The sequence below is a fragment of the Bos grunniens genome, chromosome 6 (genome assembly GCF_055505025.1).
Source record: "Bos grunniens cultivar Pamir isolate PY7600 chromosome 6, Bosgru_T2T1.0, whole genome shotgun sequence".
Classification (NCBI taxonomy): domain Eukaryota; kingdom Metazoa; phylum Chordata; class Mammalia; order Artiodactyla; family Bovidae; genus Bos; species Bos grunniens.
In genome coordinates, this window is record NC_141170.1 from 31634334 (window position 1) to 31706422 (window position 72089).

A 72089-nucleotide genomic window follows, 5' to 3' on the forward strand; every position below is an offset into this window, starting at 1 on the left:
GAGACAAGTAAAGTCCTCTATCTCTTTAAGAATTTTCCAGTTTGTTGTGATCCATAGTCAAAGGCTTTAGTCAGTGAAGCAAAGGTAGATGTTTTTCTGGACCTCCCTTGCTCTCTCCATGATCCAATGAATGTTGGCAGTTTGATCTCTGGTTTATCTGCCTTTTCCAAACCCAGCTTTTACAGCTGAAAGTTCTTGGTTCACATTCTGCTGAAGCCTAGTTTGAAGGATTTTGAGCATAACTTTGCTAGCATGTGAGATGAGCACAATTGGGTGATAGTTTGAACATTCTTTGGCATTTCCTTTCTTTGGGATTGGAATGAAAACTGACCTTTTCTAGTCCTGTGGTCACTGCTGAGTTTTCCAGATTTGCTGTTATTGAGTTCAGCCCTTGAACAACATCATCTTCTAGGATTATAAATAGCTCAGCTGAAATTCCATCATCTTCACTAGCTTTGTTTGTAGTAATGCTTCCAAAGGCTCACTTGACCTCACACTCTAGGATGTCCAGCTGTAGGTGAGTGACCATATTTTGTCAGAACCCTTCACTATGACCTATCAGCCTTGGTTGGCCCGGAGGTGTGGCATGGCTCATAGCTTCATTGAGTTACGCAAGTTCGTTCACCGTGGCAAGTCTATAATCCATGAAGGGGGTTATAGGCCTGCTTTTTTGTTAATTTCAAGTCTTTGACATCTAATTCAAACAAAATGGAATAGTAGAGGCCACATTTACCTTCCTGCTTGGAACAGCTGACAAAATCTATGAAAGTGATTTTTAAGACATTGGCCATTAGGCGACAAAGGACAGTGATCTCTGAGAAATAGAAAACAGATGAGGAGACCTTTGCAATTGCCCCAGCTTGCTTTCTTGAGAGAATTTCTAGACCATGGCTTCACTGGTGAAATCTGCCAAACATTATAGGGAAAATATTGCTAATTCTATAAACTCTTCCAAAAAGTTGAGAGGAGGAAATACTTCTTTTTTTTTTTTTTTTCTTCTTTTTTTAAAAAAAAAATCACATGCTCCCCATCCTGAACCCTCCTCCCTCCCAACCTCCCCATACCATCCCCCTGGGCCTTCCCAGCGCACCAGCCCCAAGCATCCAGCATCGTGCACTGAACCTGGACTGGCATCTCGTTTCATACATGACATTTCACATGTTTCAATGACATTCTCCCAAATCTTCCCACCCTCTCCCACAGAGTCCATAAGACTGTTCTATACATCAGTGTCTCTTTTGCTGTCTCGTACACAGGGTTATCGTTACCATCTTTCTAAATTCCATATACATGCGTTAGTATACTGTATTTATGTTTTTCCTTCTGGCTTACTTCACTCTGTATAATAGTCTCCAGTTTCATCCACCTCATTAGAACTGATTCAAATGTATTCTTTTTAATGGCTGAGTAATACTCCATTGTGTATATGTACCACAGCTTTCTTATCCATTCATCTGCTGATGGACATCTAGGTTGCTTCCATGTCCTGGCTATTATAAACAGTGCTGCGATGAACATTGGGGTACACGTGTCTCTTTCCCTTCTGGTTTCCTCAGTGTGTATGCCCAGCAGTGGGATTGCTGGATCATAAGGCAGTTCTATTTCCAGTTTTTTAAGGAATCTCCACACTGTTCTCCATAGTGGCTGTACTAATTTGCATTCCCACCAACAGTGTAAGAGGGTTCCCTTTTCTCCACACCCTCTCCAGCATTTATTATTTGTAGACTTTTGGATCGCAGCCATTCTGACTGGTGTGAAATGGTACCTCATAGTGGTTTTGATTTGCATTTCTCTGATAAAGAGTGATGTTGAACATCTTTTCAAGTGTTTGTTAGCCATCTGTATGTCTTCTTTGGAGAAATGTCTATTTAGATCTTTGGCCCATTTTTTGATTGGGTCATTTATTTTTCTGGAGTTGAGCTGTAGGAGTTGCTTGTATATTTTTGAGATTAGTTGTTTGTCGGTTGCTTCATTTGCTATTATTTTCTCCCATTCTGAAGGCTGTCTTTTCACCTTGCTAATAGTTTCCTTTGATGTGCAGAAGCTTTTAAGTTTAATTAGGTCCCATTTGTTTATTTTTGCTTTTATTTCCAATATTCTGGGAGGTGGGTCATAGAGGATCCTGCTGTGATGTATGTCAGAGAGTGTTTTGCCTATGTTCTCCTCTAGGAGTTTTATAGTTTCTGGTCTTATGTTGAGATCTTTAATCCATTTTGAGTTTATTTTTGTATATGGTGTTAGAAAGTGTTCTAGTTTCATTCTTTTACAAGTGGTTGACCAGATTTCCCAGCACCACTTGTTAAAGAGATTGTCTTTAATCCACTGTATATTCTTGCCTCCTTTGTCAAAGATAAGGTGTCCATATGTGCGTGGATTTATCTCTGGGCTTTCTATTTTGTTCCATTGATCTATATTTCTGTCTTTGTGCCAGTACCATACTGTCTTGATAACTGTGGCTTTGTAGTAGAGCCTGAAGTCAGGTAGGTTGATTCCTCCAGTTCCATTTTTCTTTCTCAAGATCGCTTTGGCTATTCGAGGTTTTTTGTATTTCCATACAAATTGTGAAATTATTTGTTCTAGCTCTGTGAAGAATACTGTTGGTAGCTTGATAGGGATTGCATTGAATCTATAAATTGCTTTGGGTAGTATACTCATTTTCACTATATTGATTCTTCCAATCCATGAACATGGTATATTTCTCCATCTATTAGTGTCCTCTTTGATTTCTTTCACCAGTGTTTTATAGTTTTCTATATATAGGTCTTTAGTTTCTTTAGGTAGATATATTCCTAAGTATTTTATTCTCTTCGTTGCAATGGTGAATGGAATTGTTTCCTTAATTTCTCTTTCTGTTTTCTCATTATTAGTGTATAGGAATGCAAGGGATTTCTGTGTGTTGATTTTATATCCTGCAACTTTACTATAATCATTGATTAGTTCTAGTAATTTTCTGGTGGATTCTTTAGGGTTTTCTATGTAGAGGATCATGTCATCTGCAAATAGTGAGAGTTTTACTTCTTCTTTTCCAATTTGGATTCCTTTTATTTCTTTTTCTGCTCTGATTGCTGTAGCCAAAACTTCCAAAACTATGTTGAATAGTAATGGTGAAAGTGGGCACCCTTGTTTTGTTCCTGACTTTAGAGGAAATGCTTTCAATTTTTCACCATTGAGGATAATGTTTGCTGTGGGTTTGTCATATATAGCTTTTATTATGTTGAGGTATGTTCCTTCTATTCCTGCTTTCTGGAGAGTTTTTATCATAAATGGGTGTTGAATTTTGTCAAAGGCTTTCTCTGCATCTATTGAGATAATCATATGGTTTTTGTTTTTCAATTTGTTAATGTGGTGTATTACATTGATTGATTTGCGGATATTGAAGAATCCTTGCATCCCTGGGATAAAGCCCACTTGGTCATGGTGTATGATCTTTTTAATGTGTTGTTGGATTCTGATTGCTAGAATTTTGTTTAGGATTTTTGCATCTATGTTCATCAGTGATATTGGCCTATAGTTTTCTTTTTTTGTGGCATCTTTGTCAGGTTTTGGTATTAGGGTGATGGTGGCCTCATAGAATGAGTTTGGAAGTTTACCTTCCTCTGCAATTTTCTGGAAGAGTTTGAGCAGGATAGGTGTTAGCTCTTCTCTAAATTTTTGGTAGAATTCAGCTGTGAAGCCGTCTGGACCTGGGCTTTTGTTTGCTGGAAGATTTTTGATTACAGTTTCAATTTCCATGCTTGTGATAGGTCTGTTAAGGTTTTCTATTTCTTCCTGGTCGAGTTTTGGAAAGTTGTACTTTTCTAAGAATTTGTCCATTTCTTCCTCATTGTCCATTTTATTGGCATATAATTGTTGATAATAGTCTCTTATGATCCTTTGTATTTCTATGTTGTCTGTTGTGATCTCTCCACTGTCATTTCTAATTTTATTGATTTGATTTTTCTCCCTTTGTTTCTTGATGAGTCTGGCTAATGGTTTGTCAATTTTATTTATCCTTTCAAAGAACCAGCTTTTGGCTTTGTTGATTTTTGCTATGGTCTCTTTTGTTTCTTTTGCATTTATTTCTGCTCTAATTTTTAAGATTTCTTTCCTTCTACTAACCCTGGGGTTCTTCATTTCTTCCTTTTCTAGTTGTTTGAGGTGTAGAGTTAGGTTATTTATTTGACTTTTTTCTTGTTTCTTGAGGTGTGCCTGTATTGCTATGAACTTTCCCCTTAGGACTGCTTTTACTGTGTCCCACAGGTTTTGGGTTGTTGTGTTTTCATTTTCATTCGTTTCTATGCAAATTTTGATTTCTTTTTTGATTTCTTCTGTGATTTGTTTGTTATTCAGCAGCGTGTTGTTCAGCCTCCATATGTTGGAATTTTTAATAGTTTTTCTCCTGTAATTGAGATCTAATCTTACTGCATTGTGGTCAGAAAAGATGCTTGGAATGATTTCTATTTTTTTGAATTTACCAAGGCTAGCTTTATGGCCCAGGATGTGATCTATCCTGGAGAAGGTTCCATGTGCGCTTGAGAAAAAGGTGAAATTCATTGTTTTGGGATGAAATGTCCTATAGATATCAATTAGGTCTAACTGGTCTATTGTATCGTTTAAAGTTTGTGTTTCCTTATTAATTTTCTGTTTAGTTGATCTATCCATAGGTGTGAGTGGGGTATTAAAGTCTCCCACTATTATTGTGTTATTGTTAATTTCTCCTTTCATACTTGTTAGCATTTGTCTTACATACTGCGGTGCTCCCGTGTTGGGTGCATATATATTTATAATTGTTATATCTTCTTCTTGGATTGATCCTTTGATCATTATGTAGTGACCTTCTTTGTCTCTTTTCACAGCCTTTGTTTTAAAGTCTATTTTATCTGATATGAGTATTGCTACTCCTGCTTTCTTTTGGTCCCTATTTGCATGGAAAATCTTTTTCCAGCCCTTCACTTTCAGTCTGTATGTGTCCCCTGTTTTGAGGTGGGTCTCCTGTAGACAACATATGTAGGGGTCTTGTTTTTGTATCCATTCAGCCAGTCTTTGTCTTTTGGTTGGGGCATTCAACCCATTTACGTTTAAGGTAATTACTGATAAGTATGATCCCGTTGCCATTTACTTTATTGTTTGGGGTTCGAATTTATACACCATTTTTGTGTTTCCTGTCTAGAGAATATCCTTTAGTATTTGTTGTAGAGCTGGTTTGGTGGTGCAGAATTCTCTCAGCTTTTGCTTATCTGAGAAGCTTTTGATTTCTCCTTCATACTTGAATGAAATCCTTGCTGGGTACAATAATCTGGGCTGTAGGTTATTTTCTTTCATCATTTTAAGTATGTCTTGCCATTCCCTCCTGGCTTGAAGAGTTTCTATTGAAAGATCAGCTGTTATCCTTATGGGAATTCCCTTGTGTGTTATTTGTTGTTTTTCCCTTGCTGCTTTTAATATTTGTTCTTTGTGTTTGATCTTTGTTAATTTGAGTAATATGTGTCTTGGGGTGTTTCGCCTTGGGTTTATCCTGTTTGGGATTCTCTGGGTTTCTTGGACTTGGGTGATTATTTCCTTCCCCAGTTTAGGGAAGTTTTCAACTATTATCTCCTCAAGTATTTTCTCATGGTCTTTCTTTTTGTCTTCTTCTTCTGGAACCCCTATGATTCGAATGTTGTAGCGTTTAATATTGTCCTGGAGGTCTCTGAGATTGTCCTCATTTCTTTTAATTCGTTTTTCTTTTATTCTCTCTGATTCATTTATTTCTACCATTCTATCTTCTAATTCACTAATCCTATCTTCTGCCTCTGTTATTCTACTATTTGTTGCCTCCAGAGTGTTTTTAATTTCATTTATTGCATTATTCATTGTATATTGACTCTTTTTTATTTCTTCTAGGTCCTTGTTAAACCTTTCTTGCATCTTCTCAATCCTTGTCTCCAAGCTATTTATCTGTGATTCCATTTTAATTTCTAGATTTTGGATCAATTTCACTATCATTATTCGGAATTCTTTATCAGGTAGATTCCCTATCTCTTCCTCTTTTGTTTGGTTTGGTGGGCATTTATCCTGTTCCTTTATCTGCTGGCTATTCCTCTGTCTCTTCATCTTGTTTAAATTGCTGAGTATGGGGTGTCCTTTCTGTATTCTGGCAGTTTGTGGAGTTCTCTTTATTGTGGCTATTCCTCGCTGTGTGTGGGTTTGTACAGGTGGCTTGTCAAGGTTTCCTGGTTAGGGAAGCTTGTGTCAGTGTTCTGATGGGTGGAACTGTATTTCTTCTCTTTGTTCAGTCGCGCTGTGGGGAGGGAGGGAGGGATGCTGCAAGCAAATAACACTGGCGTGCGCTCGCAGTGCCTCAGCCACACTGGGTCTGCCCCCGCTCACTGCGCGTGTAGCCTCCCTGCCCACACTGCTCGGGCTCTAGGTTGTTCCACCGGGAACAATCCGAGGCTGGCCCTGGGTTGCATGTACCTCCCAGGTCCAAGCCGCTCAGGTTCAGGCACTCGGATAGTCCTCAGAGGCGCAGACTCAGTTGGGCCTGAGTATTGTGCTCTTCCCAGGTCCGAGCAGCTCAAGTGATGAGGTGTTTGGCGAGCGCCAATGCTGCGACTTATCGCCTCCCCGCCACTCGGTTATCTGGGCGCAAAACCGGCGCACCTTCTTAGGCAGATGTTAACCGTCCAGACCCCCAAGAAGTTTTAGTTAGCAAAGAAGCCTGCTTACAGTTTTATAGATAATGTCTCTCTGGGGCTGCAATTGCCCCCTTCCGGCTCTGGCTGCCTATCACCGGAGGGGGAAGGTCTGCAGCCGGCTATCTCTGTTCAATTCTTTGTTCCGTGCACGGGCCTGGCGGTCTTAGGTTGGGGCTGGCTTTTCGCGTAGTAGATATCCCACAGTCTGGTTTGTTAGCCCAAATTATTTCGCTCAGATAGTGCTCAGGGTATTCAGGCCAGATTCTTACTCTAAGCGATGCAGCCCGCGCTGCGCCTCCCTGCCCAGCCCCCGCTTGTTAATGGCGCCTGCAGGCGTCTGCGCTGCTTCTCCACTGGGGGAGTTACCGTAGGACTCGCAATCTTCGAGTTTTAATTGTTTATTTATTTTTTCTTCCTGTTACGTTGCCCTCTGTGCTTCCAAAGCTCGGCACAGATTCGGCAGTGAGAAGGTTTCCTGGTGTTTGGAAACTTCTCTCTTTTTAAGACTCCCTTCCCGGGACGGAGCTCCGTCCCTCCCTCTTTTGTCTCTTTTTTTGTCTTTTATATTTTTTCCTACCTCCTTTCGAAGAGTTGGATTGCTTTTCTGGGTGCCTGATGTCCTCTGCCGGCATTCAGAAGTTGTTTTGTGGAATTTACTCGACGTTTAAATGCTCTTTTGATGAATTTGTGGGGGAGAAAGTGTTCTCCCTGTCCTACTCCTCCGCCATCTTCATCAGGGTCTTTTCGAGGAAATACTTCTAAACTTTTTCTATTGGGCCAGCATTATCCTGATAAAACCAGGCAAAGACATTATAAGAAAAGAACATTTCAGACTAATATCCATTATGAACATAAAAGCAGAAATTCTAAGCAAAATGTTAGTGAGTTGAGCTCATCAGTTTATAAGAAGGATTGCTATTGCTAAGTCACTTCAGTCGTGTCCGACTCTGTGTGACCCCATAGACGGCAGCCCACCAGGCTTCCCCGTCCCTGGGATTCTCCAGGCAAGAACACAGGAGTGGGTTGCCATTTCCTTCTCCAATGCATGAAAGTGAAAAGTGAAAGTGAAGTTGCCCAGTCGTGTCCAACTCTCAGCGACCCCATGGACTGCAGCCTTTACATCATAATTAAGAGGGTTTTATACCAAGAATGCAAGTTTAGTTTAAACTTTTAAAATCAGTGCAATTTACCACACTAACAAACTAAAAAAGGAAAATCATATGGTCATCCAACAGAGAAAAAGCATTTGAGAAAAATACAGTGTACATTTCTGATAAAGAAGAAAAGTCTCAGCAAACTGGGAACAGAAAGGAACTTCATCACCTTGGTAAAGGGCATTCAAGGAAGGTCTAACATCATACTTAATGTAGCAACAACTCATTCCCATTTGTTTTAAAACTGCATTCACAGGCAGTTTTAAAAATAGACATTTAGGTTGCTTCCAGTTTTAGTCTATTACAAGTAAATAACACTTTTCCCAAGTGTCTTCTGCCTCCTCCTCCAAGTCAGAAAAATTCTGGATATATATTCTTTTCTTCCTTTTGGCTTCACTGAGAAATAATTGGCATATAATGTTGTGTAAGTTTAATATATTTATCACATTTCTTTATCTATTTGTCTGTGTGTGGACACTTAGGTCATTTCCATGTCTTGGCTATTATGAATAATGCTTCAGTGAACATGGGTGTGTAGATGTCTTTGAGATCATGGTTTAATTTCCTTTGGATATATAACCAGAAGTAGGCTTACTGGATCAAATGATAGTTTTATTTTTAATTGTTTAAAAATCTTCATATTGTTTTCCATAGCCATTGTATCAGTTTACATTCTCACCAGCAGAACACGCGGGTTTCCCTTTTCTTCACATCCTTACCAGCATTTGTATCTCTTATCTTTTTGATAATAGCCATTTTTAGCAGCTATGATGTGATATCTCATGGTTTTGATTTACATTTCCCAGGTGATTAGCGATGTTGAGCACCTTTTCATGTACTTGTTGGACATTTATATGCCTTCTTTAGAGAGATGTGTATTTCAGTCTTCTGCCCACTTAAAAATCAGATTTTTTTTTTGCCATTTAGTTGTATAAATTCCTTCTTTATTTTATATATATTAACTTTTTATCAAATATATGGTTTGTAAATATTTCTTCCCATTCAATAAGTTGCATTTTCCTTTTGCTAATTGTTTCTTTTGCTGTGCAGAAACTCTTTAGTTTGATGGTCCCTGTTTGTTTTTTTTCTTTTTTTTTTTTTGCTTGTGCTTTTGGTGTAATATCCAAAATATTATTGCCAAGAACAATTATAAGGAGTTCTTTTCTGTATGTTTTCTTCTAGGAGTTTTAAGGTTTAGGTCTTACATTTAAATCCTTAATGTATTTCAAATTAATTTTATGAGTGGTTTAATAGGGGTCCAGTTTCATTATTTTGCATATGAATACCCAGTTTTCCCAACACTATTTATCGAAGAAACTAGTGTTTCTCTATTTAGACTTACTGTCTCTTTTGTCAAATATTAGTTGACCATATATGTGTGGATTTATTTTTGGGTTCTCCCTTCTGTTCCAGTAGTCTGTGTGTTTCTTTTCATGCAGTGCCCTACTGTTTTGATTACTCCTAAAGGCAATGGCAACCTACTCTGGTACTCTTGCCTGGAAAATCCCATGGACAGAGGAGCCTGGTAGGCTGCAGTCCATGGGGTCACTAAGAGTCGGACATGACTGAGCCACTTCACTTTCACTTTTCACTTTCATGCATTGGAGAAGGAAATGGCAATCCACTCCGGTGTTCTTGCCTGGAGAATCCCAGGGACGGGGGAGCCTGGTGGGCTGCCGTCTATGGGGTCGCACAGAATCGGACACGACTGAAGCGACTTAGCAGCAGCAGCATAGATTTGTTGGATATTTTCATTTATACCTTATAAGGGTCATATAATAGAAGCCCATATCACTTTCTATGTTCCTACATGCCTGCAACCCCAAGGGGATATGTCAGGCTCTCCTAGGAGTGTTTTCCTTAAATTTCATTGCAGTCAATAGCCCCAAGTTCGATTTGCATTTTCTGCAACCCAGCAAGTAGTGACCAACATAATGCTGGTGATAATGATGATGATGATGATATAATCACTAGTACCTATATAGCACTAAAAAGTAGAGACATTTACTTTGCTGACAAAGGTCCATCTAGTCAAAGCTATGGTTTTTCCTGTAGTCATGTATGAATGTGAGAGTTGGACCATAAAGAAAGCTGAGCGCCGAAGAACTGATGCTTTTGAACTGTGGTGTTGGAGAAGACTCTTGAGAGTCCCTTGGACTGCAAGGAGATCCAACCAGTCCTTCCTAAAGGAAATCAATCCTGAATATTCATTGGAAGGACTGATGCTGAAGCTGAAACTCCAGTACTTTGGCCACCTGATGTGAAGAACTGACTCATTTGAAAAGACCCTGATACTGGGAAAGATTGAAGGCGGGAGGAGAAGGGGATGACAGAGGATGAAATGGTTGGATGGCATCACCAACTCGATGGACATGAGTTTGAGTAAGCTCCAGGAGTTGGTGATGGACAGGGAGGCCTGGTGTGCTGCAGTCCATGGGGTCTCAAAGAGTTGGACAAGACTGAGCGACTGAACTGAACTGAACTGATATAGCACTTACCATATGCCAAGATCTGACTTCTTTATGTGTGGCAGTATATGTTAAGTCTCAGAACAATTCTGTAAAATATGTGTTATGCATTATTATTGTCCCCATTTTATAGAGAGGGGAATTGAAATATAGAGGTTGAGCAATTTGACCAAGGTTTGCCTCGTGTCACACAACTACTAAGTGGTGGATTGTGTGGTGAACCCAAGCAGTTAGACTCAGAGGCTTTTCTCTGAATTATTATATATATTGTTTCTCAATTTCCCCTTCTTGCAGGGTCCCTGATTTCATTATTTTCTTGATCCTCTCTCTCACTTTACTTTGGGGAGAAAAGAAAACCTTATCCTGCCCTCTCTCAAAAGTAAAAGGAGGAAAGTCTCTTACCACAAAGAAGCTATTTCCATAAGCTTCTTTGATAGCATTCCTCTTTTCCCTCCAAAGTTCTCTAAGGACTGGAGGAGGTAGCTGGGAGTACTGGGGGCAGTGATAGCAGTAAGTTGAGTTCTGTTGCTTCTTGTTAAGTCTTGGAGGAAGTATCTAACTCTCTTTAGAATTTAAGGTACTTTAGCCTTTTAGCTGTGAGCCCTCATTGCCAATTCTGGGGCAAAGGGAAAAAAATCACTTTTTATTACGAGGCTATTTTAGTAGTTTTAGGAAAGAGGATGGAGGCTTGAACTAGAGTGGCAGTGAAAATGGAGAGAATTAGATAAATTTGGGATGTATTTTGGAAATAAAACCAAGTAAGACATGGTGGCAAATTGAACATGACGGAGAAGAACAGAAACGAATTAAAGAGGAGGATTTTGTCTTGAGCAACCTAGATGGAGGTGGTATGGAGGTGCCATTTACAGAGATGAGGAAGAGCAGAGACAGAAAGTGATTAGAGTGGAAGTGTGAGGGTGGCTTGGTCATCAAGAATACTGTTTTGCCTGGTTAAGTTTTAGATACCTGTTAGACTGCCCAGTGAAGAAAGTTGGATATAGTTTGCAGCTCAGTGGGCAAGATAAAGTCTACAATCACACATCTGAAGATCACAGCATGTCTTAAATTCAAAGCCATGGGATAAGATAAAATCAGTTAAGGAGAGGATAAGAGAAAAGAGAAGGCTGAGGATCAACCTTAAGATTCAAAGGAAAATTCAGCAAGATCCTGAACAGGAGTTGTCAATGAGATAGTAAGACAACAAGAAGAGTGTATTTTCTGTGTCTCAAGAGAATCAAGTGTTTTTTCATGATTTGAGTATCCTAAATATAATAAGCTATGTACAGAGGAAGTGAAGCATTGATCTTTTTCAGACGGCTTTCTAAACTCAGCCTGTCTGCTGTATAGGAAATTGAAACAAAACTTGAGCTGGAGTAGAGAAGGTGGGACTAAATTACCATAAGATCTCTTTCATTCAAATGAATCTACCACTGAAAATCTTACTGTAAAAATTTTATATATAAATGTGGAAAAATAAACCATTTTTGGTGAAAAATTGAGAACATTGAGCCAAGCTCCCAATTATTTAACTTACTTGAATGAAACTATTTACATTTTTTCAGTGGGAAGAACAAAACCAGAGATGAAGTAGTTTAAAAATTAAACCAGACCTACTGAAAAGGTTATGAGACAATTCACCTGTAAAACATAGATACAGATAAATAGAAGCCTCAGCTAAGTGATTTTCAATGTAAGCCCATTTGTTACAAAGAAATTACCTTTATTAACTTCTTGCTCTTCCGTAGTTAATGCTGCTAGTTACTCTCCTCCTCCACAGGCTTCTTAGTCTACAAATTTTCAACATCAGAATCAACTGGAAGCCTTTTTAAAAATACACATTTCAAGGCCACATCTCTGAAAATTCTGGTTGGGTGTAGCCAGAAAGTATGTATTTTGACTAATACTTCAAGTGATCCTGTACCACACTTGACAGAACACTTATCCTGACCCTAAATTACATGTGTAAGTAACTCTTGACTGGTGGCAAAGTGCTACTTGGCACTGTCCACACTTCATTAAAATAATTTGTTATAGATGCATGGTTTATATAATAGAATTACAAAGCTATAAGGTTGAAAGAATAAAAATATCAAATACACAGTGTTTCATTAGCTTAGTAATTATATGTCAATATTTGCTCTTATAAAAATAAGTTTCCAGGGGAGGGGGTTAATTTGTATCCAGGGATTTATCCAACTTGCTTTGGGAAGGCAGTCTACCCGAGTTTATTTTTCAAGGAAATAATGGCTTAAAAATATATCCAGCTAACTTCTATTTACTGTGTTTTCTTTTTTTGAGTGTTATAATAAATGTTATTTAGATGTCAAAACAATTATCAACCACTTAAGACTTTTAAGTGGTTGATAGTTATTTTGACATCCTGACCACACACTAAATTGCAGAGTTCAACCGCAGTTGTGATCTTAGTTTGTTAGCTGCCTGGAGTGTTATTTTAAGAAAGCAGAAGCCCCATCATTTGCACACTCCTTATAGCTCACACACCTTAACCCTGACTTCTTAGCTCCAGTTTTTCAAAAGAAGTGAAGTCAAGATGAAGAATTGTTTGCTTTTTTGGGGAGTCCTGGCCATTTTTGTTATGGCTGTTCTTGTGACAGGTATGTGGTATTTTGAGCATGAACCCAGGTAAAAGGAAAAATAGAATATAGATCTGTTCTTCAGATTAAACATTTATGTTTGTGTTTTGGTTGGACACCTAGCTGGCTATGTTCTTCTAACATGTCTTAATCTTTGTATGGGCAGTAGTCTTTAACATGGACAAGACTCATTGTAATTCTTTTCATTCTTTTTTCTCTTTTATGTCTGCCTATTAAAACTTAGAAAATAAAATAGATAATTTTTAGATAAGTATAGATAGTTATACTATGCAAATACCCATATTGAATCTTGAAAATCAGAATTCTCTCCTTGAGTGTCTCAAATTTATAGTCTGGAGAAATGAGGTAATAATTGTTGTAAATACAATATAGAGTGCATTAGGATTTTATTTCCCCAGAGAGGCTGGTATTAGTTCTAACAACTTTCCTGGATCCAAGCCTACAAATTTATTATGACCCTTTAACAATATTTAATGTTGTACACATTTCCTGGAACTTGATGGCTGAACTTCAGTTATCTTGTTTATTAACTTTTCAAACTATTGTAGAAGTGGATTATTTTCTGAATATAAAAGTATAGTGTTAATAATTTTCATCTAGAAAGGTATGTGAATTAGAAATGATATAATTTGATATATATTGTTTTAAGACTTACTGAGTTTATTCCTTTTTTTTTTTTGAGCTTATTGTTCTTTCAGGACAGTATGATGTAATTAAGAATAGTAATTTTACATATACTTTTCATTAATTTAGTATTAAGAATAATGATTTTCTAATAATATTTAAAACATAAAGATAGCAGTAGTAAACCATGTATAATATATGTACCTATATATAAAAATACATGTGTTTATGAACATATTTATATACCTATAAACATATACATGGAATATATATAGCCATTTATATATAAAAGAGCTGTAACTTATTAGTACATACTATATTCTAGATGTTATGCTAACTGCTTTACATATTCTATTCCATTTAATTCTCACAGTAACCATTTGAGGGTATGTACTATCATTATTTCTGACATATCCTTGAGCCCATTGAAGTTTAAAGAGGTGAAGTAACTTACCTAAGGTCACACAACAAGCATGTGGTAGGTGGAACTCAGGCCATCTGACACCATTCTGCCTATATAAGAGAATCACCTTTTTGGTAAACTCATTACATTCATAACTAGTATGTGTTGTCTGTTTTCTCACTTGAACTGAATTAAGTTATTTGATAAATATTTATTGAGCCACCTACTCTGTCTCAGGTGTTCTTGGAATAAAGTAAGGCATAGTCTATAATAACAGGTGTATTAGGAAAAATATTTCCTGTTGATGAAACAGAAGTTAGACTCTTATAAGCCTTGGTGAGTTAAATGTATTTTTACATTTTCCTGGTAGGTATATTAGGCTACCTAGTATTCTTATATAATAACAGTAAAGATACTTTCCCCCTAGGTTTCTGGCAAGAAAATATAACATGTGCCACAAACAAAACGTATATATTTTCTATTTAAGACTTAATAGTCATCATATACTCAACTCCATCTATATTTTTGGTCAGGTATTGCCTGCTTATTTGTATTTTAATGAGAAAAACATTTAAAAGTCACTAATACAAGAGTAGGGAAGAGGACACCTTTTAAATCATCTTACTCTTTTCAAAAAATTAAGAATTATATGATTATCTTAAATTGGCTTCATAATGGTTTTTCTCGAATACCGTAAGACTTTTATCAGAAGATTTATCAGGAACTTATGAATAAGGACATAATAATGCATTATAAAGTACTTAAAACAATTATAAGTACAATAACAATGATCTTAAATTGTTTTTGTAATGACTGTATCATTAAGACTGAAATACTGCAGTTAGGTCCTTTCTGCTCTGAGATCAGGAATAATTAGATGTCCAGTTACAATTTATTTCCTTATCATTTAACCTTTATAACTTGAATTAATGTGCTAAGTCTATTTTTTAAATTGAGATTTGATGGAAGGAAATTTTAAAGGTCACTTAGCTAAAATTATAGGAATAAAAAAGATTTAATATCATTATTATTGTTTAATTATCACTGTTAAATAAAGCTATTTATTGTTACTTCCTCAAATATCTGTTAGTTGATCTAAGTACAGATAATAAGAAATTTTGTTAATTCTTTGCAGCACTTACCAGACATTTTATCTAATATTCAGATTGGACAGTAAATGTTGACATTTACAGTTACAGCTTTAATAGTTATTTGTGATTTGCTCATTTGTTATTTTTTTCTGTACACATGCATATTAGATTAAATAGAACTTCTACCTAACAACATATTCTAAACTGTTTTAGCAAGTTTATAGCACTTTACGTCTATAGATACTATATCTTTAAAAATAAGTCTTATCCTTAATGAATTAAATCATTATGCCATAAACCTGATTGTTATTATGAAAAGGAAGAATATAATTAAATTTAGGGAAATTTTAATGGAGAATTTGAAAGTCTTAGCAAATTAGGTTATCTCGAGGAAAATGTGCATGTTCTTAGCATAAGGGGAAAAAAGTATGAATGGGTGTTCAGGAAGGGTGTTTTTATTACAAAAAACCGGTTTATTTGTTCACTTTTGAATAAAAAACCGGTTTATTTGTTCACTTTTGAATAAATATCTCTAGTCCGAGAGAAATTCAGTCTAGATGTTTGTTTTCTCTCTCATTTTGGCATTTGGCACTAATTTTTTTACAAAGCTCTATCATTCAGAGGGTTGTGCCTCCATTAAAAGCATTTGATTAAAACCAGATTTCTTTCAGTTCATGTTCCTGTAGACTGGTCCAAGGAAAAATGAGAAAATTCCTTTTGGAGTTCATCTGTATTTCCTTCACTATGCTGTGAGATTCCACTTAGCTAGTTTAGGTTAGGAAAGAGGAAAAATGGAGAAAGCTGAAACTGATCAGCCAATAAACTTAAGTTTTCTGTTGGGGAGGGTGATAAATTAACTTGATACAAAGTATGAAATTAGACTTTTGGTTACCTTTCTTCTTAAAATATTTATCTTTCAAGCCCAAGATGAAAATGAAAGGATTGTTGTTGACAACAAATGTAAGTGTGCCCGGATTACTTCCAGGATCATCCCTTCTGCTGAAGATCCTAGTCAAGACATTGTGGAGAGAAACGTCAGAATTATGTATGTGGTATTTCGTGCTTCATATTTTCATTTTGTAAGCAGATACTTTCTGATATTAGTGGTTGTTTGCATGTGATATCTATATCTTTGCTTCTCTTTTCGGTGGGTAACATTTGTGGTGGTTATTTAGTCGCTAAGTCATTTCTGACTCTGGTGACGCCATGGACTGTAGCCTGTCAGGCTCCTCTGTTCATGGGATTCTCCGTGCAAGAATGCTGGAGTGGGTTACCATTTCCTCCTCCAGGATAGAACCCAAGTCTCTTGTGTCTCCTGCATTGACAGGTGGGTTCTTTACCACTAGCGCCACCTGGGAAGCCTAAGTATAACAGCTTAAGTGAAGTCGCTCAGTCGTGTCTGACTCTTTGCGACCCCGTGGACTGTAGGCCACCAGGCTCCTGCGTCCATGGGATTTTCCAGGCGAGAATACTGGAGTGGGTTGCCATTTCCTTCTCCAGGGGATCTGCCCGACCCAGGGATCGAACCCTGGTCTCCCGCATTGCAGGCAGACGCTTTAACCTCTGAGCCACCAGGAAGCCCGTATAATGGCTTACATGAGGTTGAATCTGGGTAATGGGCTTAAGCCAATTATATAGTTGGGAGCAGAGACAGACGTTTCCAGGCAACCTAAAACCAGTCAGCTACATCAAATAATAACTGAAGGTTCGGATCTAGTCATCAACATGCCCTGTTTATATGGAGTTATTTCAGTTTGAATCAGAACTTATATTTGCCCTTGATCAGTTCAAAGTGAAACTTGAGATAATTTTAAAAGGCTTGTTTTGCACCATATATGGACCACAAAGTACTTCACCTTGTATTCAACTTCATCTGTCTGCATAAAAGTACGGTAGACTAATTAAATTTACTACATTGATTTCATCTCCACTTGTATATTGGACTTCAGATACTCATTTCATTTCACACATAGTCTTAAGTTATAAACTATGAGTCTTATTCAACAGCAAAAACACTAATAATATTTAAGAACTGAGATTTCTATTGGATCCAGACATTAATGTCTCCTTTGTGAAGTACTTCTACTACTTTGAATAGTTTCTGTCCTGAATCAAATACCTCTTATTGAAACAGATCATAGCATTAAATCCCATGTAATCAATAGGAGAAGTATAATATGCTTATGAATTTGTTTTGAGTTCTGGCTGTCACTAAATATTAGTAGCTATGTGCTATGGTATGCTAGTTACTTAACCCTTCTAAACTTGAACTTTCTCATCTCTAAATATTAATAGGAAAATAATATGTGTTCATCAGGTTATTGTAAAGATAAATTGAGATCTATTCCTTTTAAAGACTATGTAAAAAAAAAAAAAAGACTATGTAGTTCCTGGCACATTTTCAAAAAATATTTACTGTTATTTATTCACCTAACCTATGTGCCAGTTATCATTATGCCACTACCCTTCCTAAAATCCTTTTGCTGGTTCCCCCAATGTTGTTACTAGGATAAATTACGAATGTTTCAGCCTAACCTACAGTGCTCAGCATAACTCTCAAGCTCTTCCATGGCCACTTCTTTTTCATTTTATGTTTAAAAATTCAGTATGTTGCAGTACCTCTTTCTTCCTCTTTGTTTTTGCATAATCTAGTTCCTCTGCTTGAAGGACTCTTTCTTGCACCCCTCTTAGCCTGGTTAACTCTTCAGCCTGCATGTCTTAGCTTAGACATCACTTCCTTGAGCAAGTTTTCTTTGACCACTCAAGTCCATAACACTTAGTTCCCTGTTAAGTAAGTAAGTATTAGTCACTCAGTCGTGCTCAACTCTTTGTGACCCCATGGACTGCAGCCCACCAGGCTTCTTTTTCCCTGAGATTTTCCAGGCAAGGATACTGGAGTGGGTTGCCATTTCCTTCTCCAGGGGATCTTCCCAACCCAGGGATTGAACCTGGGTGTCCTGCACTGCAGGCAGATTCTTTGTCGACTAAGCTACAAGAGAAGCCCCAGTTCCCTGTTAAGGATAGAATAATTGGAGAAGCGTGTATCTTAAGAGAATGGCATCAATGACACTGGCATCTAAACAGTGTTGAAGAGGAGTGTGTCTCTTATATTTAAATCTCCAAGGGCAGATTTAAAATGATACTCCAGGATTCTCTGATTTATCTTTTTTTTTTTTTTAACGACATGATCCTTTTAATGATATTTTATTTACTGAAATCAGGCAGTTCAGTAACTTCATGCCATTTCCCTGATGTATATTGATGCTTCTTTAATCTTATTTCTGAAAGTTCTATTATCATTGCTGTGTCATTGTGGCATTATTCCCAACTCCATCACTTAATGATGTTATGACTTTGGGCAAGTTACTTAACTAATTTGAGCCTGTTCCCTAAACTGAAAAAAAGGGATATGTATAGGTATGTATATATACGCATATACTTCATAGGGTTGTGAGGATTAAATATGATAATATATAAAAGCACTCAGAACAGTAGTCCCCAGTGAAACACTGTTCTCTTACTTATGTGTCTGTTCTCTTACTTTTCTCATTATTTAAAGCATTTTCTGATATTACTAGAGATTTTGTAATGTAATAAAGAATAGATATGTTCATTCATTTGTTTATTAATTTGACAAACATTTATCGAGTGCTTCTGAAAGCCACTGAGGATTGGAGCTGGGGATACAATAATTTATATAAAACAGCCCGTGCCATCAAAGAATGTACAGTCTAGTAGGAAGCTGTAAATAACTGAAAGGGCATTTACAATGCAATATTGTAAATGCAGTGACAGGAATAGGTATAGGATGTTACAGGAGCACAAAGAGGGGCGCCGAGGCTAGTCCCTGGGGAAAGTGGGAGAGAGGCAGGGGGAGGTAGGAGAGGGTATTTGGAGTAAGTAGTAGAAATGTGTGTGGGTGATGACAGAGTTGATAGGGAAAGCAGATAATTCCAAGAAAAGGAATCAGGGTTTCTGTGACAATTGTATGAGATCATCATGTTAACATGTTCATCATAGTACCAGGTAGACTGTAAGTTTTTAGTAAATGTCAGGGCTACTACTGTTTTTGTTATCTTTAACACTTAGAGATGAGAAAATCCTGGTAAGTTTTGTACGATAGCAAGCAGTTGTTTACATCTGACACATGGTGTAAAGAGGGTGGTGTGGTTAGCGATGAGATGAGGTTAAAGAGAGATGAGGCTGGAGAGTTAGAGGTACATCATGCAGTGCCTTCTATGCCGTCTTAATGATTACCTTGTTTTCTGTGGGGAGACACTGTAGGCTTTAAGCAGAGAAGGAAATTAGGCTTGTAGTTTAAAAAGACTGTTTTGGCAATAATGTGGCCAACACATGGGAGGGGTCAAGACTGAAGGAAGGTATTGCTACAAATTAGGAGAGAAGGGTGGTGTCCTGAATCAAGTTCAAAGATGCAAAGTGTTAGAGCCAGTTGAACTGTGAGATGGATTCAGACCTAGGTGGTGACAGAGAGGGAAGACTGAGGGATACAATCCAAAGTTTTAGCTTGGACACATATGTGGATAATGTTGCTAAATACTGAGTTAGGAAAACCTGAGGTTTGGGGGAATCTTTTGGTAGGGAGCAGTGCATGTGAAGAGGAATGATGACATAGATGAAAAAATGTAAAAGTTAATGAAATCATCTGAACTAGTTGATGTGTTATCTAATTTTTCATGGAAAACCTCCAAATCAAAAGGTCTGGATTCCAGTTCCAGCTTTACTACTTAGTACTTGTGTGAATTTGAGTAGGTCACCAACCTCTCTGATTTGTAATTACTACATTTCTAAAATGTGATCCTTAGTATCTTACTGTCCATTCATTCACAAATATTGGACATATTCTATATGACACACCTATAGCAAGGCACTGGGATGTGTAAGTGTTTTTGGCTCAAGGAATTTATAGAATCTAGAAACAGCTATTCTGTAGGTAAGCAACTATAATATGGCAGTATAGTAAGAGTATATGAAACATTAATGAGACTACAGATGAGAAGTTTACTGAGGGGTAGAAATGGGATCAAGGTAAAAAAAAGTAAGAGAAAGTAAAACTTGAGCTTATTTTTAAAGGAAAACCAGGGATTTACCAAGTAATAAAAGATAATTGATAGAGGAGTTGTTGTGAGGTTTATTTTGAATGAAATTGTTTAAAATGTAGCAATTATTGTGAAATGTGAGTAATAGTGTTACTAAAGAGTGTTTATAGAGTGCTAAATGTCCTAAATGTCTGAATGAAATAGTAAGTAATGTCCTAGCAATATACCTATTACCAAAAACAGCAGTATCTGCTAATTTCATTATTCTTCGTTTTCTCTTTTTCTTTTTTTTAGTGTTCCTCTGAACAGCAGGGAGAATATCTCTGATCCTACCTCACCAATGAGAACCAAATTTGTGTACCATCTGTCTGACCTGTAAGAGATTTTCCTTCACACTAATAAAGATACCTAAGTCAATAACTTTTCATTAAACTTGTTAGTAAGAATGTTTTTGAAAACATATTGGGGTATAAACATTTACCAATATCGTTTGAACTTTTGAATATATTAATTCATATGTTAATTATTGCTGTGCTGTCCTGTCCTCAGTTGTGTCCGACTCTTTGCAACCCCATGGACTGTAGCCTGCCAGGCCCCTCTCTCCATGGGGATTCTCCAGGCAAGAATACTGGAGTGGGTTGCTATGCTATCCTCTATGGGATCTTCCCAAGCCAGGAACTGAATCCAGGTCCCCCACACTGCAGTTGAATTCTTTATTGTCTGAGCCACCAGGGAAGCCCATGTTAATTATTAGGCATCACAAATTCATAAAATTTCGTAAATAAAGGTTAGCTCTAAATTTATTCTAAAGACAAAATTATTTCCATTAGTACAAGAAGGACCAATTTGTCTTTTTAGTTCAATAATTCAGACCCATTAACATGCAGGTGTTTCTTTGGAAACCATAGAATCCAACATGAAAAAAAAACACCTTCCTTCTTCATTACTGTAAATAATTAATTTAATCCTACTATACAGTTGGGAATACATTTAACAGAGTGGAAGTTACTGAATAGTGTACACAATCATATATATTAATTCATTGCTTACTTTCAATTAAAGGTTGAAAAATTACATCAATAATTCTGTATTATAGAGAAGTTGAAGTCTGAAAGGAGTCATCCTTTGTCAGAACTAACTGATTTTGGATAGAAGTGTATAGTCACTCAGATTCTGAGGCAACATTTGATGGGGAGTGTCTAATGTGTGTATTTGTTTTTCAGGTGCAAAAAATGTGACACTACAGAAGTGGAGCTGGAAGATCAAGTAGTCACTGCCAGCCAGAGCAATATCTGTGATAGTGACGCTGAGACCTGTTACACCTATGACAGAAACAAGTGCTACACAAACAGGGTCAAACTTAGTTACCGTGGTCAGACCAAAATGGTGGAGACAGCTCTGACCCCGGATTCCTGCTATCCTGACTAACGCAAGTCATGCTGGCTGCACAACTGCTTATCTTGAAGGGCTCTCCATTTTGATTGCAGGTAGTTAATGTATTTACTCCTGATGAATTTGAAACCATGATTTTTTGGGGGTGGGAATAATATAAAATTAACTACCCCACCCCTACCACTGGCAAATAATTGAAATAGTAACACTGTTAATGTTTTTAAGGTAAATTTCTAGCATTTAAAAAAATAGATGAGGGGAGAAAATAAAATTCAAAAAGTAAAAAATCAGGAGGCATAATTAAATTTTGCTTTTTTTTTTTTTTTGGCTTTGCCCTAGAGAGCCTGAGCTTTTGCACTTTCTGTATTATTCTCTTTAAAAAAATATCACTGTGCAGAGAATATTTATATATAAATATAGGTCAATTATTTGTCTTCACTATAAAAATAATAATTAGAAAACATGTTTTGGAAATATTCATAAAATAATTTAAAATGAGATCTCTAATATTTATGAAATAAATTAGCTGAAAGTGACATAATTAAATGTATAATTCAAAAATACATTTTGATATAACAGATTTGGGAGCAAATGATAAAAATTTTTTTAATAAGTAGGACAGTATAAGAAATTCCCATTGAAATCACCTCTGTTGTAACTAAATCTAACAAATTATGTACTCCAAAATATGTATTCTCTAGCACAGTTTGAACAATTAAATAGATTCATAAGCATATACCTGTGTGAAATAATTTATTGGTAAAAAGTTTGCTTGTGTTAACTTTGCTGTATGTAAGTTAAAATATCATTTATTACTGAGAAACAGGTTATAAGTATAATCTAATTATGCATTAATCACTAAGTTCAAACATGATATTTGAGATAGCTTTGTCATTTTATACCTAAAACTAAATAAAAAGACAAAGTCCCTTCTGACAAATATGTTTATTATGGCACATATATACTTTATGGCACAAAGTCAAGACCAATTGGCATAAATATGTAAGGGTACTGTGGAAAGTAAATGCTGACTCTGAGTTTAAAGTAATGAGAGGCTGATTAGTAAAATCAGTTTCTTGAAGAGACATTGTTATGTTTTTGTTTTTTCCTCCAAGGGTAATAGTCATTTTTAATAACTTCCACTGTGCTCGTACTGATTAGTGTTTTCTTTTAGGGATAAGGCTCTGACACTGGTGCTTCAGTAGGAATCTTAGTTTTGACATGCTAAAGACAAATCATTCTTGTCCAGTCTTCAATTTGGTATGTTTTAGACAAGACCTTGAACTTTATTTAATCAGCACACAATCATTGATTATTTACCACATGCAGGGAACTCTGCTAGATTTTTGGTGATTGAGCTGTGATAGTCACTATCACTACTCACTTTCTAGAACTCTGCTCAGTTGGACCCCAGTTCATTTTGGTAATGATTTTCTCCATGAAATTCATCCTGACCGCTTTTAAAAAATTGCGAATCCCATCCCCTTATCTTGGTTTATTCCGCCCCATGTACTTATCACCCTCTGGCAGACTACATAATTTACTTATATATTATGTTTATGCTGTCTACCCTAACAACTGTATAAGCTCCACGAAGACAGCCATTTTTATTTTGCCCATTGATATGTCCCCAGCACTGGGAAGGGTGGAAGGGTGTCTGGTGTGTAATGGAGCTCAATAAATATTTGTTGAATGAATGAATATGAGTACAGCTTAGATGAAGAAAAAAGACATGTACATAATTATAGTCACTTGGCAGAATTGCATAAATCAAAGAAATAGATTTCAAAATGTTCTGAGAATTTATAGGAGACTTCTCCCCCAGTTTTACTGAGATATAAGTTTTAAGGTATACAACAGAAGGACTTCACATACTTACCTATTGTGAAATGGTTACCATGATAAGTTTAGTTAACATCCAGGAGAAGGCAATGACACCCTACTCCAGTACTCTTGCCTGGAAAATCCCATGGGCGGAGGAGCCTGATAGGCTGCAGTCCATGGGGTCTTGAAGAGTCGGACACGACTGAGTGACTTCACTTTCACTTTTCACTTTCATGCATTGGAGAAGGAAATGGCAACCCACTCCAGTGTTCCTGCCTGGAGAATTCCAGGGACGGGGGAGCCTGGTTGGCTGCCGTCTATGGGGTCGCACAGAGTCGGATACGACTGAAGTGACTTATCAGCAGCATCACCTCATATAGTTACAGTTTTTTTTCCTTATGATGTGAACTTTTAGAGGAAGACTGTTTCTGAAGAGGCTTCTCTGTTTTTTTTTTTTTCCATCTTGGCCTTAGTTTCTCTGCATACCCAACAGAAAAAGTTTTTGGTGCCATGTTGAAGATTCTTATAGAAGAGATCTCTATGCCAGTATAACTGCCTCATTAAACGCCAACTGGAAATCTTCCTTCTTTGTGAAATTTAATTATACTCTCAGTTCAGTCGCTCAGTCATGTCCGACTCTTTGCGACCCCATGAATTGCAGCATGCCAGGCCTCCCTCTCCATCACCAACTCCCGGAGTTCACTCAAACCCACATCCATTGAGTCGGTGATGCCATCCAGCCATCTCATCCTCTGTTGTCCCCTTCTCCTCCTGCCCCCAATCCCTCCCAGCATCAGTCTTTTCCAATGAGTCAACTCTTTGAATGAGGTGGCCAAAGCACTGGAGTTTCAGCTTTAGCATCATTCCTTCCAAAGAACACCCAGGGCTGATCTCCTTCAGAATGGACTTGTTGGATCTCCTTGCAGTCCAAGGGACTCTCAAGAGTCTTCTCCAACACCACAGTTCCAAAGCATCAATTTTTCGGGGCTCAGCTTTCTTCACAGTCCAACTCTCACATCCATACATGACCACTGGAAAAACCATAGCCTTGACTAGAGGGACCTTTGTTGGCAAAGTAATGTCTCTGCTTTTCAATGTACTATCTAGGTTGGTCATAACTTTCCTTCCAAGGAGTAAGCATCTTTTAATTTCCTGGCTGCAATCACCATCTGCAGTGATTTTGGAGCCCCCCAAAATAAAATCTGACACTGTTTCCATTGTTTCCCCATCTATTTCCCATGAAGTGATGGGATCAGATGCCATGATCTTTGTTTTCCGAATGTTGAGCTTTAAGCCAACTTTTTCATTCTCCTCTTTCACTTTCATCAAGAGGCTTTTGAGTTCCTCTTCACTTTCTGCCATAAGTGTGGTGTCATCTGCATATCTGAGGTTATTGATATGTCTCCCGGAAATCTTGATTCCAGCTTGTGCTTCTTCCAGCCCAGTATTTCTCATGATGTACTCTGCATATAATTATACTCTCGGATTATCATATTAATAACAATTTCACACTTATGCCAACTGCTAGGCACTAGGCTAAGTGCTTTATTAAGAAATAACTCATTCAGTATAAATCTAGAGTAGTTGGTGACTCTTAAATGAGAGCTACTAAAGAGTGATTAAAGCCTTTTCTGTTTGTTTAGTTGCTCAGTTGTGTCTAACTCTTTGCTACCCCGTGGACTGTGGCACATCAGGCTTCCCTGTCCTTCACTATCTCTTGGAGTTTGCTCAAACTCATGTCCATTGAATCAGTGATGCCATACAACCATCTCATCTTCTGTCGACCACTTCTCCTGCCCTGAATCTTTCCCAACATCAGGGTCTTTTCTGATGAGTAGGCTCTTCACATCAGGTGGTCAAAGTATTGGAGTTTCAGCTTCAGCCTAAGTCCTTCTAATGAATATTCAGGATTGATTTCCTTTAGGATTGACTGGTTTGATCTCCTTGCAGTCGAGCAGACTCCAAGAGTCTTCTCCAACACCACAGCTCAAAAGCATCAATTCTTTGGCATTCAGCCTTCTTGATGGTCCACGTCTTACATGACTACAGGAAAAACCATAGCTTTGACTAGACGGAACTTTGTTGGCAAAGTAATGTCTCTGCTTTTTAATATGCTGTCTAGGTTGGTCATAGTTTTTCTTCCAGGGAGCAAGCATCTTAATTTCTTGGCTGCAGTCACCATCTGCAGTAATCTTGGAGCCCAAGAAAATAAAGTCTCTCATTGTTTCCATTGTTTCTCCATCTATTTGCCATGAAGTGATGGGACCAGATGTTATGATCTTTGTTTTTTGAATGTTGAGTTTTAAGCCAACTTTTTCACTCTCCTGTTTCACTTTCATCAAGGCTCTTTAGTTCTTCTTCCCTTTCTGCCACAAGGGTGGTGTCATCTGCATATGTGAGGTTATTGACATTTCTCCTGGCAATCTTGAGTCCAGCTTGTACTTCATCCAGTCCAGCATTTCGCTTGATGCACTCTGCATATGAGTTAAATAAGCAGGGTGATAATATACAGCCTTGACACTCCTTTCGCAGTTTGGAACCAGTCTGTTGTTCCATGTCTGGTTTTAACTGTTGCTTCTCTTCTGCATATAGGAGGCAGGTAAGGTGGTCTGGTATTCCTATCTCTTTAAGAATTTTCCAAAGTTTGTTGTGATCCACACAGTCAGAGGCTTTAGCCTAGTCAATGAAGCAGAAATAGATGTTTCTCTGGAATTTTCTTGCTTTTTCTATGATCCAGCAGATGTTGGCAGTTTGATTTCTGGTTCCTCTGGCTTTTCTAAATCCAGCTTAAACATCTGGAAGTTCTTGGTTCATGTACTGTTGAATCTTGATTTAGGGAATTTTGAGCATTACTTTGCTAGCATGTGAAATGAGTGCAATTGTGCAGTAGTTTGAATATTCTTTGGCATTGCCCTTCTTGAGACTGGAATGAAAACAACCTTTTCACATCCATATGTGACTATTGGAAAAATCATAGCTTTTACTATATGTACTTTTGTCGGCAAAGTGATATCTCTGCTTTTAAATATGCTGTCTAGTAGTTTCATTCATACATTTAAGTGAGAAATTTAGCAGGAGTTCATAAGGAGTGAATGCAGATGAAACAGCTGTGAAAGGAATCTCTGCTTTGTCTTTGCCTTTGTATGAGGTTCCATGGGCTGCTCCCAGTTATTGATGATTGAGTGTGGCAAGAATACCAAGACAGGCTGTGGGGGTGGCAGTATAGTATAGTGGGTAAATCCACGGCCTAGCTTAGAGTACTCTATGCTTAGAGTACTTAGGGAATAATAATAAGTCACTAACGGTCAAGTTTATTCAATGTAAGGTTGAAAAATGGAAGTAAAAATAGCTCTCTCATAAAATATCTCATAAAATAACTGTCTTATAAAAATAAGGATATATGCCATTGTATATGTTTATCATTAAGCACAACTTTATATAGCACTCACTAACCTTCTATAAATTCTAGTTGGTATTGTGGGTTAATTGTCTTTTGGCTTTTCTCTGCCCAGGCAACAAATGAGAGAAAAATGTGGATGTGTATTAATTCAGTGATTCTCAAACTTTAGTGTGTGTGAGACTCACCCGGAGAACTCCTTAGGACAGATCATTTAGCCCCACTCTCAGAGATGCTGGTTAAGCAGTTCTCGGATACCACAGGAGAAATTAGAGGGTGCAGAAACTTCCCAAATGCCTCTGCTGCCCGGGAATTGCTTTAGAACTTCTCCTTTAGAATTGTTAATATAAACCTTTATCTCCACCTAGTGGTTGATTTAGGAAATACAATGCATATACATTTTATTACATTTCATTTAATCCTTGTAAGTGCCTTGTGAAATAAATACTCTCTTCATTTACAAATCATGAAACTAAGATGCAAAGAGATAAAGTGATTTTATTAAAGTTTGACAAATAGTACATGAAAAACTGATCATTGGATCCAGACTGTGAGGCTCCAAAGCCGATGCTCTCTTTCAGTTTGTTATGTCTAAAATACATTTTCCAGATCAGTTCCTCTAGTAATTCCACTTTTGAGGAAGTAATCAGAAATATGGACAAAGAGGCATAAAGATATTTATCACAACATTATTTATTATAGTGAAAATTCGTAAGAAACTTTTAAGTCCATCATTGAAGGGAATGATAATATAGTATATACTTCAGAATATTTTACAGACAACAAAAATGAAGCTTTAAATATTTTTAATTGTATGGAAATTTGTTGCATAATGTCAAGAGGGAAATGTCAGCTAGTTCATAAAATAATTACTTCAAAATCTCCTTCCCATATACATATAAAGGAGAAAATAGGCCAAAATATTAACATTGGGTAGTGAAATTATGTGTTATTTTTATTTGTTTACCTTTTCATTATTTGCCAAATAGTCTATGATGAGAATGTATTTTGGTAATTAGAAAAATTGTTATTTTAAATCAATAACATTAAAATTTGGGAAATTCTAAATTTCTATCCATTTACGTGTAAAGGAAAAGTGACATTTATTTAGCATCTGCTCTGTGCTCAGCAAAATGCCAGTTATTGTGAGGGATAGTTACGTGAGATGAATAAGAACTGAGTCTCACTTTCTCTCTTCTATAGGTAGAACTAACTGGGAAAAACCAGCACATGATATAAAACAGCGAGGGATTAAATATAAAAAACTATGTGCTGTGAGCCTTAAGGGAAGCTGGGGAGTTTAGGGCTGGTTAATCTTGGAGGAGATATAGTATTAACGGAATAGGGCCTTCATGGATAGAATAGAACTTTTTAGAGTAGAACTACACGAGCCAAGCAAAGAGACAGGAAGACGCATAACATACTTGTAAGAATAGAGACAGGATTGGCCTGCCCCTCTTTCTTTGTGTTCTCTTATCAAGCCTGTCACTTGCATGCTTCATTTATACAAACCCCCTCAAATTGGTAATACTCCATTTTTTCAGTGATCAACACCTTTCTGTTTCTTTTCTGGTGAGTGTTCGGTTATCCCTTAATTATAGGAAATAGCCTAGGACTTTGCCACTCCAACTTTGATCTATTGATACCAACTGGCTGATTTATTATCACCTGGGAGTATTTTCATAATACAGAATTGCAGGCCTCTCTCCAGATCACAGAATCAAAGCCTGCATTTTAAAAAGATCCATGTGCACATGAATGCCTAAGAAACTCTGGCGTAGCATGCAACACTGTCAAAAGTAGCTTGAATCCTAGGTAAAGGAGGCAGTTGCCAACATGGTTTAATAGCTGAGGGACTGACAAGGTCCTGACCAAACAAAGTTTTCTACCAGTGTTCTTCTCCAAATATGTGTGATTTGACTCACTCTTTAAGGGCATGCCTACATGTTAACCAACACTGGAGAAGGAATGTTTTTGCCAGGTTAACCATAGCAAATACCTGCTTTATACAGTGCAGAAAGGAATGAGGCACAGTTATTTGATTAAGTGCAGAGGAAATTACTGTCCCATTTTGATGCAGCACAGACATGAAGGATGTGTGTCCTAAGGGAGATGACATGGAGCACTATGATGGCAGAGGATCTTTGATTGGGGAGGGGATGGGGCACTGAGGGCAGCTTCATCTGTTTCACAGTTATATCTGTGTTGACCAACAGCTTAGTTTCCTCCTTGCTCCTTTTTTTGAAGAGTCCTGCTCCATCAGCATGGTATTCTGTTTTGTTACCTGTTTATTCATGGTGAATTCAAAGAGAGAGAAGAAGATCCAGCGACTGATGTTTTGGGGCTAGGGATTAGGTGCAGAGGCATGGAAGAACAGATGGACAAACCAAGAACTATAACTCATTGTGAAATGATGATTACCTATTTTCTACCAAGTACAGTTCTTCTGAGTTTTAGCTGGATACTTGGCCTGAGTCACAGTGAAACCTTTGAGGTTTTGTGAAGGAAAGACAGCTATTGATTTCAAGTCCTTTATTTCTAGTTCCCTTTTGGGTTTTTAGAAATAAAGTTTGGTTTCCTGAGGGCAAGATGAATCTTCTTTACGGTCCTCAGGGTCACGACTGAGGGAGACCAGTTAAGTGAGGCCAGAGATGTGTCAAAACAAATGATAAAAGTAACTCACATGTCATGTCTTGTAAATTTCTTTTAAGATGTATAAAGTTAAGACTGATGTTAGTTCAGGGAATCCAAAAAGCCAGGGAATAATCTCTGTGATAATGGCTACTAGGCTGAGGTTTAAGGGGTGGTTCGACCCTATATTTCATCATCCTATTTAGCTTTTTGCTCAAAGTGAAAAAAATATATGTCTTCCTCTGGCCAATTGGCTCAGTGGCCAGGTACCCCTAGAGAGATCTATTATAGGCTATGAGACAGAAAGCTTATAAAGCAAGTATTTGTTAGTCTTGCTGAATTATTTCCTATGTTTGTTATCCTCAGATATTATTTTCTCCTTTAATTTATCAATGAGTCATCACCAGGATATATCTAGTTATTTTAGAATCAGGAGGTGATGACCACTAGACATAGGAACTCAGCACAGAAATTGGGCCATGGTGGTCAGATGGGGGCACTCAAGACAAGAGGGGGTCACTTTCAAGGCCTGCCATCCCCACTGTGTGCACCTTCATCTTAGAGCTGATTCTTTGCTTAGCAAGGGCACACAAAATAATTTCTTTAAGAAACTCAGCCCTGGTGTCTGGGTTTATGGAAGAATGCCTGTGGTGGTAGTGATGATGGTGGTGAGATGAAGAGTCGTCTTCTACAGAGATGTTCCCTCCCCCCTTTTCTCACTGTGCATTCTCAAATTCAGTAGATGTTCTTGTTCCACTGTGCTTTTACATTTTATATTACAGTGGTCTCAGATGACAAATTAAAGCTGTGGTGCCTCATAGATAAAGATTAGTCGACATATCTGCCAAAAAATATATGATCTATGCATTTTGAGAAAATACTGAAGTGAATGAATGTTTTACAGTGAAAGTATTTGTGTCTAGATTAAAGAAATCATTTGAAAAGAAGTAGTGAAACATAACAATGTAGTTTTATTTTGATGAGGATAATTCTTGAGAGACAGTTGTAGATAGAATAAGTTAATAATTTTTCAACATGTGATTAAAATCTGGTGGTGGTGCTGGTGGATTTAAGCAACTAGTGGACTGGCCTAGATAATCTACCTCTAAACCCTGAGATTCTACAATGCAAATGTTGCTGAGTATATAAAGCTATGGAGTATGGCGGCTCATTTAGCATCCCAGATGGTGTACCCACAGGACAAGCTTACTGTGGTATTTTCATGGGAGCTTTCAAAGCTGTTTAAAAACCAATCAATAAATATTTATTGGCTATCTACTATATGCAAGACACTGTGCCAGGGACTCGAGAAGACTCAAAGGGAAAGATTCCTTTTCTCAGGAAGTTTTCAGCATATTTTCCCAAGGGTCTGAGATCTTCTTATGAAATCTGTCCTAGGAAACTTTCTCCTAATAAACTCCTAAGAGCCAACAGGTAACTTTCTGGATAATTTGGATAATTCTTCCTCTCTGGGAAGGAATATACAGAGAGTAGGCCAAAGTGCCATTAATAAAAACAGAAAAAACACCTAGATGTATTCTAAGCAAGGCAATATAGAAGTATCTACTTCACAAAATAATTTACACTATTTAAACAAGATACAAAGAGAATGTGTCTGTGAATAATTCTACCAGGGCATGAAGAATAAGTAGTAGAATACACTGGTAGGACCACTTATACTGTACTACTAAAGAAATTAACCTTTGGGTATTTCTCTTATTAGGATAGCATTACCCTAAAGATATTCTCTAGATCCTGCAGATTATGAGTTGATGATGGGGTATGGCAAGTCCTACTTTTTTTTTATCAGGATGCTCAGTTGAAGAGAGGGAGTCCTTCCCTCTTTACCTTCTTAAGTCTTGTCCCCAGGCTACTAGGTCTGGGTAAATATCCTCTTTTCCCTTATTCTTCCTTTTGAATATGTTCCTCTCACTGAGGTGTGTCTACTTGGTAAAGACCATACGAAATTAAAAATAAAAATATGTATCAGTGTCTACTATTTCCAAAATATGTTCTGCAGTGATGGTTAGGCTGGGCCAAGAAAAAAATCAGTATGGAATTTAGAGTAAACACAAGGAGGAAGTGAGATGTCCATGCAGTCTTAAGTTATGCAAATGATATAGCAGAGAAAAAGATGAAGAAAGGAGTCAGAGAAGAAAGAGATTGACAAGTGATACACTGGGAAACAGAACAGAAAGCTGAGAAAAAAGAAGAAAAAATTGAGAAATTGGATATAAAGACTAGTGATAGTTAAAGGTATCTTACTACATAAAAAGAGAGAGTGCAAGATGGGGAAGGAAAAATAAAAAGCTAAACACAGAGTGGTTGATAGAAATAAAGACGGAGGATTAAAAAAGGAAATGATAAAGGTGAAGAAAGAGGTAGTGGAAGAAAAATTGCAAAAGAGAATATTAACCAGGAAAAAGACCAACACAAGGAAGTAAAAAGTACAGTGCATTAGGATTATATTGATGTATAGATCTCCATACATAAAATGGCAAGTTCATCTGCTTTTCTGTCTTGCAAATGCAGACAATTTTGCAAGTATGGAACTTTGAGAGGAAAAGGAAGAATCAGCAAGCACAAAGAAACTAATCCAGACAAGTGGATTACAAGTTTCAGGGCAATGGTGGTCAGAGCCTTCCTTTTTTTTTTTTTTTAAAGTCTGTGCTAATTAGTGACAATACTGACTCTAGCAAACCTCAGAGGCCCAGCCTCCTGTGCTGGAGTGGGGAAAAACAAGGATCACCAAGAAGGTGAGATACTTAATCAAGTCTTGGGGGAGAAAATGTCTGGAAACCACTGTAGAATAGCAGGTATTTTCCTTCCCCAGAGAATACTTGCTGGAGATGATTCCTAGGCCTGAAGTAGTAAGCAGTCTTGAACCTGGTCCTGTGGATTGGTCCCTACTTGAAGAGGATCAAATGGAGTGTGATCATCTGCATTAAGTGGGTCTACATTTATATTCTGAAACTGTGCCCCAGTGGCTAACTCAGCCAATGAGTTAGGAATTTCAGTAGGCATAATTGGATCCCCATCAAATGAGCCTTGCCTTCCAAGACTAGATGGAGTCCCAGTGCTGGAGGTGTAATACTTTGTTAATTTGGAGTCAAAACATGGTAACTTTAGTATGGTAGATGGTCTTTGTTGCTGCCTTTTGCCCTCATTTCCTTGCACTTCACTTGGAATTCCTTCTGGCTTGGGACCTTCATCAGGTGTATCCATAACAAGCTGCTCAGGAGTAAGATCAACAGGTCTTTCATTGAGCTGGTTGCCTTCTAATGTTTGTTCCAAAACATGGTTTCCATCTTCAAGATCACTTTTGAGGCAAGGTATATTCTTTGATTGAAGGGAACTGGCTTCAGGAAGGGGCCTAATTCCCCTTTGGCTCAATTGATTATTTATAGAACATGGTGTGTTCCTCCTCAGAGTGGACACGTCATCTCTGAAAGGACTTGGGTTTTGACTTTCTCCAGGAAGTCTTTTTTCTGAGCTGTTTCTTTGGCCAGGTAGGATGCTTGTTGGGGAAATAGTATATCTTTCATGCTTAGTATGACTGTCTGTATAGAGAGGGCTGGTGTCTTGGTTTTCCCCTGGTGCAAGACCAAAAAAAAGAGTGTAGTCTTGTAGAGCAAGTGGATTGTCCTTGGGCCCTATGGAGCCACCAGCACAGCAAGGGCCTCGCTGGCTTAGGTGAAATAGACGTGTTTCTTTTTGACTTCCTGGGTAATGTGGAGGAATTAAGTCTGGAAAAGCCAAATGTCCTCCCTCTGGTGAATTTAACCTAGTGATTTGCATGCCATAATTCAAATTCTCACCTTCATGCCATGTTGGATCTTTCTGAAGCCCAGTTGGGGAGTTACTGAAATAAGGCTGATTCTCCTTGTGGTATGGTGGACTAGCAGGGGCTTTGGGTAGATTCGTTGGCTGACCCCAGAAAGTTCTGGTAAAATATGGCCTCCTTTCTTTCTGCCCTTGGACTTGAACCATGTGGTCCCAGGAATTCCAAGAAGGAAACATAGTGTTTTCTTCTTGTCCAACAGCATTAGTAGGATAATAGCCCCTGTTCTCCACAAGCAGTGGTATAGTGGGAGCAGTATTATATGATGGAAAGTTCTCATCTGGGCTCCAGGGGTAAAATTCACCATAAGGAAAATACTCCCTGGGTTTTGGTAGATTATCTAAGGAATAGGGAGAGTATTCCTTTGGTTGGTTTGAGGTATATTGCTTGCCTTCATACCTAGCTGTTGGGGCTGTCTTAAAGTTCGACTCATCTACACCCCATGTCGTTTGTCCTGGGAAAGGTTCATCTCCAGTTGGATCAGCTGGGCCTTCTTCATTATAAGGGATTGTCTCTTTTGGATCTGGAGTATTCATGGGATAGTGTGGATTTTCAGATTGCCCCATTGTATTGGGAGGATCATTTCTTTCATCCCAGCTATTACTTCTAAGGTATGGTGGGTTTTCCCTGCGGTCATAGGGGTTGTAGTCAGTGTAGTAAATACGTCCTCTAGAGCCAAGGGAAGGATGAGGTAAGTGTTCTTCCTTCCTTCCAGGATCTTCCTTAAAAGGTGGAGAGATTTCTTGTTGGTTCCAAGTATTTCTTCCAGCAGGAAAACGTTCCCTTGCAGGGGAAGGAGATCCCTCAGGGTACACAGGCTGATGTGTACTGTGCTTTATTTCTGGCTGATTAATTTCTGATTCATATGGAATTCTTCTTGGTTCTAAAATAATCCCTTTGGGCAAATTCTGGCTTTGGGTTTGTCCATTAGAATTTGGGGTTCCTCTGGAATCTCCTCTGGGGTAATAAGAGTTTTCATGTTGATCTATAGAATTAAAATTTGGGACTAGAATGTTACCCTCAGGGTGAGGCAGTTTATAGTTTGATTTAGTAACTCCATAGTCTTGAGAGTTTCTCCAGGGGCCATTTGGATCCCTTGTAGGAATGACTATTCTTTCTTTTTGACTTACTGGCTTCTCTTTTGGATTTTGGATGTTTTCATTGTGGCCAGTAGTACCATGTTTGGGACCCAGAGGGGCAATGGTTCCCGCAGGTTGTTTACTGGGCCCCGCAGGCTTTCTTCTGAAATTTACTGGATTTCCTGCATAATTGGGATAATTGCCCCTTACGGTGGAGGCATAAGCTCTGCGATATATTGGATATCCTAGACGAATTGCTTGTTTGCCTTCCAAAACAAAGGAGTTCCACCGAGGAGCCCTTTGAATTTGTTGATTTCGGTAAAAAGGCCCATTACGTCTGTTCCCCATAGAGGTACCAGTAGGATGCCATTGTCTTCCTGCAGGAAAATTTCGAATGTTAGGATATGGATAATTTTCATGAATATTTGTCTGACTTGGTCTCCACGGGGTTTGACTTCTTGGAACTCCTTGGCCGGAAACATTTACTACAGGGTTGTTTTGAACTGTAGGGTTGCTCACAGTGTTAGGGTCCTGACCATTGTTTCCTGCTGGGCTGGTGTCATTTCCGCCTTGACCCGCTCTGGGACTGGGTGCACCTGGCTGGGTAGAGTTAGTCTCAGGAACTGTTGAATTAACAGAAGGATCTGTGGCTGGAGTCTCTGTTTTAGGAGGATCTTCTTCTTTTGGTTTTTCAAAATCTTCAAACATCTCTTCTGAATAATAAGGAGGACGGCCCCCAAATCCATGATATCCAAAAAATCCAAAGAAAGGGTTCTGTAGGAAGAAGATGGAAATAATAATTGCTCTCTGTTTCCCACTGTGGTGTTGCTTGGAATTTTTTGAAGGAATAGAAAAATCTATTTGTGATATATTTTTAAAATCACCACTGGTTATGCTTTCTTTCTTGAAATTTGATTCTTCCTTGGTTCCCGTTACCTTTCCTCCTTCTGGTACTCTTACTTTCTGAGCAGTACTTAGTTTTCTCTTCTTCGGCCTGGATTCTAAATCTTAAGTTTTTTTTTTTTTTTTTTTTAAGAAATCCATCTTCTATCCACCTTATTCTGTTCTCATTTAACACACCTGCTTTGAGCAATCTATTACAGGCCAGTTTTTCAATATGGATAAATGCCAGTGACTCATAAAGCCATAATTCTGGTGCATGACTCTCTCCTGAGGTTGAGACAGCAAGACTGCTACATTAAAGATCTTATGAGTACCTCTAACTGTATGTACCCAGACTAGACTCTTTTCCCCCACACTTCATTCTCCAGTGTTCTATATGTAATGAGCATTCACCACTATCTACCCAGTTTCCTAAGTTTCCACTCTGTTTCCCCCAGACAATTAATGACCAAATCTATAAAATCTGAGCTTCCCTGGTGGCTCAGCTAGTAAAGAATATGTCTGCCAAGTACGAGATCAGGTTCAATCCCTGGATCTGGAAGATCCCCTGGAATCCGAAGGAAATAGCAACCCACTCCACTGTTCTTGCCTGGGAACTCCCATGGACAGAGGAGCCCGGAAGGCTTCAGTCCATGGGGTTGCAAAAGAGTTGAACATGACTTAGTGACTAAACAACAAACAGCAACCCAGTTTCCCAAGTTTCCACTCTGTCTCCCCTAGACAGTTAATGACTAAATCTGTAAAATCTAAACCTTTGCCCCACCCGCTTTATCCCCAATAGCCCTGTGCTATTGCAACAGGTTTCTCACTGGTTACTCTGGATATAATTTTACTTTCCTCTAATCTTGCCTCTCAATTGCCATCAGAGTAGTAGAGGTTGAGGGGTGGGTGTTTGGGAAAGTTCTGTCACTTTCCTCAAATACTAACTAAAGTTGCCCTTACCTTACAGGATAAACTCTAAACTCTAAACTCATAGCATAACATACAAACCATGGTGCTAAAGAGTGGGGCTCTAGACAAATATAGGTTAAAATCTCTATTCCACCAGTCCTAATAGTATGACTCTGGGTTAACCTCAGTTTATTCACTTGTAAAAGGGAAATAATAAATAATATCTACCTCATAGATTATCATGAGCATCAAGTGAGGTCAGGTCAATAATAATAATATATTATTATATTAAGAAGTATACTATATAATATAGTTTTATGTGTATATATATATATAAAACACTTGTCAGGCACTTACTAAGTACTAGGCACTGAGTTTTATGTATGTTACCTCACTCGATGCTCATAATTAACCATGAGCTTCACAGGTTCTATGAAGACCTACATGACCTTCTAGAACTAACACTAAAAAAAGATGTCCTTTTCATCATAGGGGACTAGATTGCAAAAGTAGGAAGTCAAGAGATTCCTGGAGTAACAGGCAAGTTTGGCCTCGGAGTGCAAAATGAAGCAGGGCAAAGGCTCACAGAGTTTTGCCAAGAGAATGCACTGGTCATAGCAAACACCCTCTTCCAACAACACAAGAGACAGCTCTACAACACATGGACATCACCAGATGGTCAATGCTAAAATCAGATTGATTATATTCTTTGCACCTGAAGATGGAGAAGCTCTATACAGTCAGCAAAAACAAGACCGGAGCTGACTGTGGCTCAGATCATAAACTCCTTATTGTCAAATTCAGACTTAAATCGAAGAAAGTAGAGAAAACCACTAGGCCATTCAGGTATGACCTAAATCAAATCCGGCACAATTATACAGTGGAAGTGACAAATAGATTCAAGGGTTTAGATCAGATAGAGAGCCTGAAAAACTGTGGATGGAAGTTTGTAACATTATACAGGAGGCAATGATCAAAATGATCCCCAAGAAAAACATAGAAAGGCAAAATGGCTGTCTGGGGAGGCTTTACAAATATCTGGAGAAAAGAGAGAAGTGAAAGGCAAAGGAGAAAAGGAAGGATATACCCATCTGAATGCAGAGTTCCAAAGAATAGCAAGGAGAGATAAGAAAGCCTTCATAAGTGATTAATGCAAAGAAATAGAGGAAAACAATAGAGTGGGAAAGACTAGAGATCTCTTCAAGAAAATTAGAGATACCAAGGAAACATTTCATGCAAAGATGGGCACAATAAAGGACAGAAACAGTCTGGACCTAACAGAAGCAGAAGATACTAAGGAGAGGTGCCAAGAATACACAGAAGAACTGTACAAAAGAGAGCTTCATTGACCCAGATAACCACGATGGTGTGATCACTCATCTAGAGCCAGACATCCTGGAATGTTAAGTCCAAGTGGGCCTTAGGAAGTATCACTACGAACAAAGCTAGAGGAGGTGATGGAATTCCAGTTGAGCTATTTCAAATCCTGAAAGATGATGCTGTGAAAGTGCTGCACTCAATATACCAGCAAATGTGGAAAACTCAGCAGTGGCCACAGGACTGGAAAAGGTCAGTTTTCATTCCAATCCCAAAGAAAGGCAGTGCCAAAGAATGCTCAAACTACCACACTGTTGCACTCATCTCACACGCTGATAAAGCTCAAAATTCTCCAAGCCTGGCTTCAACAATACATGAACCATGAACTTCCAGATATTCAAGTTGGTTTTAGAAAAGACAGAGGAACCAGAGATCAAATTGCCAACATCCACTGAATCATCAAAAAAGCAAGAGATTCCAGAAAAGCATCTACTTCATTGACTTTACACTAAAACCTTTGTGTATATCACAACAAACTAGAAAATTACTAAAGAGATTGGAATACCAGACCACCTTACATAACTCCTGAGAAACCTGTTTACAGGTCAAGAAGCAACAGTTAGAACCAGATATGGAACAATGGACTGGTTCCAAACTAGGAAAGGAGTACATCAAGGCTGTAGATTGTCATCCTGCTTATTTAAGTTATATCCAGAGTACATCATATGAAATGCTGGGCTTAATGAAGCACAAGCCAGAAACAAGATTTCTGGGAGAAATATCGATAACCTCAGATATGCAGATAACACCACCCTTGTGGCAGAAAGAGAAGAACTAAAGAGCCTCTTGATGAAGGTTAAAGAGGACAGTGATAAAGTTGGCTTAAAACTCAACATTCAAAAAACAAAGATCATGGCATTCAGTCCCATTACTTCATGGCAAATAGATGGGGAAACAATGGAAACAGTGAGAGACTATTTTCTTGGGCTCCAAAATCACTGCAGATGGTGACCGCAGCCACAAAATTAAAAGACAGTTGCTCTTTGGAAGAAAAGCTATGACAAACCCCTAGACAGCATATTAAAAAGCAGAGACTGGAAGTTTGGAACTTTCCTGGAGACCTTTGCCTTTCAACTCAAGGGGTGCAGTTTCTAATCCCTCATCAAGGAGCTAAGATCCCACTGCCCAAGTAAACCAAAACCTAAAACAGAAGCAATACTGTAAAGAGTTCAGAAGAGACTTTTAAAATGGTCCACAGAAAAATAAATAAACTTAAAAGCTTAAAAGAAAAATGAAAGCAGAGAAATTACTTTGCCATCAGAGGTCCATCTAGTCAAGGCTATGGTTTTTCCAGTAGTCATGTATGGATGTGAGGGCTGAACCATCAAGAAGGCTGAGTGCCAAAGAATTGATGCTTTTGAACTGTGGTGTTAGAGAAGACTCTTGAGAGTCTCTTGGACTGCAAGGAGATCCAACCAGTCAATCCTAAAGAAAATCAATCCTGAATAACTGATGCTGAAGCTGAAACTCCAATACTTTAGCCACCTGATGCAGAGAGCCAACTCATTAGAAAAGACCCTAATGCTGGGAAAGACTGAAGGCTGGAGGAAAAGGGGACGACAGAGGACGAGATGGTTTGATGGCATCACTGACTTGATGGACATAAGTTTGAGCAAGCTCTGGAATTTGGTGAAGAACAGGGAAGCCTGGCATGCTACGGTCCATGGCATAGCAAAGAGTCGGACACAACTGAGTGACTGAAGAATAGCAACAAAGCTTCAGTTTATTTGTATAATGAGAGTATTAGATGATCACTTAATTGCCTTCTGAGTATAACATTCTAAGGTAATTTTTCTTCATTCCTGTTGACTGGTTGTTCTATCACTGTTCACAGTCTAGATCAGCCTTGAGCAAAGGTTATTAGGCTTGCTTTTTAGAGAGGGGGCAGAGAGAGAGGGAGAGAGAGAGAAAGAGAGAGAGAGATTGGTTTCAATACATGTAGAGGAGAAATGATACATCACATTTATTTTAGGTTACTTGGTTAGTTTCACTTTTTAAAAAAATCATGGGTGCTTGAGCTACAGATTCACATGTTGGATTTTAACTTTCTTGTTAAAGTGAAGTCGCTCAGTCGTGTCCGACTCTCTGCAACCCCATGGACTGTAGCCTACCAGGTTCCTCTGTCCGTGGGATTTTCCAGGCAATAGTACTGGAGTGGATTGCCACTTCCTTCTCCAGGGGAATTTCCCAACCCAGGGATTGAACCCGGGTCTTTGAACCCGGGTCTCCAGCATTGTAGACAGACGCTTTACCGTCTGAGCCACCAGAGAAGCCCTTAAACTTTCTTGTTAGATAGGGATCAAAAAAGCAGAGACTTTCAGAATGTAATAACTCAGTGAAGAATGTAGCTTTACTTGTACTTACCCCACCTTCTTCATTGCTACCTGGTGGACGTCCAAAACCTGGTGGTATCTTCTGAAAGGTGAAAACCATAATGAGCACAGAGAAAAAGCACTTTTTATTCTGCCATTTGATTGTAAACGCCACGATGTTTTAAAAATAGTTTGTCAATGTTAGCACTGTTGCTGGCTTTTAGTTTCTGAGTCATTTGCTCTTACAGCCTAGCTATTAATAATTATGACATAACTATCAATGAATTCTTGTAAATACAAAGACCTTAACTGGATCCTTGGTTATGTTACTCAAAATACCATGTGTGGCTGCATCTCCTAGCAGTCATCCTGTCCCATCACCAACACACACACACACGCACACACAGAAAGGGGAGAGAGAGAGAGAGATTTGAGTGCTATGAGGATCCAAACATCCACATTAGAATATCTAATAATGAGGATTAAATAATGATGTTATTTTAAAAATGTTTACATTTAAGTTGACAAACTGACAACCCATCCTGGATTATTACTGTAATATTTTTATACTCAAAACCAAGGTTATTTTCCTAATCAAACTTGGAGGTTGAGTTTCTGCACATGGGAGGGTTTGGAAAAGCAATTCAACTCCCACAGAAGTTTTATGTAGATGAGATTAAAAGCTATTTCAGCCAGAGAATCACGTTTATCTGCTTTTTCAATCTTTACCTGGTACTGTCTTCGTTTTCTTAGTTCATTATTGCCAGTAAAAAGGATGTCACTCTTACAGGGAAAAAAAAATAAGGAAGTTTTACTCCTTGAAATTTTTCCTTGGTGATAAGAAGCCTTCTTGGTTGTAGAGTTGTAGACAATAAAAAATGATGCCATAGCTGAATGAAGCATCACCAAATATTTATTATTGTTGTTTTTGTTAGTTCAGTTGCAACTGACCTTTAATGTTTCTTTAGATAGTTTATTTTGCAATTCATATTTTTAAATGCTTATCATGCAATTTCATTATTTTGCTTTATTTTGATGATTTTACACTTTAAAGGATTCTTATAATTATTATTTTGCAAGATTCCTTATAATGTGTCTCTGGCTAGAAATTAGAAGGTATTATGGAAAGATCTTAGTCTAGTCATTGTTTTAAAACTCTATTTGTCATAATTTCCCCATTACATTGAATGAGGATAATCTTTGTATTTTCTAATCTCTTGGGTGAGGAATAGTAGTGAAGGGGCACAGCCCTTTGAAATGAATTCATTAACTAAGTTATTAGTAGTGTTGGATGATTTAGGCTCTGTTCATGTCACCAATTTGAGTAAAAGATCCTTTTAAAAATTCTTCTTTTTCCAATAATGCATAATTACTGATGTGATGATTTTGTGTCATATTCTCTACTCATTGGCATATGGCATTCTATTTAGAATGTATGAACTCAAATTAGCTTGAGATACAACATGATAATATTATTTTCAATTCTAATTTAAGGGAAAAACACTCACATGTGGAATATGCCACGGTGGCTGTTGATAGGGAAATAGCCCATTGCCGAATGGTGGGAATGCCTAGAACAAAGGAATCAGAGTGATGTGGAAATGAGAATAAACGAAAAATGAAACAAACCTATTAAAGACAATTGTTTGGAACTTGGAGGTCTACATCTTCCTTTGCATTAAACTGTGAACGTTTAAAGGGCAGAGATGATAATAATAACACTTAGTATTATTGAGCACTTATGTTCTAGGTAATGTGTTGAGAATTTTATATTGGTAAGCTTATTTAATCCTCATATACCAATGTAATAATGTGCTGTCATTATTCTCATTTCACTTAAGATTCTGAGGTTCAGAGAAATTGAGTCACTTGCCCCAAATCTCATAGCTGATAAATGATTGAAGCCAGGATTCCAACCCAGGAGTGTTTTTTCATTCACCTTTGTATTCTCTACAGCTGTAATAGGTTTGATTATGAAAGGTTAACCAACTCAAGACAATGATTTATAAGCTCTACACTGGATGAGATTGAGAAACCATCTGCACATCTTGCTTTAAGTCAGGGCTACACTTATGCTAATCCTGAAGTCCTGGAAGCAGTGTTAACTTTCAGGGCAATGTTTTAGATCATTGAAGAATAGATCTGTAAGGGACTTGGAGAACATTTCATTTACTTGTGATGAACGTGGAGTCTAGAAGGCAAAATGACTTGCTCAGGATCATACAACTAATAAGGGCCAGGGTAAAATTCGAATCTGTGTTCCCTGATCCTCTGTTGGTGCGCTTGTTCATACCATGTTGCCTCTGTAGTTTAATAGGAGCCTCTTTAGGGCAACAGTACATGATTCTATTTTGTACATCAGTTCAGTTCAGTCGCTCAGTCATGTCCAGGTCTTTGCGACCCCATGGACTGCAGCACGCCAGGCTTATTTTGTGCATAGTGGTACCCATATTGGGGAGCACTGGAGAAAGTGTGTTTATGGGGTGGCATTGTTCTCCCAATCCTCCTGAGGCCATTTATGACTCTGGTTTGGAATTTTGCTGGACAAGCCTCACCTGAGGTGTCTGGGTTTCCTCCTCTTGTGGCTGAGCTGTGGTGGTTGATGGCTGCTTTAAATGCTGGTTTGGTGGGGAGTCGGTTGGTTGAGGCTGGTTGGGACTCGGGGTCTCAGGGGCTTGATCTGTCTGTTTGGGTGCTGCGGGAGATGAAGGCTTCTGTGGGCTTTTCTTGTTGGGTGGTGGCTGAGGCCACATGGGCATCTGGTACTGTGGGAAGAGCTGAGGGAGCTGTATACCATTTCCATAAAAGGGACTCAGGTGTGCCAACTGTAGGGTAGTAAATAACAGTGAAGTTACATGAGGGCTGAGATTCCAGCTCTCCCCGCCCTCTTCAGTCTGTCTCTAAAACTCGGCCCAGGAAACTTACGTCAACAGTGGAAGCTTTAAGCTCTTTACCTGGAATTTCTTTACATGTTTTCTTACAGAAGTGAATTTCAGTCTTGCAGAAAACCAACCAAAGCAAAAGGCACAACTAGGTGAAAAACTTCAGTTAAAAAATTTGGCTTATAATTTTCTAACTTTGAAGCCCTGACTCAGGTAAGAAAGAAATGTATAATTCAGGTTACAGAGGAGTTGATATCAAGTTCAAAATTCCTGTGACTTGTTACAAAAAGGAGACAGAAAGGAGAAAGAACAAAAAAGAAGACAAAGGAAGTGAGAGTGTTAAACAAAAGAAGGAGAAAGAAAGAATAAAAATGTTATGTGTGTAAACATCCTTATATGGGGCTATGCTTCTTGATTACTGGTGAATTCTCATAATTCTGTTTTCATAATGAACATCTCCACAATTACAAGGTGGCTGCTTCTAAAGGAAATCAACCCTGAATATTCATTGGAAGGACTGATGCTGATGCTGATGCTGAAGCTCCAATACTTTAGCCACCTGATGAGAAGAGCTGATGCACTAGGAAAGACCCTGATGCTGGGAAGGATTGAAGGCTAAAGGAGAAGGGAACAGCAGAGGATAAGATGGTTAGACAGCTTCGCCAACTCAATGGACATGAATCTGAGCAAAGTCTGGGAGATAGTGGACAGAGGAAACTGACATGCTGCAGTACATGGAGTCACAAAGAGTTAACATGACTTAGTGACTGAACATCAATAACAACAGGGAAGCAAAAGTAGTTATAATCTGAAAATGGTAATGTATGAATTAACCTCTTACAACAGTAGTTCCCATTCAAACATTCCCTCTCTGATATATCACCAGTCTCTATCTCCAGTCTTCATTAATCAGTCTTTCACTGTCTATGGTTGACATTCACACAATAGTGTGCAGATGCCATGTGGATTGATGGAAGGTGAAATTGCAACCTTGCATTAAGATGTGAGATTTGATGATAATTAAGTTGGTAAAAATTTCAAACCCTTGGCAAAGTTGCTAAAACTGAGATTGAGAGTTTGAAAGTTGGGTCTCCTAATAGATAAAGAAGAAAAATTGACAATGATGATAATTTTAGGTGAGGGACTTTAAAAGAGAATGACTTGAATGAAAAAGATTAAGGTAAAATTGATGAAGTCGATTTTTTTCCCCTGCAGTGGGTCTCATGATCATGTCATAAAAGTTGAAAGTAAAAAAAAAAAAAAAAGTTGAAAGTAACGTATAGTATTATTGTACTATCATAAAATCTTTTCAGAAAAATTATGCCCCAAATTTTTACTCTAAATTAATAATGGATTCATTATTAATTAGTTATAAGAGTTAGCACATAGTGGAAAGTATAATCTAAATTTTAAAAATTAGATAAAAATTAATTTCATAATTTTAGTGTTATCTTTCAAGATAATCCACATAAAACTTTACCCTCCCCCCCAGCATTTACCTATGTTATTTTTTTGTTCTCATTATTTGTAAATATATCTTGTGTGTCTTAGAACCAACTTTTTTCAGATATAAAGAAGCAGTATAATTAATAAATGGTTTTTATCTACATGAAAGTACAATAGATACAATGATTTTACTTCTTGAAATTCTTATAATGATTATTAAAATGTGAATAATGATTGGTATCTTTATTAGCTGAGACAAACCATATAATTATCTGTAAATGAACAGGAAATCACTAGAATTAATATAAGTGGAACTTACATGCGGGAAGTTCATAAAGTTGAAGTGACCATAGCGCATCATCTGTGACCAAAGGAATTCATTAATGTGGCAGAAAGTGAAAATTTTACTCAATGAAATCACAAGAAATAATTTTCTGATTTTTAGGTACAGCTGTCATAATATCTTTTACTAATTATGCATGAATTTAAAATAAGTATGCAATTCAGACTTTTCTGGTGGTACAGTAGATAAGAATCTGCCTGCCAGTGCAGGGGACAAGGATTCAATTCCTGGTCTGGGAAGATTCCACATGCCATGGAGCAACTAAGCCCATGTGCCACAACTACTGAGCTCACATGCCCTAGAGTCTGCATGCCGCAGTTACTGGAGTTTGTGCACCTAGAGCCTGTGCTCTACAATAAGAGAAGCTGCTGCAATGAGAAGCCCATGCACTGCAATGAAAAGTAGCTCCTGCTCTCTGCAACTAGAGAAAGCCTGCATGCAGAATGAAGACTCAGTGCAACCAATAAATAAATAACAAATTTTAAAAGTTTCCTAAAAAAATATATATATGCAACTGAAAAAACCTCTGTGGCACGTTATTTTTAAGTCAGATTTTATTTTGACAAGAATCAATATAGAATAATAGAGGATAAAAATAGTGTCTACTTTGAAGTTTTTTTAATGTTCTGCTCTCCTCTTTTGGCCTTCAGTACTTAGGAATTTGATATTCTATGAAAAGATGAAATGTATTTATATACTTAAGTGACTGCCTTCTAACAATCCCTGGTAGAAATGGCTACCTTTGTCAGCTTGAAAACTTAACAAGGAAACTAACATCAATTATAACAAAAATTCACATTTACCTTGAAAAGGAGAAGCACATAGGTGGGATAATGCTAGGGAAATAATTCACTTTGTCTTGATTTGAGAGTTTAAGAGGTAGAGTCTCTCTACATCTTTTATAAGAAATTTTATATATTGGAAAGTTTCCCAATAGTATCCTTTTTAATTTTTATTATTTCCCGCACTATGCAGCTTGCAGGATCTCAGTTTCCTGGCCAGGGATTGAACCAGGCCCAGCGTTGAAAGCCCAGAATCCTAACCAGTAGGCCACCAGGGAACTCCTTAGTATCCTCCTTTTCAAATGAACTCTAGGAAGGGCTCTGGAAAATGTCTCTCCTGAGACTGAACATACATACCTCCTCACTTTTACTGCTAAATCCAGGTATTCGGGGCATATGCATTTGCAACTGGAAGTGAGAGAATATGTGTGACAAGTTCAGAACATCGATTGAAATAAGTCCAAGAACTGTCCTCAAGCTGTGCAACAGCAGAACATAAAGTCCTAACATTTTAAAAATACTCACTGGCATAGCAATGGAATAACCAAGCAGGCTTAGAAAGACCAGGAGAATCTTCATTTTTCCACTTGGTACCTGGAATGCAAAACCGGATTTTATTTTTGAATTGTGAAGTAACAATGCTGGGGTTATCTAAGCATTAGATAAGCACTTGGTGCTTATCTAAGCACTAGCCCATCTGTTTGTCGAGGACAGTATAGATATACACAATCTCAGGGGCCTCTGCTGCCATGTTTATTTTGCATTAAGAAACTGTTAGATAGTTATTACCTAGTAGTGTTCTAATCTGCTTAAAAAGGAAAGATAAAAGCCAGAGAGGCAGAGACAGAGAAATACACTGATGCTTGAGAAAATGGTTCATAGCACTGAAATGTGGAAATTAGAAATTAGGAGTTTATCTTGAAAAATATAAATATTGGTGATTTTAAATTTCTAGTTGCTAGGCTAGTTTAGAAAGGCATAGTAGTGTCTGACTATATTCACCGTTGAGGATAATCTCAATTTGAATGATAGTACAATCCGAAATCAGTATTTTGAACACTCTATATTTAAAATAAATAACCAACAAAGACCTAGTGTATAGCACATGGAACTCTGCTCAATGTTACGTGGCAGCCTGGATGGGAGGGGAGTTTGGAGGAGGATGGATACATGTATATGTATGATTAAGTCCTTTTGCTGCTTACCTGAAACTATCACAACATTGCTAATCGGGTATATATCCCAACAAAAAATAAAAAGTTAAAAAAAAAAAACACACAAGAGAACAAAATCAGTACTTTGAGCTACGTTCTAAGGTGCTGTAGACCACATTCCATTATAAAAAGGCTAGTTATGTAAACAGGAATTTTCTAGAATCTATGCTTTTCTTCTTTCTGCTATTGTTTCTGTTATTACTGTTATTTCTATTATTTTATCTTTTTACAAATATTCAAGAGCTGGTAAAAGAAATAGGAGAAAAAGGCAAAGCTATAGATGGGTCTGTTTGATACTATAGACTTATATATGAAGTTTGGAGATTGTTTTCATGGATTTTATTTACCCCACTCTAGTTAATTATGCAAGGCTTGTATAATTAATTCTTGTATTTACATCTTTGAATAAGACTTATTATAAAGGTAATTCCTTAAGAAACTGTACCATTTGCAACAACACAGAAAGCCCAGAGATAAAGCCACGCACCTATGGACACCTTATCTTTGACAAAGGAGGCAAGAATATACAATGGAGAAAAGACAATCTCTTTAACGAGTGGTGCTGGGAAAACTGATCAACCACTTGTAAAAGAATCAAACTAGAACACTTTCTAACACCATACACAAAAATACACTCAAAATGGATTAAAGATCTGTAAGACCAGAAACTATAAAACTCCTAGAGGAAAACAGGCAAAACACTCTCCAACACAAATCACAGCAGGATCCTCTATGACCCACCTCCCAGAGTAATGGAAATAAAAGCAAAAATAAACAAATGGGACCTAATTAAACTGAACAGCTTTTGCACAATGAAGGAAACTATAAGCAAGGTGAAAAGACAGCCTTCAGAATGGGAGAAAATAATAGCAAATGAAGCAACTGACAAAGAATTAATCTCAAAAATATACAAGCAGCTCCTGCAGCTCAATTTCAGAAAAATAAACGACCCAATCAAAAAACGGGCCGAAGAACTAAATAGACATTTCTCCAAAGAAGACATAGAGATGGCTAACAAATGCATGAAAAAATGCTCAACATCACTCATTATCAGAGAAATGCAAATCAAAACCACAATAAGGTACCATCTCATGCCAATCAGAATGGCTGCTATCAAAAAGTCTACAAACAATAAACGCTGGAGAGGGTGTGGAGAAAAAGGAACCCTCTTACACTGTTGGTGGGAATACAGATTAGAACAGCCACTATGGAGAACAGTGTGGAGATTCCTTATAAACCTGGAAATAGAACTGCCATATGACCCAGCAATCCCACTGCTGGGCATACACACTGAGGAAACCAGAATTGAAAGAGACGTGTACCCCAATGTTCATTGCAGCAGTGTTTACAATAGCCAGGACATGGAAGCAACCTAGATGTCCATCAGCAGACAAATGGATGAGAAAACTATGGTACATATACACAATGGAGTATTACTCAGCCATTAAAAAGAATACATTTGAATCAGTTCTAATGAGGTGGATGAAACTGGAGCCTATTATACAGAGTGAAGTAAGCCAGAAAGAAAAACACCAATACAGTATACTAACACATATATATGGAATTTAGAAAGATGGTAACAATGACCCTATATGTGAGATAGCAAAAGAGACACAGATGTAAAGAACAGTCTTTTGGACTCTGTGCGAGAAGGTGAGGGTGGGATGATTTGAAACGGTAGCATTGAAATATGTATTATCATATGTGAAGCGGATTGCCGGTCCAGGTTTGATGCATGAGACAGGATGTTCAGGGCTGGTGCACTGGGATGACTCTGGCGGATGGGACGGGGAGGGAGGTGGAATGGGGGTTCTGGATGGGGAACACATGTGTGCCTGTGGGTGATTCATGTCAATGTTTGGCAAAGCCCACTACAATATTGTAAAGTAATTAGCCTCCAATTAAAATAAATTAATTTAAAAGAAAGAAATGTAAAGGGCTTTGCATAGTGTCTGATGTATACTGAGTTTTAAAATAAATGCTATTGTTTTGTATTCAGCAAAAAAAAAAAAAAAAGAAACTGTTCCATTTGCATATACAATAGACAAAAATAAAGGTTTTAATCAGAATGATATATTTTCATGATTTAGCAGGTGCAAGATGATTCCTAGCATATTAATCAGGATATAGCCACCAGTATTTGTTCATTCCTTTTCTTTCTTCTGTTGGGTTGGCCATGAACTTCATTCATGTTTTTCCATAAGATGTTATAGAAAAACCCTGAATGAACTTTGTGGCCAACCCAGTATTTTCTGGGCATGAAATGATCTAGAAGTGACTTGAGCCAGTTTTTACCCTTCTGCTTGCTTCTCTAGAAGCACTGTAATTAGAGAACACTTCATCATTTTCCTAAACTGTAGGTGTAATCAATTACCTTTTATATATCAGAGAAATTGGAAGAGTACAATTAAACAAAGGAAGCAGTAGTATGTAAGTGCCTTTCCTACTAAATAAAGATTTTAGAATTATAACATTGTAGAGAATTAAAAATAACTGAAATTAATGTGTTTAATATAGTCTATAGCAACACAAAGAAGTTAATAAGGAGAATATTGGTAAATGTTTTCCTAAATCTACTTTCTAAGATTATGGCCCAAGATTTTGGGGGAACTTTTGTATGTTTAATTTCTCTCTTGCTTAATTATCCATCTAATTTCTATGGTAGCAGTCACTGAGATTCTTGATAACATTATATACTCGTATAGGAATATGTGATCTTTTATTTTGTAAGTACAAAATGTCACTCATTTTCTCTTTTTATAAAATTAACATATTATGTCAGATGACTTTTAAGATTCATTCTGTGTCTAAAAGTTCATGATCAGATGAAAGTCTATACTTAGCTGTTTTTTCAAAAAAGTATTTTTAATTACAGTGATTGCTGTGGAATACAATGACTATGTAAGTTCTTAGCTCTAGTTCTAACATTCCATCTGTCAACTCAGATCTCTTTGTTTTTTTTTTTTTTTGATATGTTTAAATAGTTTTATCTTCTCAAATATACTTCTGACAATATTTAGTTTGATATGTGATCTGTTTGTATTAGGAAAAATAAATGAAAATACTCACCAAGTAATCTAGCTTAGGAGAAGAGGCTTCATGCCTACACTGCAGCAGCATTTTTTCACCAAAATTTTCATAAGCCTTTAAGAAAAGTATAGATTTTGCATGAGAAGAAACCTAAGTATAGAACTGAAGCAAATGAATGAAGGAACTAGTAGAAAAGCTTCAGATCTACCTTTATTAAAGAGTCTTCAAAATCGAGCTTAATCTTCAGTTCCTTTAAGAGTAGGGTGAAAGCTAAATCAGAAAATGACCCAGGCACCGTACTTTGAGATTCCTTTAGTGACAGAAGTTGACAAAGTTGACAAAACTTGATTGCTCAGTGGGGATGTGTACATTAGCCCAATGTTAAATGAAATCTAAGTAGTTTGGAAGAAAGCTTATAAGAAAAATAAATATACAAACTAAATCAAGAAGTTTGAAGTTTTATCAGAAGATTAGGCTATATAAAAATAATTATCAGCCAACATCAAAGAATGCAATCAGGAAGTCAATCAACATCTATGAATTAAGCTCATTATTTGAAGCTATATTTTTATGTTGATAATCTCTAATACTCACCCAATGCCAGTTAGATGCTCCAGTATATAAAAAATAACTTCTACCTGAACTTTGCTAACCTGTCTTTGAAATATATTCTTAATAGTCTACATTGAAAATAACTACAAGTTGCTAAAGCCAGGGAGATCTCAGGAGCTAGTCACATTTATTTCTTAATGATGAAACAAAAATTCTTCATAAATATGTCATGTTCTGTACCAAAAAGACTTAAAATAAAAAGATTCCTCCTTGTCAGAAAGCTTGGGTCACATTTAAGCACTGTTGTAGACCTGCACAACCAATCAGCTTTGAGAAAGATGGTTTTGCCGTCTCAAGAGTTTAAGGTGAAAAAACACATCCAATGTGAAATTTATAATGTGTTATTATAGAAGCTGTCAAATGAAGTCTCTCATTATGTATAATAACAGTCCATGAAAATGAGCTTACAGCAGTAAGATTTAGAAGATGCTTTCCTTGATGAATTTGGGATTTTTCAAGTATAGAAACTTTGTTTATACAAAGATATTTAGGGAACAAAGGTGAATATTAACCATGTGCTGTTGTCATAAATCATTGACCATCATCAAAAGGCAGGCCAAAATATGTAATTAATTTAATATACTTAGTATATATTTGTGTGTGTGTGCTCAGTCTTGTCTGACTCTTTGTGACCCCATGGACTGTAGCCCACCAGGCGCCTCTGTCCATGGAACTTTCCAGGTGAGAACATTGGAGTGGGTTGCCATTTCTTCCTCCAGTATATATTTAACATATAATTAAAATGAACTCATATTGCAACATCATGGAATTATACAGTCCATTCTTCAGGCCAGAATACTGGAGTGGGTGGCCTTTCCCTTCTCCAGGGGAATCTTCCCAACCCAGGGATCGAACCCAGGTCTCCTGCATTGCAAGCTGATTCTTTACCAGCTGAGCCACAAGGGAAGCCCAGGAATTATTCAACTCAGTGACTTGATTTGATTCATATTACAGAATGTTACCAAGACATAGTGTTCTTTTTTGAAGTCCAATATATGTTAGTTACTGGGGAGCTATTGAAGAGAAAAGCAAAATGATAAATTAACTCTCAGCTATTCATGATAAAACAAGCTCACAAAGATCTGAGTTGAGAAATTTACTGAAGAAATTATGTTCTGGATGTTTTTAGAAGTTTGATTTTCCATATAAAGATTTCACTGCTAAATAAACAAACAGGACAGTTATTCTTTTCTTTGATAAGAGCAAGCTTTGTTATTTTTGCTGAATTTAGGTTCTCCTGTCCTCTGTGGCTCCATTTGTAGTGGTGATATTTGCTGCTTATTTTTATTTTGGCATTAATTAGTAAGAATTTTTGAATTTGATGCCCAAGGGTGGTTCCTAATTGGTCAGACTGTGCATATCAGATCACCCAAGGGTTGTACAAGGTGCTGTTCTCTAAGGCATGAGAGGTGCCATATTCTTCCTCTTGGGCCAAATAACACTGATTTTTTTTTTTTAAGCCCTTCAGCTCCCTGAATTTAGTACCACAAAGAACAAAATTGCACCAGAATAGTTGACTTTAAATTAATCTCTAAATATCTATCCAAATATCTAAGTATCTTTTTAGATTGTGTGTGTCCAAGAAGGTATTCAAGTTTGTATCTGCTCCAAGTGTCTGACTGTCTTTATCTGATTTTGTAGAAACTGAGTAGAAATTACAATACCGTATGTATGCTGACATTGGTTTGCAAGTGGTAGGACACCTAGAGGACGGTGTTTTCATGGAGATGCTGATGGGAATTGTGATGCTGGATGCCCCTGGTTTCTGCTTGTACCCTTCACATAGAGGCTACGGTTTTGATACCAACCTTAGCCATAGAGGTTGTTGGGAGTTGCCACTAAACTTCACTTGACTGCTTCTCCATTTACCCTTGTGCTGTGCTTAGTTACTCAATAGTGTCCGACTCTTTGTGACGCCATAGACTGCAGTCCACCAGGCTCCTTTGTCCATGGGGATTCTCCAGGCAAGAGTGCTGGAGTGGGTTGCTATGCCCTTCTCCAGGGGATCTTCCTAACCCAAGGATCGAACCCAGGTCTCATGCATTGCAGGCAGATTCTTTACTGTTTGAGCCACCAGGGAAATCCCCATTTACCCTTTTCCCTGCCATGGGCTGGTTAGTGGTCATGGAATAATCCATGTTTTACAAACCCAGCTAAGCTACTGAATGAATTTTCCACAGTTTGTTGGCATAGTCAAAGGTTTTGGCATAGTTAATAAAACAGAAATAGGTGTTTCTCTGGAACTCTCTTGCTTTTTCAATGATCCAGTGGATGTTGGCAATTTGGCTCCTCTGTCTTTTCTAAAACCAGCTTGAACATCTGGAAGTTCACGGTTCACGTATTGGTGAAGCCGGCTTGGAGAATTTTGAGCGTTACTTTACTAGTGTGTGTGATGAGTGCAATTGTGCGGTAGTTTGAGCATTCTTTGGCATTGCCTTTCTTTGGGATTGGAATGAAAACTGACCTTTTCCAGTCCTGTGGCCACTGCTGAGTTTTCCACATTTGCTGGCATATTGAGTGCAGCACTTTCACAGCATCATCTTTCAGGATTTGAAATAGCTCAACTGGAATTCCATCACCTCCTCTAGCTTTGTTCGTAGTGATACTTCCTAAGGCCCACTTGACTTCACATTCCAGGATGTCTGGCTCTAGGTGAGTGATCACACCATCGTGATTATCTGGGTTGTGAAGATCTTTTTTTGTACAGTTCTTCTGTGTATTCTTGCCACCTCTTCTTAATATCTTCTGCTTCTGTTAGGTCCATACCATTTCTGTCCTTTATCAAGCCCATCTTTACATGAAATGTTCCCTTGGTATCTCTGATTTTCTTGAAGAGATCTCCAGTCTTTCCCATTCTATTGTTTTCCTCTATTTCTTTGCACTGATGACTGAGGAAGGCTTTCTTTTCTCTCCTTGTTATTTTTGGGAACTCTCCATTCAAATGGGTATATCTTTCCTTTTCTCCTTTGTTTTTCACTTCTCTTCTTTTCACAGCTATTTGTAAGGCCTCCTCAGACAGCCATTTTGATTTTTTGCATTTCTTTTTCTTTGGAATGGTCTTGATCCCTGTCTCCTGTACAATGTCACGAACCTCCATCCATAGTTCATCAGGCACTCTGTCTATCATATTTCTGATTCCTTGAATCTATTTCTTATTTCCACTGTATAATCGTAAGAGATTTGATTTAGGTCATATATGAATGTCTAGTGGTTTTGCCTACTTTGTTCAATTTAAGTCTGAATTTGACAATAAGGAGTTCATGATCTGAGCCACAGTCAGTTCCCAGTCTTGTTTTTGCTGACTGTATAGAGCTTCTCCATCTTCAGGGGCAAAGACTATAATCAATCTGATTTCAGTGTTGACCATCTGGTGATGTCCATGTGTAGAATCTTCACTTGTGTTGTTGGAAGACAGTGTTTCCTATGACTAGTGTGTTCTCTTGGCAAAACTCTACTAGCCTTTCCCTTGCTTCATTCTGTACTCCAAGGCCAATTTGTCTGTTACTCCATGTGTTTCTGAACTTCCTACTTTTGCATTCCAGTCCCCTATAATGAAAAGCACATCTTTTTTGGGTGTTAGTTCTAGAAGGTCTTGTAGGTCTTCATAGAACCATTCAACTTCAGCCTCTTCCGCATTACTGGTCAGGGCATAGACTTGTATTACTGTGATATTGAATGTTTAGCCTTGGAAACGAACAGAGATCATTCTGTCATTTTTGAGATTGCATCCAAGTACTGCATTTTGGACTCTTTTGTTGACTATGATGGCTACTCCATTTCTTCTAAGGGATTCTTGCCCACAGTAGTAGATATAATGGTCCTCTGAATTAAATTCACCCATTCCAGTCCATTTTAGTTCACTGATTCCTAAAATGTCAATGTTCACTCTTGCCATCTCCTATTTGACCACTTCCAATTTGCCTTGATTCATGGACCTAACATCCCAGGTTCCTATGCAATATTGCCCTTTACAGCATTGGACCTTGCTTCCATCGCCAGTCACATCCACAACTGGGTGTTGTTTTTGCTTTGGTTGCATCTCGTCATTCTTCCTGGAGTTATTTCTCCACAAATCTCCAGTAGCATACTGACCTGGGGAGTTCATCTTTCTGTGTCCTATCTTTTTGCTTTTTCATACTGTTCATGGGGTTCTCAAGGCAAGAATACTGAAGTGGTTTGCCCTTCTCCAGTGGACCACATTTTGTCAGAACTCTCCACCACGACCTGTCCATCTTGGGTGGCCCTATACAGCATGGTTCATAGTTTCATCGAGTTAGACAAAGCTGTGGTCCATGTGATTAGATTGGTTAGTTTTCTGTGACTGTGGTTTCAGTCTGTCTGCCCTCTGATATCCTCTGTCAGTACCTACCATCTTACTGGGGTTTCTCTGACCTTGGATGTGGGTGATCTCCTCTCAGCTGCTCACCACTCCAGCACCGCTCAGCCGCCACTCTCTGTTCCAGCGCCACACAGCCGCCACTTGCTGCCGCTCCACAACAAACTGGAAAATTCTGAAAGAGATGGGAATACCAGACCACCTGACCTGCCTCTTGAAAAATCTGAATGCAGGTCAGGAAGCAACAGTTAGAATTGGACATGGAACAGCAGACTGGTTTCAAATGGGAAAAGGAGTACGTCAAGGCTGTATATTGTCACCCTGTTTATTTAACTTATATGCAGAGTACATCATGGGAGACGCTGGGCTGGATGAAGCACAAGCTGGAATCAAGATTACTGGGAGAAATATCAATAACTTCACATATGCAGATGACACCATCTTAATGGGCAGAAAGTGAAGAAGAACTAAAGAGCCTCTTGATGAAAGTGAAAGAGGAGAATGAAAACGTTGGCTTAAAACTCAATATTCAGAAGACTAAGATCATGGTATCTGGTCCCATCACTTCATGGGAAATAGATGGGGAAACAATGGAAACAGTGACAGACTTTTACTTTTGGGGGCTCAAAAATCACTGCAGATGGTGACTGTAGCCATGAAATTAAAAGACGCTTGCTCCTTGGAAAGAAAGTTATGACCAACCTAGATAGCATATTAAAAAGCAGAGACAGTACATTGCCAACAAAGATCTGTGTAGTCAAAGCTATGGTTTTTCCAGTAGTCATGTGTGGATGTGAGAGTTGGACTATAAAGAAAGCTGAGTGCCGAAGAATTGATGCTTTTGAACTGTGGTGTTGGAGAAGACTCTTGAGAGTCCCTTGAACTGCAAGGAGATCCAACCAGTCCATCCTAAAGGAGATCAGTCCTGAGTGTTCACTGAAAGGACTGATGTTGAAGCTGAAACTCCAATACTTTGGCCACCTGATGTGAAGAGCTGACTCATTTGAAAAGACCCTGATGCTGGGGAAGATTGAAGGCGGGAGAAGTGGACGACAGAGGATGAGATGGTTGGATGGCATCATCAACTCAATGGACGTGAGTTTTCTCCCGGGTAAACTCCAGGAGTTGGTGACGGACAGGGAGGCCTGGCATGCTGCAGTCCCTGGGGGTCGCAAAGAGTTGAACACGACTGAGCGACTGAACTGAACTGAAACTACTGAATGAGTGGACTCTTAGTGGTGGATTGGATTGAGAAAAACAACCAAGCGTTGTTTTTTCTTTAAAAACACCAGACAAATGCTTAATTCCATAGAATGTTTAAAACTAATCCTTTGTGACTTTTTCTCCTTTACTCCAATTATCTTTACTTACTTTATAAATACTGTTTCCCTCCAAACTATTACAGCAGTTTTTGAATATGTTTGTGATTTGGCTTTTTAAATTTTTAGAATTTGTCCCTTTCTATTTTCCTCTGTGTTTCCCTTTTTGTCCATAAAACAAGGCTGCTTACTAGGGCTCCCAAACCCCATGAAATTTTAAGAATTTGTATGTTTATATGTGGATGCATTTTTTTGCCCCCAAAGGAGAACCTATATCCTCAAAAGTCTGTGACTTTCCCACTCTCCTAACATGATCTTATTGCCCTAGATTTTAAGTCACGAGGAGCAGAAAAATCTTTTGATTTTTATGGGTGGAAATGGGCTGGCTTTGGAGTTGCCAAACCTGAGTTAAAACTTGCCATATATTTTCCAACTGTTAAATTTCCTATTCCATGAAATGTGGGTAATAAGTTTCTTTTAGGAAATAATTTAAATAATGTATGTAAAGTATCTGGCACCCAACAGGCACTGAATGATGATCAGTATCTGATCAATACATTAAAGTGCTTTTGTGGTTCCACATTACACTTCATAATGCTGTTATTAAGAGTAATAACAGCAGTGATAATTCTCATTTCCTAAGCATGACTATCATGCTGAAGCTCTACTAATAATAATCGACTCAAGTTCTGTGGATTATTACTTGTAGAACTCTCCCACAATTCAAGGTTACTGAATTTGGGACACTTGAGATAAAGTAGAGTCTTTGGAATCCACCATTAGGTGGCCAAATAGTATATAAGCATCCACAGTCTTGATTTCTGTCTGGTTATCTTCAGGCTCTAAGTATGAGAAGCTTTCCTTCATAAGGGAAGAGGAAGTATATTTTAATCTCTCAAAGTTTAAATGGTTAATAATGTGTTATTCCAGAGACATTTCCCAAGCAGCCTCTTTATGTAAATCCCCAGGCGAGGTTCCCACCCATCCTGTATAAGCTATTGGGATAGAAATTTTTCCAAGTCAGAACTCAGTCATTGGTTTGAATTCTGGTTCCTACAACTTAATTGTTTTAAAATTTCAGTCAAGTGACTTAAAGTCCTTAAGGTTTAGTTTCTTTGTTTGTAAGATGGAGGATAGTGATAGTATTTCCTTCATTGGTTTGTTGAGAATTTAATGAGTTAAATTGTTTAAAGTCTTTAGTACCTAGCTTAAATAAATGCCATAAATAGATATGTAAATATTACCTGGGGTTGTGATTAGAGCTTGCTCGGTAGCTGTTTTGTTACTGACCACTGACGGATTTCCTAAAGAGTTTAAAGGATGTTTCACATGAAAAAGAGCAAAAAGACAGAAAGCAAACCAAAAAACCTCTCAAGGAGTAATGAAACATCTACATAAATAGGATGTAGGAAAAAACTGGATAATAAAGTTTATCAGATTTATTCAGTTTAAGTCTAGCTTTTGATCTACAAATGCAGAAGTTACTCCATGATGCCAGTGAGTTACTGCTGGCAGGTTGTTATTTATTTGGACCACCCTCACATGTAGTGTTTATATGAACTGAAGGTCAGCTTAACAATGCCTGAGAATCTAAGAAAGTTAGCTTGTTCTCCATCTTCTCCATCTTCTTCAGTCTTGGAAGAAAATGCAACCCAACAGTTAAGAACATAGGCCTTGAGTTTCGAAATATTGAGTCATGTATACCCTGCACTTAGAATAGTGCCTGGCTCATAGTAAGTGCTTCATAGGGTTAGGTGGTTTTCTACTTCTTATACCTCATGGAGGCTGGTTGTGATGTTGTCTCACCATGGAAATAATATATATATTGACCATTTATTGTATGCATTGGGTGCAGCTCTAAGCACTTTTCATGGCTTTATTCTCACTAATGCTCACAATGACCCTATGAAATAGTTTCTATGATTATATACATTTTATTATAAGGAAATCAACACGCAGAAAGATTAAGTAGCTTGTTTAGTTACATAGTAAGTAAGTGGCTAAAGCCAGACATTCTGACTCCAGCGTCTCTGTACTGTTTTCTACTCCATGCTGTCTCGGCCTGGATTGAATCAGTGATGTTAAGGGACAGCTTATTTAGCTTTCCTTTGATAACAATGACTGCCATTGTTCCTATTTGAGTATCTTGGAGTTAACTGGAGGTAAAAATCACAGGGAGTCAGAATATCTAGTTCCTAGTTCTTGACTGATCACTCACCAACCCTGGGACTTCAGGAATGTCCTGAGCCTTCACTGCTTTTCGGTTTCCTTAACAAGAATCTGCCTATTTGTTTCCCAAAGCCTGTGATATTGTCCTTCATCAGCAGAGTAGAGTCCTAGTAGTCTGGACTTGCAAGCTAAAGATAAACTTAAAATATTTGCAGTTCAGTTCTGCTGAAATGCCTGGTTGAGAGAAATGGATTTGGGAATAGAGCTATTCAACCACCTTCCTGGGAACTCCTAGATCTGTGTCCGGGTCAGGTCACACTATTGGTAGCTTGTACCCTTTGATTAGCTTAGCTTCTTTAAAGAATCACCTTAATTAGGTTCATTACTACAACTCACAAATGAGAGAAAGATGTGGGAAGTTTGTTCCTAGAAAGTGCCCAGCATGTGCTGGACACAGTGCAAGTGTGTGATATTTTGATTGGGAACATCATGGAAAGAGTCTGTACCTTCATGGAGCTGTTTATTAAATAGCAGATCTAGACTTTGAGGTGTAGGATATAATGCTGTATAGTAAGAAATAAGACTGGAGCAGTTCAGAGCATGTAGGAGGGACTTTAAGGAAGGTGTCCCAGAGGAAGTGAGATACAAGCTGTAACCTGACTTCTGAGTTGAAGGTAGCCAGAAAAACACAGAAACATGTTCAAGGCAGAGAATAGCATTATTGTGAAGTCTGGAGGAAGAATGAACACGGTGAATTCTAACAACTTAGAGAACTCTAGAACAGCTGCAAAAGAACTCCAGGACTGAGAGTGGTGAGAAATATGGCTAGAAGAGGTGAGCAGGGCTACTCAAACAGAATTTCAAGTCTAGTGAAGGACTTTCCCATAAAATATTGTTAAAAGCTTTACTATATCACTTAAATATGCATTATATAAAACTCTGCAGAGGAAATTTCCGCTAGAACTTTGTTTTCAAGAAGAATCTTGCTGTTCTTGACATCTAATAACTTATTTTTCTGGAGTCACATTGCTAGTGGAGTATCTAGACCAGTGTCTTTACCTTCTACACCTTATTTTAGGAATATTAGTCACTTTTGTTACAACTATCATTATGATTTATTTCCTCCTTTGCCATAACAAGAAATATGTAACAATCTGTATTTCTCTCTCATTCTGGTTACTTGGAGAAGGAAATGGCAATCCAGTCCAGTATCCTTGCCTGGAAAATCCCATGCACAGAAGAGCCTGGCAGGCTGCAGTCCATGGGATTGCTAAGCTAAATTTGGTGGCTTAATTAACAGTGGATCCAGGTTATGTGAGGCCTTAGTATAATTTTGGAGGTGTTTTCTTTAAGAAAAACAACACAAAATTTAGGTAAGAAAAAATATTTGTTTAGATAAGAAAAGAAATTGCAAACAAATTTCAGATTTTAAAGAGTTGACAAAATCTGGAAAAACAACGCTTTTTACTAACTGCCTGACCTCTATTATAGCATCCATACATTTGAAGCCCAATTTCTCCTCTCCTCACATGTTGCCAGGCCAGCTTCCAAGACATGTTCATATCACAATATTTTTTCTGGTCTGACACCTTTAGGTCACATGTAGAATGAGTAGGAATTGAGAGTTAGGCGAGGGAAGAAGGGATATTCTTGGAAATCATTCCCAAAAGAGAAAATTTTAACTACATATAAAAGTTTACTGTGGATCACATAAAATATGTAACACTAAACCCAAACTAAATGTCTCCTACCTCAGCTTCTCAAAATGTCCAGGGCTATTCCAATGCCATTTGAATTTAGGAGAAGCGTGTTGAAGGGACTATGGGAATGGGAAGATACAGCAGTCTCAACCACTTGTAGGCAACTGACTCAGCCTCTGACCCTGTATTGAGCCTGTGAATGTCCTTTATGTCTACCATCTAATGTTACTAACCTTATTACTATTTTTTTTTTGGAGTTTTTTCTTTCTTTTTTTTGGTACTTTTAAAATTGAAGTATAGCTAATTTACAATGCTGTGTTAGTTTTAAGTGTGCAGCAAAATGATTCAGTTATATATACAGATTCTTTTCCAAATTCTTTTATATTATTGTTACAAGATAGTATAGTTCACTGTGCTATACAGTAGGTCTCTGCTGTTTACCTATTTTATATATAGTAGTGTGTATATAGTAGTGTGTATATGTTAATCCCAAACTCCTAATTTATCTCCCCCTTCATTTTTACTATTTCATGCTATGAACTAGTATAAAATAGTGTCTGAGAGGAGATAGATATAAAAATTTTAATTAATAAAATAAAATAGTAACAATAAACCCTAATGCCTATTTATCATTTCCTTATAGTAATAGCACCTTGAAATATATAACAATAAATAACTTCATTGACTGCATGCTGGGCCCTGGGCTAAGTTCTCTAGATGATTTATCTTATTGAATATTGACACACACCCTAGACAGTAGGCACTATGATCCATCCACCAATATTTTACTGTTGAAAACACGAAATGTTAATGAAGTTTAAGAGCTTGCCAAAGGCTAAGTGGTAGAATGGGGAGTTGAACCCAGGTCTGCCTGCAGTTAACTATTTCCCTTTAAATAGTGTAGATACATGTGTATGTTTTCACGAGTGGTTTCAGGACACTGGGACCAAGTTTCTTTTTTTAAAAAATATTTATTTGGCAGCATTGGGTTTTAGTTGCAGCATGTGGAAACTGCTCTGTCACATGGGACCTTCTGTTGTGGTGCATGGACTTTCTATCTGTGGTGTTGGTCCACTGCAGGTGGGATCTTCGCTCCCCAACCAGGGATTGAACCTATGTCCCCTGCATTGCAAGGCATATTCTTAACCACTGGACCACCAAGGAAGTCCCCCAACTTTCTATAAAAGGCTTTTTTTTTTTTTGTAAAAATAAAGTGGGATGTGAACTTATATAAAATGGGTTTGTGAAGTTTCAATTCCAAATACATGAATTATGATTATTTTAAAGTTCAGTTGCATGGAATGTAAAAGAAAAATAAGTTTTGCTTTTCTTGAAAGCAGGAAGCTGTCTCTTGGTATTTAGAATATAGTGCATACTGGGCAAGATGAATCAACTTCTAAATAAACAGTTAGAGCAGACTGGATAATTGAGTAAGAGGAAGCTTGTTGAGTCTATCACCTCATTTCTTACCAGACATCATCTAATCATTTTTTTCAGAAATGCTAGCATTCACACTACGCTTCTACACTGAGATGATACACACATTTCAAGCACCTCTTCCTCAATGGTCTCATATACATGGGACGCAGCCCTCTGTTTATGGCTTTTGTGTTATATGGGTTCCCTTTCCTACCTGCCACCACTGACCTTCAGCTCTGTATTCAGAGGCAGTGGGTCTCATAAACCTACCTTTGGGATGCTAGACCAATGTGAACTTGTATTCCGAGTTTCTACCACCCATTTGTTCAGCCTGAGATGTAGGGTTAGAGTTGTATACTTTGGATATGTTGTCTTTTCCTTGTAACTCTGAATGGTAGATATTAATACTAGTAGATATTTAATATCTAATGGAACTTGGGGTGATTAATGAACAGAATCTGAGGCTACCCAGAGCATGAGTTTGCACCACTATCTGTTGCCTCGACTTTCCAGTTGCTACAATATCATTGTCACAAGGCTAGGCAAAAGTCTGCACTGTGCTGTGCTGTACTTAGTCGCTCAGTCATGTCCGACTCTTTGTGATCCCATGGACTATAGCCCGCCAGGCTCCTCTGTCCATGAGGATTCTCCAGGCAAGAGTGCTGGAGTGGGTTGCCATGCCCTCCTCCCAGGGATTGAACCAGGGTCTCCTGCATTGCAGGAGATTCTTTATCAGCTGAGCTACCAGGGAACATCAGCACAAGGGCTACCCTTTGACTGGAGCCATCAGCATTAGTAAGTCAAAGTGTTGACCCCAGGGGATTTCTCTCTGTTTCTGGCCTGGGGTCCATCTTGGTTCTTCTGCTTTCCTTTGATGACAAGATCATTCTGGGCTCACCAGCAATTCAATACTTGCCTTATCTATAAGAAATACAGGAATCCAGCCTAACTGAGTGTTCAAAAGGTAATTGGAAAAGATTGGTTTTTAAACAAATGGATATTTTTATTTCGTTGTGTTTTTAAAAAGGTTTTTCTCATAGATTTTCCTTTATTGGAAAAGCTTCCTGAAGAGAGACAGTAATATAAAAGGGATACCATATATGTTCAGTTTTTTAATAAACTAGTTTCTGAAAGAGTGAAAGATTCCACTCTGAAGGAAAACTTTCTCCAAATCGTAGAATCTCAGAGGCAGAAGCAACCTTCAGTTCAGTTTGGTTGCTCAGCCATGTCCAACTCTTTGCGACCGCACGAACCACAGCATGCCAGGACTCCCTGTCCACCACCAACTCCCAGAGTTCACTCAAACCCATGTCCATTGAGTCGGAGATGCCATCCAGCCATCTCATCCTTTGTCATCCCCCTCTCCTCCTGCTCTCAATCTTCCCCAGCATCAGGGTCTTTTCAAATGAGTCAGCTCTTCACATCAGGTGGCCAAAGTATTGGAGTTTCAGCTTCAACATCAGTCCTTCCAGTGAACACCCAAGACTGATCTCCTTTAGGATGGACTGGTTGGATCTCCTTGCAGTCCAAGGGACTCTTAAGCATCTTCTCCAACACCACAGTTCAAAAGCATCAATTCTTTAGTGCTCAGCTTTCTTTATAGTCCAACTCTCACATACATACATGACTACTGGAAAAACCATAGCCTTGACTAGACGGACCTTTGTTGACAAAGTAATGTCTCTGCTTTTGAATATGCTATCTAGGTTGGTCATAACTTTCCTTCCAAGGAGTAAGCGTCTTTTAATTTCATGGCTGCAATCACCATCTGCAGTGATTTTGGAGCCCCTAAAAACAAAGTCAGCCACTGTTTCCACTGTTTCCCCATCTCTTTGCCATGAAGTGATGGGACTGGATGCCATGATCTTAGTTTTCTGAATGTTGAGCTTTAAGCCAACTTTTTCACTCTCCTCTTTCCTTTTGTCAAGAGGCTCTTTGGTTCTTCTTCATTTTCTGCCCTTAAGGGTGGTGTCATCTGCATATCTGAGGTTATTGCTATTTCTCCCAGCAATCTTGATTCCAGCTTGCGCTTCTTCCAGCATCATCTAAAGGGATGTATCCCTGTCCTAGTCTCACAGACCCCAAACCTTGGGGTCATCCTTGACTCTTCCCCATTCCTCAGAAAATCCCAGCAGCTCTATCTGCAGAATCGATCCAGAATCAGACCACTTTGAACCTGTTCTGTTCACTCTTGCTGAGTCTTACCACCTTAGTGGTCTCTCTGCTTCTTCTTGGCTCCTTTTTAGTTTTTTCTCAAATTAGCAGCCAGAGTGATATGTTAAATATATATTTAAATATATATAAATCAGATCATGAACTTCTTCCAATGGGCTCAGCTCAGCCTGTGCCCTATGAGTCTGAACCCATCTCTCTGATAGCCTTCTCCTCCTACTTTGTCTCCCTCCTCGTCTCAGGCCACTCTGGCCTTCTTAATTTATCTTATTCATGCCAGGTATGCTTCTGCCTCAGGGCCTTTGCTGTGGCCTTTGCCTAGGACACTCTTACCCAGAGTCTCCATGGCTTACTCCCGTGCCTCCTATAGGTCTTCACTCGAATTTTGCCATCTCAGTGAGGTAAAACTGTAGCTCTGTCATCCTTGCTAATCCTCTCTCCTGCTTTTTTTTTCTTGATTGTACTCATCATCAATTAACGTATGTTTTCCTAACAATTTTTGTCTATCTTCCTCTTTTGCAGTAAAGGCAAGGAATTTTATGTATTTTGTACATCAAATAATGATAATGGGAGAGGCAGTGAGCCAGAGGGAGAGAGTGTGCAAGAAGGCAGAGAGCCAGAGGACTTGAAAGAGGGAGAGATGGAGACACACCCACATGCATACACACACACACACACAAACACACACACACAAGTCAGGGAGACAGAAAGGATAGACAGGAAAGAAGCCTCAGAGGACAGAGACAGTCCTAACTGGATTCATGCCTCCAACCATTCCCTAATTCAAAGACCCTCCAACCCACTTCACTGCTGTCAGGATTAATTTCGCCCAAACCAGTTCCGGTCCCTTATCCGGCTTCTTTGGGAGGTACAGGACAAAATGTAAACTCCCTAATTTGGCATAAAGTCACCATCTGCCTCTTCTTGTTTTTCCTAACGCGCCACTGAAATTATTTCCTAACATCCTGACACTCTTGCCATATTGTTTTATTTCCCCTCCCCAGACTCTTCAGGTCTTTCTAAATATTTGTCCATCTGTACTTGTGGTTTTCTGAGCCTAGAATTCTCTCTTTACTTCTTCCACTTAGAAAGCTCTGTATTTTTTCAGAGCCAGCTCAAAAATACCCTTCTTTGTGCCACTTCCTCCTTCACTCCCTGCAGAGTCAGCTTTCCTTTGAGTCCTTGTCTAAGTAGCAGCATTTACAGCAGCATCTGAGTGACCTACTCATCTTGGTATCATTGTGTCTCTAGTGGGCTAGCGCAGTACCAGGGCCTAGTAGGTGCTCAAAATGTGTTGGCTGAATGAATGAAGTCCAATTGCGGAGGTTTAACTGAACTGGACTCTTGTGATAAGTAATTCTGGGTAGTATAAAGTAGGGGACCATATTGACATAGCTGCTCATACGAAATGAGTTAGGCTATTGCTTACTAAAGCCTTCTCTTGTGGCAGTAAATAGTGAGTCTAAATTAAGACTCATTAAGTAAAAATGTGCAACGGCAGTTTTTACTGGCAAGATTCTTACCAATTTTGCTTTCTTTTCCAAAATCTATAGCAATTATGCATTTTAATTCATTAAGTTATTCAGTAAATATTTATCAAGTCCATATTCTGAGTCAGGTACCATTCTAGCATCTGGAGACACTGAAGTAAACAAAACAAATAGCCCTATCATCAGAACGCTTATGGGCTGGTGGGGGGAGACAGATCTTAAACAAATATTACACAAATAATTTGTTCATTACAATTGTAATGATAGGCAATGCTATACATATTAGTAGTTCTAAAAAGCACAGTAATTCCTAGTATTAATATTTATGGAGTTCTAATATGCAAGTCACCATTGTGTGTTCTAACATGTTGAATTTGATTACCTTTCTTAGCCTTGTCTGTTTTGTTTTCATATAAGGAAGCTCTGGCACAGAATTATGAAAGAATGGAGTCACAAACCAGGAAGAGCAGAATTTGTGTTTAAACTACTGTGCCATACTGCTGTCTAATGAAACCCAGGCATGAGGTCAGGGTCAATTCACACGTTTCCTTCTGCCTGTGCAACACCAAGACTGAGAAGGTGCTTTAAAATGGGGCAGATGGTAGCACAGAATCCCAGACTGGGAATACCTTGGTCTGGCTGGCTTCTATTTGTAGATCCCACATTCGTCTGTGTGTAACCTTGTGTGTGTGTGTGTGTATGTGTGTGTATGCGTGCGGGAGCTAAGTCACTGCAGTTGTGTCTGCCTTTCTGCGAACTCATGGACTATATCCCACCAGGCAGGCTTCTCTGTCCATGGGATTTCCCAGGTAAGAATCCTGGAGTGAGTAGGCATTCCCTTCTCCAGGGGATCTTCCTGACTCAGGGACTGAACCTGTGTCTCCTGCAGCTCCTGGATTGGCAGATGGATTCTTTACCACTGAGCCATCTGGGAAGCCCTTGTGTAACCTTGAGCAAGTTTTAACCTTCTGGTGTTCAGTGTTTTATTTTTAAAATTTTAATGTATGTGTTTGACTTAGTTGTTCTTTAAGGAGCTTTCAGTTTTGAAATTCAAGTGTCACCTCCTCAGGGAGCTCTCCTTAACCGCCCCATAGTCTCTCCTTCCTCTTTCTTCCCTTACCCTGTTTTAGCTTTCATCACAGGGCTTATCATTACTTGAAGTCATATCACAGATTTGGTGTTCCCTTTACTGTTGTTTTTGCAGTGCCTAAAACAGTGCTTAGTGCGTGGTGTTCACTTGGATCTTTGTTGGACAAACATGCTTTCTAGCAAACTGAGATGGATGACCACCCTCAGCACCTGCACAGGATCTTTCACAAAAATATGTACTTGATGCTAAAATTTTTAAAACTGCAAAAAGGAGATAAATGCTACATGTTCGACACCCACATGTTTCATAAACTTATCTTGGAAGTAGCTGGCTTGGCATACTTGGCTTTAGGATAGGTATAAAAGTAAGCCTCAGAGATCCAGGACAGAGGGACAGTCTCAGGGTTTCTGACTTTCTATCTTCCATTTTTTTTCCCCCAAGCTTGCAACCTGTAGTGATGCTGTAGCTTCATCTTATGGCACTTAGCTTTCCTTGCTTCATGGAAGTAGCATAGCCCTGTGCGTTTGTGCGCAGTTGCTCAGTCACTCAGTCGTGACTGACTCTGTGACGGCATGAACTGTAGCCCTCCAGGCTCATATTAAAATAATGTCCAACCTGTGCTAGACACATATCTCCAGGACTAACTTGTTTTTGTCAGTTTTTCTAAACACATCTTTAAAATAATAGCCCCCTCCCCACTACATTTCTAGTTTGTGAATAAATTAGAATGTAAATCCTGGTTCAGTCTGGAAAGCCCACAGTCATTTCCTTCACTGTGCTCACATAGCTTATCTTTAAGTCATTATCAAACTGGTGGTTATGTGGGGGTCTGTTGGCAGAAAAGTGCTGAGACCTGTGAAAGATGAAAGTGCAGGGAGAGAGCTGAAGGCATCAGCAAAAGATATGATGACAGGCAACTTTGTAATGATTACTTCTCAAAACTGGGAATTTTGTTTCTAGCGTCTGGTTCTGTGGAGTGTGGTTGCAGGTATTCCCACCTCCCTCCAGTCTCCAGTGTTTACAGAAGAAAGGAACTGTCTAAACCAGTCGATTGTAAAGGAGATCAGTCCTGGGTGTTCTTTGGAAGGAATGATGCTAAAGCTGAAACTCCAGTACTTTGGCCACCTCATGCGAAGAACTGACTCATTGGAAAAGACTGATGCTGGGAGGGATTGGGGGCAGGAGGAAAAGGGGACAACAGAGGATGAGATGGTTGGATGGCATCACCAACTCGATGGACATGAGTCTGAGTAAACTCCGGGAGTTGGTGATGGACAGGGAGGCCTGATGTGCTGCAACTCATGGGGTCTCAAAGAGTCGGACACGACTGAGCAACTTCGCTTTCTTTCTCTCTTTCTTTCTGTGTGAGCAGTTTTGGATGGAAGCTGAACACTCCTAGGAATTCAGAGCTTTCTTTCATGTGTTTGACAGTTACTTTCCCAAAGAAAGTATTTTCAAGTTCTGAAAAATTCAGACTGTGAGTCTGGGTCAGTTTGAATATTTGCCTCCACTCATACAATACCACATACTGGTAGTATTTGAATGATTAGTAGGCTGTCTGAGTAATCACTGAAATTGTAGGCAGAATTTTATGAATATTCAGTTCAGTTCAATAACTCAGTTGTGTCCGACTCTTTGTGACCCCATAGACTGTAGCATGCCAGGCTTCCCTGTCCATCACCAACTCTTGGAGTTTGCTCAAACTCTTGTCCTTTGAGTTGGTGATGCCATCCAACCATCTCATCTCTGTCATCCTCTTCTCCTCCTGCTTTCAATCTTTCCCAGCATCAGGGTCTTTTCAGTTCTTCATATCAGGTGGCCTAAGTATTGGAGCTTCAGTTTCAGCATCAGTCCTTCCAATGAATATTAAGGACTGATTTCTTTTAGGATTGACTAGTTTGATCTCCTTGCAGTCCAATAGACTCTCAAAGAGTCTTCATTTCACAGCTTTCATTACATTCTCAAATGAATGCTTGAATGCTGTGGAGAGTCTAGTCTGTGTGAGAGCCAAGGGGAAATTTGAAGGCTTGTATTTTTAACCTCTAATGCAAATAAAGTTTGAAAAAAGACATTATAGTTCTGGGCACGAGACCCCTTGCCTATAAATGCAAAGACTGAATTAAGTCAGTGTTTTTCTAAACTTTGTTCACGTATATAGTCATTTATGTACAATTGCCTTTGTAATTGTTGCTGTATCCTACCCTAATCTGTCCGTGCTAAGTCATTTCAGTCATGTCTTAGACATTTCTGTCTAAGTCATTCAGTTTCTTTGCTACCCCATGGACTGTAGCCTGCCAGATTCCTCTGTCCATAGGATTCTCCAGGCAAGAATACTGAAGTGGGTTGTCATGCCCTTCTCCAGGGGATCGTCCCTACCCAGGGATCGAACTTGCATCTTTTATGTCTCCTGCATTGGCAGGTGGGTTCTTTACCACTAGTGCCACCAATCTGTACTATTTTTAATTTAAAATTTTTTAACACTTAAAAAGTCATATAAAGAAACAATGTGAGTCAGTAGTTCAACTGAGGTAGGTGAGCATGGAGCCTATTATACAAAATTTATCTTAAAAGAAACTTCATTTTTGCATCTATAAATGAAAAATCATCATCACTTGATGTAAATACATTTATTCATGTGCTACATAAAAATTATTGTCTTGGGCTTCCCTGGTGGCTCAAATGGTAAAGAGTCTGCCTGCAATGTGTGAGACCCAGGTTTGATCCCTGGTTCAGGAAGATCCCTTGGAGAAGGGTATGGCAATTTAATCCAGTGTTCTTGCCTGAAATTCCCATTGACAGAGGAGCCTCATGGGCTACAGTCCATGGAGTCTCAAAGAATTGGACACGACTGAGCAACTAATACTTTCAGTTTCGCTTCTTTACACTGATGGCAGGCATGCCACATGTAAGACACATTGGTGTAATGCCAGGTGTTGGTGTAATGGGTCCATTGTGTTTACCATTCCAGATTTATTCCCAACCCTTCTCCACTCAGAAGGGCCTAGAAGACCCTTCCTTGACTTAAGGCATTGTGGAGAGCTCTGTGGTTTTATCCTCTGTAGGGCAGATATGATGGCTTCCCTGGTGACTCAATGGTAAAATATCTGCCTCCCATTTGGGAGCCACAGGAGGCATGAATTCAATCCCTGGGGTGGGAGATGCCCTGGATAAGGGTATGGCAATCCACTCCAGTATTCTTGCCCGGAAAATCCCATGGACAGAGGAACCTGGCGGACTACAGTCCATGGGGTTGCAAAGAGTTGGACACGACTGAATGACTTAGCAGTAGCAGGAGCAGGGCAGGTATAATGATGGAGGTTGCTGCTTTGGAATATCAATGGGAAATATAGGATTCTGAAATAATAGAGGCCAAGTCTCTCAGAGACAAGGAGGGTGCAATTACCACACTAAGTCACAGGATGGCATGGTAGTCAGGATGCTTTGACCAGCAGGGATATGTTGTGGTGACTAAAAGATCATCAGTCTCTAGAAAACAATCTATGGACATCCTGTTAAGGTGCTGCTTGGCATAAAAAGGTAAGTTTCTAGGTTCACTGAGCCTAACTCAAGTCACCACAGTAGAATTCACATTCCCTTACCTACTTCCCAGACCTGGAGCCCCTTATCTGAGGGGAGACAAGGTCTCTGTGAGAAAGACCGTGTATGTATATTATGGAAGTTTCCCTAGGTCTCTGGAGAGACTAGAAGCAGTTTACTATGGTAACTGTATAGAGTGGAGTGGGGGAAGAGAAATACCCAGGCTTTCTTGAAGTTATTAGACAGTGGTTCTGAACCTGAAAAGCCTAACAGTTTGCCAATTAAAGCTTTGGAAATCAGACGAGAGACAGAATTGGTCCACATCCATCTAATAGTGGGGGGGCGGGGAGTGGTGTTCAATGACTCTATCTTGTGGTTACTTCCCCAGAACCAGAATGTATAGTCAGAGGAGAGATGCCTAGTGATTGACAGAATTCCAGTGGAATTCATCTATAATGGTAGGACAGGCCAAGTGGAAGGAAGCTCCTAGAACTGTATTGCTTCCTCCAATCCCCTTGACAAGATGGTAAGACCTATAGGGAGAATGATAGCAATTAGTATCACCACTGAAGGCTTGAGAGATAAAGGGAAGTGAAGATGACCTACCACATCCCCATTTAACTCAATTGTTTGGCTGATGCAAATGCTACATGGATTATGGGGACACAGTGGATTATTGCAAAATCAATCAGGTGGTGATACCAGTTGTAGCTTGAGTTCTAGATGTGGTAGCTTTATTGGAATGAATTAGTATAGCCCATGGCATGTCATATGTGGTTATTGATCTGGCAGATGCTTTCTTTCTATTCCAATCAGTAAGAAAAATCAGAAACAATTTGCTTTTAAAGGGCAGGGACAATAAAGACTTAAACTGTCTTGCCCCAGGACTGTGTCACCTCTCTTGTAATCCATCATAAAATAGTCCTGAGCGTCCTTGATCATCTTCAAATCCACTGGAAACCATGCTAGTCCATTCCATTGAAAACACAATGCCACAAGTTTTGATTAGCATGAAGAATCAAGCCAGAAGGTGGAAGGTAAATACTGGAAAAGTTTATGGGGCTCCTGCCATTTCTAGAGGCCTAGGAGCACGGGACATGTCAAGATAGCTAAAGCAAAATGCAAGTTGAGGCAGCTTGCACCACTGGGCAAGATGAGAGAAGCACAATGCTTTGTTTTTTGTGTGTGTGTGTGTTTTAAGGACAACATATACTACATAGTGTATGGCTTGAAAGGTGGCCAGTTTTGAGTGGGACTTAGGTCAAGAAAGAAAATTAAAATACTTCTTTGAGCCCCTTTTTTTTGGGGGGGGCAAGAATACTGGAGTGCGTTGCCATTCCCTTCTCCAGGAGATCTTCCCGACCCAGGGATTGAACTCCGGTCTCCTGCATTGTAGGCAGATGCTTTACTGTCTGAGCCATCAGGGAAATAGTCCCTGGGACTGCAAGAAGATCCAACCAGTCCATCCTAAAGGAGATCAGTCCTGGGTGTTCATTGGAAAGACTGATGCTAAAGCTGAAACTCCAATACTTTGGCCACCTCATGCGAAGAGTTGACTCACTGGAAAAGACCCTGATGCTGGGAGGGATTTGGGGCAGGAGGAGGGGGTGACAGAGGATGAGGTGGCTGGATGGCATCACTGACCTGATGGACATGAGTTTGAGTAAACTCTGGGAGTTGGTGATGGACGGGGAGGCCTTGCGTGCTGTGATTCATGGGGTCGCAAAGAGTCGGACACGACTGAGTGAACTGCACTAGGTCAAGAAAGGGGTACATACAGTAGCATAAGCTTCTGTGTCATGTGTGCATTATGACATATGACTCAGGGGCCCATGGAAGTATCTGAGGCTTTATGGGACCTCTGAAAAGCCCTGACAGGAGAATAAGAGCGTGGAGCCTTAGGGTTTTCTTTGTGAAAAGAAGTTCTTGCCTTGCTCCTGGACCCTAATAGACCCAATGTGCTGACCTGGGGATGCCAAGTGATTATGCTATTTGAGTTACTCATCCTGAATTAGGCGGTTTATGATCCGTTGAACCATAAAACAGTATAAACAGAAGTAATCCATCATAAATGAAAATAATCAGGTTTTAGCAGATTCGAAGGCCTCAAGTAATTTGTGCAAGCAACAGGTTCAGACTTTCATATACTTCCTCTTTATAACTTGATGCCTTTCCCTCAATCCATACATCTGGTTTCATGGGGAGTTCTGTATGACTAGAATAAGCAGATATCCAGGTTTGCCCTAGGTAGTACTGGTTTATACCTGTTGTCTGCATTATTCATCATTCATGACACCACTTTTCATTGTCAAAAGTGTCCTAATTTGGAGAATCAATTATGACTAACGTATATATGATCAATTAATGGATAGGAAGGAGTGTGTGCCTGGTTTATGGATTTTTGTACTCTAGCATCAGCTGGAAGTGTACAGTAAATACTGCACAAGCCCACTGAGTAGACAGAACTCCAAATAGTATATCTGGTGTCTCTTATGTGTGGAAGGACAAATGGTTTGAGATATAGATCAATACCAACTCAGGGTCAACACCAGACTGGTCAGCTGCTCAAGGAGTCAGAAAGAACAAAACTGGACAATTACTAATAAGGATGTCTAGAAGGCAGGCTACTTAAATGTTTTAGAATGGGCTATAGTAGGAAGATATTTATTTCTTAGGTAAATGTCCAGTGGAGGGGAGTCATAGTGGAGGAAATTCTCAGTAATTAGGATGGCTCCTCCTGTGGGGTATATTGAACCCACCTTGGTGTTTGCTCATGGACTGGTGCTTGAAGTGACCATGGTGGTATGGTATCAAAAACCTGGTATCCCCCTTG

The 72089-nt window shown here is 38.6% G+C and overlaps 2 protein-coding genes across 2 annotated transcripts; one reads left to right on the plus strand and one right to left on the minus strand.

The window, feature by feature from the left end:
* Positions 1 to 12797: 12797 nt before the first annotated feature.
* On the plus strand, positions 12798 to 22196 carry JCHAIN (joining chain of multimeric IgA and IgM). The gene is made up of 4 exons (XM_086405491.1): positions 12798 to 12893; positions 15933 to 16056; positions 20363 to 20443; positions 21292 to 22196. Exons 1-4 carry the CDS (start codon positions 12830 to 12832, stop codon positions 21494 to 21496), a joined length of 474 nt encoding a protein of 157 aa, XP_086261617.1. The 5' UTR covers positions 12798 to 12829; the 3' UTR covers positions 21497 to 22196.
* A 9567-nt stretch (positions 22197 to 31763) lies between these two features.
* ENAM (enamelin) lies at positions 31764 to 49502 on the minus strand. Its single transcript, XM_086405493.1, has 8 exons — positions 49452 to 49502; positions 45694 to 45762; positions 45526 to 45576; positions 44363 to 44404; positions 42271 to 42540; positions 41224 to 41286; positions 39768 to 39818; positions 31764 to 35006 (listed from the first exon to the last, which is right to left on the minus strand). Exons 1-8 carry the CDS (start codon positions 49500 to 49502, stop codon positions 32169 to 32171), a joined length of 3435 nt encoding a protein of 1144 aa, XP_086261619.1. The 3' UTR covers positions 31764 to 32168.
* Between the last annotated feature and the right edge of the window lie 22587 nt (positions 49503 to 72089).

Excerpts from the sequence above, each read along its gene's own strand:
- JCHAIN (XM_086405491.1), top strand. The coding sequence starts at position 12,830 with ATGAAGAATTGTTTGCTTTTTTGGGGAGTCCTGGCCATTTTTGTTATG. Across the intron at positions 12,894-15,932 it reads TATGGCTGTTCTTGTGACAG|CCCAAGATGAAAATGAAAGG; the intron begins GTATGTGGTATT and ends TTATCTTTCAAG. Across the intron at positions 16,057-20,362 it reads GAGAGAAACGTCAGAATTAT|TGTTCCTCTGAACAGCAGGG; the intron begins GTATGTGGTATT and ends TCTTTTTTTTAG.
- ENAM (XM_086405493.1), bottom strand. The coding sequence starts at position 49,502 with ATGCTGCTGCAGTGTAGGCATGAAGCCTCTTCTCCTAAGCTAGATTAC. Across the intron at positions 45,577-45,693 it reads GTTATTCCATTGCTATGCCA|TTGCAAATGCATATGCCCCG; the intron begins GTGAGTATTTTT and ends TCTCACTTCCAG. Across the intron at positions 35,007-39,767 it reads GTAGCAATGAAGAAGGTGGG|AACCCTTTCTTTGGATTTTT; the intron begins GTAAGTACAAGT and ends TTCTTCCTACAG.